Source organism: Cornus florida, unplaced genomic scaffold (genome assembly GCF_030987335.1).
Source record: "Cornus florida cultivar Cherokee Brave unplaced genomic scaffold, ASM3098733v1 CherokeeBrave_3.0.0_Hap2_Chr02, whole genome shotgun sequence".
In the NCBI taxonomy this organism is placed as follows: Eukaryota; Viridiplantae; Streptophyta; class Magnoliopsida; order Cornales; family Cornaceae; genus Cornus; species Cornus florida.
This window is the reverse complement of record NW_026775572.1, coordinates 13,514,393-13,585,006: the sequence shown is the minus strand read 5'-3', so window position 1 is coordinate 13,585,006 and position 70,614 is coordinate 13,514,393. Positions and strand designations below refer to the sequence as shown.

The 70,614-nt window shown below is 37.7% G+C and overlaps 7 protein-coding genes across 9 annotated transcripts; 4 read left to right on the top strand and 3 right to left on the bottom strand.

Annotated features, from left to right (window-relative positions):
- The first annotated feature begins 12,421 nt into the window (after nucleotides 1-12,421).
- LOC132293737 (ADP-glucose phosphorylase) lies at nucleotides 12,422-16,568 on the top strand. The gene is made up of 3 exons (XM_059791337.1): nucleotides 12,422-12,947; nucleotides 14,152-14,442; nucleotides 15,568-16,568. Exons 1-3 carry the CDS (start codon nucleotides 12,471-12,473, stop codon nucleotides 15,826-15,828), a joined length of 1,029 nt encoding a protein of 342 aa, XP_059647320.1. The 5' UTR covers nucleotides 12,422-12,470; the 3' UTR covers nucleotides 15,829-16,568.
- A 1,098-nt stretch (nucleotides 16,569-17,666) lies between these two features.
- On the bottom strand, nucleotides 17,667-23,501 carry LOC132293735 (pentatricopeptide repeat-containing protein At4g13650). 2 transcript variants are annotated; one of them, XM_059791333.1, is made up of 5 exons: nucleotides 22,949-23,501; nucleotides 19,585-22,829; nucleotides 18,979-19,242; nucleotides 18,152-18,258; nucleotides 17,667-18,064 (listed from the first exon to the last, which is right to left on the bottom strand). In XM_059791333.1, the coding sequence occupies exons 1-2, from the start codon at nucleotides 23,060-23,062 to the stop codon at nucleotides 19,737-19,739; spliced, it is 3,207 nt and encodes a 1,068-aa protein (XP_059647316.1). In that variant the 5' UTR covers nucleotides 23,063-23,501; the 3' UTR covers nucleotides 17,667-18,064; nucleotides 18,152-18,258; nucleotides 18,979-19,242; nucleotides 19,585-19,736. The 2 variants fall into 2 exon arrangements, with proteins under 2 accessions (XP_059647316.1, XP_059647315.1); XM_059791332.1 differs by having other exon boundaries at nucleotides 17,667-18,258.
- A 200-nt stretch (nucleotides 23,502-23,701) lies between these two features.
- Nucleotides 23,702-28,975, top strand: LOC132293736 (PHD finger protein ING2-like). 2 transcript variants are annotated; one of them, XM_059791336.1, is made up of 7 exons: nucleotides 23,702-23,918; nucleotides 24,031-24,102; nucleotides 24,262-24,422; nucleotides 26,398-26,461; nucleotides 26,846-27,102; nucleotides 27,244-27,282; nucleotides 28,644-28,975. In XM_059791336.1, the coding sequence occupies exons 1-7, from the start codon at nucleotides 23,873-23,875 to the stop codon at nucleotides 28,746-28,748; spliced, it is 744 nt and encodes a 247-aa protein (XP_059647319.1). In that variant the 5' UTR covers nucleotides 23,702-23,872; the 3' UTR covers nucleotides 28,749-28,975. The 2 variants fall into 2 exon arrangements, with proteins under 2 accessions (XP_059647319.1, XP_059647317.1); XM_059791334.1 differs by having other exon boundaries at nucleotides 23,704-23,918; nucleotides 24,262-24,452.
- A 2,779-nt stretch (nucleotides 28,976-31,754) lies between these two features.
- On the top strand, nucleotides 31,755-35,508 carry LOC132293732 (protein SINE1). The gene is made up of 3 exons (XM_059791330.1): nucleotides 31,755-32,011; nucleotides 33,364-34,687; nucleotides 34,871-35,508. The coding sequence occupies exons 2-3, from the start codon at nucleotides 33,371-33,373 to the stop codon at nucleotides 35,354-35,356; spliced, it is 1,803 nt and encodes a 600-aa protein (XP_059647313.1). The 5' UTR covers nucleotides 31,755-32,011; nucleotides 33,364-33,370; the 3' UTR covers nucleotides 35,357-35,508.
- Nucleotides 35,509-35,903: 395 nt separating this feature from the next.
- On the bottom strand, nucleotides 35,904-38,014 carry LOC132293734 (protein NDH-DEPENDENT CYCLIC ELECTRON FLOW 5). Its single transcript, XM_059791331.1, has 3 exons — nucleotides 37,425-38,014; nucleotides 36,612-37,094; nucleotides 35,904-36,223 (listed from the first exon to the last, which is right to left on the bottom strand). Exons 1-3 carry the CDS (start codon nucleotides 37,929-37,931, stop codon nucleotides 36,029-36,031), a joined length of 1,185 nt encoding a protein of 394 aa, XP_059647314.1. The 5' UTR covers nucleotides 37,932-38,014; the 3' UTR covers nucleotides 35,904-36,028.
- A 1,304-nt stretch (nucleotides 38,015-39,318) lies between these two features.
- Nucleotides 39,319-50,275, bottom strand: LOC132293731 (T-complex protein 1 subunit theta). The gene is made up of 13 exons (XM_059791329.1): nucleotides 49,984-50,275; nucleotides 48,947-49,209; nucleotides 48,693-48,839; nucleotides 48,442-48,603; nucleotides 46,407-46,484; nucleotides 44,012-44,145; nucleotides 43,087-43,159; nucleotides 42,929-43,006; nucleotides 42,702-42,824; nucleotides 42,424-42,518; nucleotides 41,740-41,949; nucleotides 40,897-40,954; nucleotides 39,319-39,768 (listed from the first exon to the last, which is right to left on the bottom strand). The coding sequence occupies exons 1-13, from the start codon at nucleotides 50,126-50,128 to the stop codon at nucleotides 39,700-39,702; spliced, it is 1,635 nt and encodes a 544-aa protein (XP_059647312.1). The 5' UTR covers nucleotides 50,129-50,275; the 3' UTR covers nucleotides 39,319-39,699.
- Nucleotides 50,276-62,398: 12,123 nt separating this feature from the next.
- LOC132293730 (NADPH-dependent aldehyde reductase-like protein, chloroplastic) lies at nucleotides 62,399-63,626 on the top strand. Its single transcript, XM_059791328.1, has one exon. It carries the CDS (start codon nucleotides 62,502-62,504, stop codon nucleotides 63,282-63,284), a length of 783 nt encoding a protein of 260 aa, XP_059647311.1. The 5' UTR covers nucleotides 62,399-62,501; the 3' UTR covers nucleotides 63,285-63,626.
- The last annotated feature ends 6,988 nt before the right edge of the window (nucleotides 63,627-70,614 follow it).

The window sequence follows — 70,614 nt, the reverse complement described above, 5'->3', positions numbered from 1 at the left end:
TCCTCCAAGATCTGGATAGTACGCTCCGACTAGCCGTCTGTCTGTGGATGGAATTCCATACTAAGATGCAACGCTGAATCGAACACTGCTTGAAGTCTTTTCCAGAACTTCGAAGTGAACTTAGCATCCCTATCCGAAAAAATGGTTACTGGAACTCTATGTAACCTTAAAATCTACTTCACATATAGTACACCAAGTGTTTCTGCATCATCTGTTGCCTTAATAGGCAAAAAGTGAGTCGTCTTGGTCAATGATGACCCATATAGCCTCGTTGCCTCTCCGTGACCTTGGAAGACCTATCACAAAATCCATAGCAATATGCTCCCATTTCCATTGTGCTATAGGCAATGGTTGCAACAACCCAGCCGGTTTCTGATGCTCGGCCTTCACCTGTTGACAGGTAAGGCATCTAGTCACAAACTATGCAACATCCTTCTTCATCCCATTCCACCAATACTGACGTCTCAAATTATGATATATCTTAGTACCATCAGGATGAACTGCAAAGCGGGAAGTGTGAAACTCCTATAAGACGTCCTCCTGATAAACTATGGGAACCACCAACAAACCCCTGAACCATAAACCCCCATCTGCATACAAGGTCCAATCTTTCACTGTCTCACCATTGGAGATTAAAGCGTAGATGGCTTCTAAATCCGAGTCATGTCTCTGTGACTCAATCACTCTTACAACAAGAGTAGGCTGAGCCACAAGACTAAACAAGAATGCCATTTCACCGCAACCATCATCGTCAACACAATCTAATCCTATTTCCGCCAGATCATTAAGCATCTTCCATTTCCGAATAGCTAATCCAGCCAAAGTTCCACGAGATTTCCGGCTTAAAATGTCTGGTACCACATTTGCCTTGCCCGGATGATACTGCAAATCAAAATTATAATCTTCCAAAAATTCAACCCATCGTCTTTGCTTGTTGTTCAAGTCCTTTTGGGAGAAAAGGTACTTGAAACTCTTGTGATCCGAGAATACCTCGAATCTCTCACCATACAAGTAGTGTCTCCAACACTTCAAAGCAAACACAACGGCCACTAACTTCAGATCATAAGTAGGGTAGTTGTACTCATGAGTCTATAACTGTCGAGACCCATAAGCCACTACTCTACCATCCTGTATCAACACACATTCCAACCCATCACGTGAAACATCACAATAAATCACATAACCTAAGCCACGCTCAGGGTTCACCAACACTGGAGCTGTAGTAAATCATGTCTTCAGCTCTTAAAAAGATGACTCACAGGCTTCATTCCACACAAACTTGATTCCTTTTCGGGTCAATCGGGTCATAAAAGCTGCCAAACGGGAGAAATCTTTCACAAATCTCCGATAGTAACCCGCTAGGCCAAGGAAACTCTGGATTTCAAACACATTCTTGGGTTGCTCCCAATTCAAAACAGCTTCAATCTTTGATGGATCAACTGACACTCTACCTTCCGAAACAACGTGTCCCAAAAACTTCACCTCTTGTAGCCAAAACTCATACTTCTCATATTTGGCATACAATCGGTGTTCTTGCAAAATCTGTAGAACAGTACTCAAATGGACCTCGTGCTCCTCCCGAGTCCGTGAGTACACAAGAATGTCGTCCACAAAAACTACCACAAACTGGTCCAAGTAATCGTGAAAGACGCGGTTCATCAAGTCCATGAATGCCGCTAACACATTAGTCGAGCCAAAAGGCATAACAAGGAACTCATAGTGTCCATACTGTGTACGGAATGCTGTCTTCGGATATCCTCATCCCTAACCCGCAATTGATAATAGCCGGACCTCAAATTAATCTTCGAGAAGCAAGTAGCTCCCCTTAACTAGTCGAATAAATTATCTATCCTTGGCAAAGGATACTTGTTCTTGATGGTGGCATGATTCAACTTCCGGTAATCAATGCACAACCTCAAAGAACCATCTTTCTTCTTAGCGAATAAGACCGGTGCGCCCCACGACGACACACTCGGTCGGATGAAACCTTTCATCCTCAAATCATCAAGCTGTTTCTTTAAATCTTCCAACTCAACTGGTGCCATACAATACGGTACCATAGAAATCGGCGCGGTACTGGGCATTAAGTCAATAGTAAACTCCACTTCTTGGTGTGGAGGCAACTCTGTCAAATCCTCTGGAAACACGTCCAAAAAATCACGAACTACCTCCGGATAGTCTTCTCCCACAACATCATCTTCTTCGGCTAGAAGACTTGCCAAGAAATAATCTCCACGACTTCGTTCACGAATTCCATACAATGATGAAAGCTGGGAATCACTCTGATCTCCCACGAAAAAGAAACAATCTCCCTCAAGAGTGCAAACTGTAACTCAACCACTGAAACAATCAATCGTGGCACGAAAGAAAGCCAACCAATCCATCCTAAAAATGACATCAAAGCTAGTCATCTCCTAGAGGATAAGGTCAAACACAAAAGTTCGTCTGACTATCACAATGGAACAATCCCGAACAACTCGACTCAAAGACACTGAAACCCCAACTGGCATATCAACACACAACGCCTGATCCATGAAACTAACCTCCAACCCCGATGCAAGTGCAAATGATAATGATATGAAGGAATGAGATGCACCAGAGTCAAAGAGAATGTGAGCCCAAGAACCAAACACTGGAAAGATACCTCAGAGAACTGACGGTCCAGAAGATGCATCAGCTGGTGCAAGTGCAAAGACACGTCCCTGTGGTGCCTATGCCTGAGAACTGCCACCCTGAACACCAGACTGCTACGCCGACACAATAGGAGCATCCCTCCTAACTGGTCGTGAACCCTGAGAAGACATGGAAGGTTGTGGTAGTCGAGGCGGTCTGAAACCTGACTGAACTGTAGCCGACTGTGACTGCCTCTGTCGTGACCCTCTACCACTACCAGTGCCTGCTCCCTGACTAGGACAGTCTCGAATCAAGTGACCCTACTGGCTACACCTATAACAAGCCCTTGGAGCTGAAGAAACTGTAGACGATCTTATAGGGCAACTGGACTTGTAATGCCCTGGCTGCTGACACTGAAAACATACGACTCCACTCTTGTCAGACCCAACTGGCATAGAAGTGGTAGGAGCAGATCGTGCAGACTGCTGCCCCTGAAACTAAAACGAACCACCCTTGTTCTTCTTCCAAGAAGATCCTTCTGAAGATGGCCCTACACCTCTCTTTTGCTTCTGTTGTTCAATTCTTGTATCCTTATCTTTGATATCAGCCTCAAGCATCAAAGCCCTCTCTACTGCTTCAGAATAAACCTTGATGAACTGTGCCGTTATCAACGGTCTCATTCTGTCATGAAGACCGGAAACAAATTTCCGAGTTTTGTCAACTTCATCTCTCACCATTTCTGGAGCAAAGCGAGAAAATGAAGTGAACTTGTTCTTATACTCCGCCACTAACATATTGCCTTGGATAAGGCCAAGAAACTAGTCTTTTAACACTTATCTTTTAGAAATCGAAAAATACTTCTTGTAAAAAAGCTCCTTGAACTTGTCCCAACTCATCTCTTCTACCTTATACCGATTCGTAACTGACTTCCACCAAAACTTGGCATCCTTAGCAAACTTGTAAGTTGCTAGGAATATCTTCAAGTGATTCTCTATCACATCCATTGAGGTCAACTGAGTTTCAACTTGATCAATGCAGTCGTCTACTACCATTAGATCCACTCCGCCCTCAAACATAACCGGCATCAACTGAGAAAATCCCTTAATGATCTTAAGACGCTTCTGAGCTGGCGTCTCCTCTGCCTAGACTACATGTTGTGGTGCCGGCTGCGGCTGAGCAGCAATTGTTGCCCTCAAGGCACTTTACAACAAACGATTCAACTCCAGTTCCGCAGAACCTTCACCCACTTTTACGGGTGCTTTAACATTATCCCTCCTTGTAGGGACATTTCTCGGGGGAATCAAATCTCTAAGAAGTGTGCCCTCATCATTTAGCTCATTCGGATTGGAGCTGGAGCTTTCGCCAACATCACCCCTTGTTAGCCTAGGGCCAACTTCTCTGGGTTCCTCACGCCGTGACATCGTGCTATAAAACGAGAAAACGGTTCAATAACAAGACACTAAGGTCCATTGTGGGTGACTCAACAAGAAATGATGCCGTAACGACACTTAGTATGCATAACTATACAAGAAACATTTTAACAGAAACATTTAAGCACGGAAGCAAATAAGCAGTTAAGCATGCTTCTTCAAGTAATAAACAAGTAGCAAATAGTCACATAAATAATGCAATCAACATCCCATGCAATCCTATGTAGGCCTCTACCCGTCGTCCTATAGGTTTTCGAACCATCGTTCTGATACCATTCCTGTGACGACCTGAACCCGGAGATCCGAACCGTTAGCCGGGTTCTTACTTGAAGCCGAGGTTATCTACGTCAAACTCAACATTTCTAGGGTCAAAACATCATCCTTAGGGTTAGTACTAGGCTTCCTAAAGGTTCAATACACACTTCCAAAGGTTCAAAGGTAGGAAGTCATGAAAGGAAGAGCAAGGGGACAAGACAGGTGCACTTCGGTCGACCGAAGCAGACCCTCCAGAACCGATCGACTGAAATAACCTTTCGATGGACCGAAAGGTGAAATCCCGAGAGTGTGAAGATGGTTCGATCGACCGAACCCCATTTCGGTCGACCGAAATAGGAAATCCTGAGAGCAACTACTTGGTTCGGTCGACCGATGCACCATTTCGATCGACCGAAATGGCTCCCTCGAGCCTTGAAGCTGAAACTGACCTGCTGCCTTATGGAAATGAAAGGGGGGTTAAAATGGAGACTTTAAAATGATTCAAACGTGGGCTAAACCATAAAAAATGAGACTTTCCACGATCATGAACATGAGTACTATCACATGATCAACTTACAACATCTTATCGGTAGACCGAAATGGCTCCCTCGAGCCTTGAAGCTGTAACTGACCTGCTGCCTTATGGAAATGAAAGGGGGACTAAAATGGAGACTTTCAAATGATTCAAACGTGGGCTAAACTATCAAAAATGAGACATTCCACGATCATGAACATGAGTACTATTGCATAATCAACTTACAACATCTTTTTAAGTCATTACATGAAATCATACACAATATTACATTAATCCCATTTACATTTAATGAAAACTAAGTTTCATTCTTAAGTTACAAAGTCATGAATATTAACATTTGTTACATTCTCAAAACTATGGTTATACACCGAATAGCCAAAATACAAAATAGCAAAATGATCTTCTAACAACTTTTAAGCCTGCGGTGGATTATCATCCGCCAATTCCTTTCCATGACTTGAAAAATGTTAAATATAATGGGGTGAGCGAATTGCTCAGTATGTGACACTTAAGACACGCCTCTTGTGTCCCCGTGAATCCAACCAAAGAATAGAGCAGTGGGAGTAGGGATCATACTATGTCGGGATAATATAGCATACTAACCATTCTCAAGTATAAGTAGGATGATGCTATGGAGTGCAATGCATGCCAATGTCACTCCCCATTTTCAACATTCAAAAACCATCACTTTCAAACAGTTAGTATAACCCGTCCTTTGGTGACCCCACAACGACACGAGAGAAGGATTGACTAGTGTCCCTGACCCTTGGTACCCCCGCGGCGTCATTTTGGGCCCAGCTAGCTCAACCATGCTAGGGCAATCTCCCTAATTCCCTCTAGGCTATATTAACCCTCCGGCCCTTTGGTACCCCCGCAGCGACCGGGTTTTCATAAAACCAATTCATCAAAACACTTTCCCAAAATTCCCCATTTTCATTTCAAAATAATTCTTCCTATTTCTTGCCCAATGCCAATGGATAGATGCGTCAATGCCATGTATGTAATTATCATCCCATAACTAGTACAAATTTTAATTAACATGGCATAATTTGCAAGGATCATCAAGAATGTCATAACATGCTTTTATACAACAAAGATCTAGCATGATAAACATTTAAAACTCAACAATTAGGCATGTTCTTCACATAGGTCATTTAATACACATGATCCATATAAATATAACTACCAACAATTTGCTAGAGTCCACATAATATAATCATGTTAAACAACAATTAAAGATAATTAACTCACTAAGGTACAAGATCTCATGAATTAAGGGCCCCTACCTCAAATTGATACAAAACCCTTAAAATGGTTCTCCAATTTCGAAATCCCTAAGGAGGCTCAAAGCTGAAATTGTTGGTACTCACGTGTAGAGCTCGTCATGCTCTCTGTTTTGCCTCAAACGGTACTAAAAAATTCGAAATATTGAAAATGGAATCTTAGATCAAAGTTTACTTCTCAAAAGAAAAGAAAAAGGAAGAGAAATTAAGAGAGAAGAAGAAGTTACGGGGAGAGAGAAAGTGGGGAAACAAATTGTGGTCTTTAGCCACTTATGTGGTTAGTGGTGGGTCCCACCAACTTTCTTTTCTTTTCCCTTTTTTTTTATCTCAAAATTACACCATATTTAAATACATGCACCACCAAGTAAATGCCACTTAATTCACATAAAATAAAATGTGTGAAATGCAAATAGACCCAACTAAAATCCCGTACGTAAAACGTAAAAAGACGAAAATACCCTTGCGGCGACAAAATTCCTGAAAAATGAAATATGCGAAAAATTGGAAATATCACAAATTGTTGATATAACCCGCCCTTTGGTGACTCCGCAGCGACACGAGAGAAATATTGGCTATTGTCCCTGACCTTTGGTACCTCCACAGCGTCATTTGGGGCCCAAATAGCTTAACCACGGTAGGGCAATCTCCCTAGTTCCCTCTAGGCTATATTAACATACTAGCCCTTTAGTGACTCTACGGCAACATGGTTTTCTCAAAATCTCTTTAACCAAAACATTTTCCTAAAATCCTTTTTTTCATTTGTTTAAAACCATTTCCCTTCATTCATGCCCCATAATATGCATGTATGTCTCATGTATGCAATACTAAGGTAATAAGGAATTTCATACTCTACAAATAAGCAAGTTTTACAATAATTCTAAGAAAATTTTCATAAACTGTCATGTATCATTTCTAACAATTTTATCAACACAATAGTATAGAGAATTCAATAATTAAGCATATTTTTCATACAATTCAACAATTACACATAATTGCATGCTTCATATACAACATCAAGTCATTTAAGAGGCAAATAATTCAAATTGATCATGTTTGACAACAAATGTAGTAGAATGAATCACAAAACCATAAGAAAGTGAGAATTAAAGACCCCTACCTCAATCTAAGCCAAAAGCCTCAATTTTCACCTCAAATCCTAAGATTAGAGATCCCCCAAATGGTGGCCAAATGAAGATTGGCTCCAATCAACTCGTAGATCTCGTCGTGGGCTTCAATTTGCCGCAAACGGCTTCCAAAAATTTCAAAGATTGAAGGAGAAATCAAGTTCTAAAGTTTTGATTGAAAAAGAAAAAGAAAAAGCAAAGTAAAGGGGAGAGAGAGAGAGAATCAGCGGGAGAGGGAAAGAGAGGTGAGAAATGAGGCTAGAAATGCCTCCTTGTCCAATTTGATAAGGGTGTAGGTCCTACCAACCAAATTTTATTTTATTTTCCTTTTTTTTTTCTTTTTAATTCTCACCACATAAAACAAATATACACACATACGCACATTTTAATTTGCAATCACATAAAGTGCATTCAATAAAATGTATGAAATGATAATGGACCCAACTAAAATCCCTGGGCACAACAATTCTGGTAGCAGATCCCACACTGTACCGTTTGGCCCGAAAAACTAAAAAATGTCAAAATGGTCACCCTTGCATTTCAAAGAGTCTTGGACTCAGTGAAACGCCCCAAATAATTCTAGAACACAACCAGCACACTCCGTAGTGTCCGGTACGAAAAACGGTAAGAGACAAAAATGCCCTTGCAACGGCAAAATTTTCCAAAAAAAATGAAAAATGCCGAAAATTGGAAACATCACATTTTCAAGAGTATTTTTGTCGTTTCTCGTTTTGCATGCCGGACACCGTGGGGTGTGCCGGGTGTGTCCGAGAGTTGGTTGGGGCATTTCATTAAGTTCAAGACTTTTTGAAATGCAAGGGTTGTTATTTCAGCATGTTTTCGTTTTTCGGACCGAAAAGTCCCTGGTAGGACCCGTTACCAGAATTGTTGTGTACGAAAATTTTATTTTGGGTCCATAACATTTCATACATAATTATTTTATGCATAATATTATGGTAGTGTGTTAAATTGTGTGGTTGTAAATTGAATGGAATACATATATGTATATTAATGTAAAAAGGTAGGATTTTAATTTTAGTGGTGGGACCCACCACCACTTATGCTTGATTTTGTTGCTAAGAGGCCATGTCAAGGCCTCACATTCTCTCTTTATCTCCCGGCTCTCTCTTTTTTCTCTCTTCTTTTTCTTTTTTCTTTCACTATCTTCAATCTTTGATTATTCTCTCATTTTTTAGAATTTGTGGGTGTCGTTTGCGCCAAATCGGAGAGCTCGTAGAGATCTACATTTTGATAGGAGCAAATCACACTTCTGGCCAACCTTGAATTTTCGAAAATCTAGGGATTTTTGGGGTTTTTTTACAAATTTGAGGTAAGGGTTCTTAATCTACAACTTGTTGGATCTTTGTGAGTTATTCTTCATGATTTGTCACCTAGCATGTTAAATTTGTGTTGAACTCTCTTATAATGACCTAATTGTTGTAAATGAAGTATGCGATTATGTGTGTTAGTTGATATTATGTAAATTAGCATGCTTAAGTAATAGTATTACATGCTTATGGTATTTAAATCACTATATGTTAATTGAAGTTGTATGAAAAAACATGCTTAAATGATCGTATTTCATGCCTATTGTGTTTTAAATTGTTAGACTTTGCAATACGGAAGCATGTCAATTATTTATAGTAATTTTCCTACAATGAATATTGTGTTGTTAATGTTATACTTGTTGGATATGAAATTGTTAATTGACATGGCATAAAATGCATGGTATATTCATGCATGACATTGGGCATGAAAAAGGGAAATTAATTTGAAATGAAAGTAAAAGGGACTTTAGGAGAAGTTTTGATAAAGGGTTTTGTGAAAACCCGGACGCCAAAGGGTTACCTAAGGTCCGTGGTGTTGGTATGACCAAGAGGGAACTGGGGAGGCTTCCCTAAAGTGGTTGAGTTACCTAAGCCCCAAATAACGCCGCGGGGTTACCATCGGTCAGGAACAGTTAGCCAATCCTTCTTTCGTGCCGCCATGGAGTTGCCATGGGACGGGTTGCATTAACAGTTTGGAAATGATGACAGGAAAGGTTTTGGAAATGGGAAGCGACATTGCATGATATTGCATCCCATTGCACGGCATAGTTCATTCATGACTTGGATTATTGATGTGATGTTGTGGTTATTTTCTCCCCGGTATGGTATAATCCTTTTTTTTTAATTTCCTATTCATTGGTTGGATTCACGGGGTCATAAGAGGTGTGTTTTAGGCACCTCCTATTGAGCTATTGTGCTCATCCCATCATTTTAACATTTTTTAGGTTCGGGAAAGAAAGTGGTGGAAGAGCATCCTCCACAAGTTCAAAAGGGGCTAGAAGTTCAATTTGTTATCTTTTGTATTTTGAGTCCATTCATTTGTAAAGCATTCCCTTGTCAATGTATTAAGTTTGTATAGCTTGGCCATGTAATGTAACCAAGTTACATTACTCACTACCAGAGAAAATGGGTGCCAAGGAGACCTTTGAAAGAGATATTCCCAACAACGGAATTGCCAATTTGAGGGAACAAACGTAGATCGTGCAGCATTGCCCAAATGAGTAGGATGATGGAACTATACATAGCAATGGTGTTACTTATATAAAAATATGAAACATATGCTTTATAACCCATGCCTGCTTGGTGTGAATGATCATGATCATTAGAATTATTTGTCTATGAGCAGAGAATTTAGTTTAACCTGCTTGGCCAAATGCAATGGAGTATCTTGATATGTTTGATTGATGAACAAGGCAGGTCGGGGTTTTTAAGCAGATAAGAGATTACGTTGGCTATGCCCTTCTTACCAGCCACATGAAGAATATTTTGACCATCGTAGTTGTTGATGATGGATTCTGCGCAACCCGGATCTGATCCGACTTTCTAAACAAAGAGAAGAAAAGGTGATCCTACAAACATTGGTGTGTTATCAGTGGAGTAGGCTCCGACGAACAAGTCAGTGTGCGAAGTAATCTCTCTGGAGAAATCAAGAAATTGAGTTAGGATTTATTACGTACCTCCAAACATCAATTAGCCCCCTTTATTTATAGGGCTTAGGTCAAGATGTCACGTAGAGTTACCATTATCTTCATCCTTATCATAATCAGTAGGCTTAATTATCTATAGATTTAATCCTTATCGTAATCTGTAGGTTTAATCCTTATAGTAATCTGTAATATTTATCGTAATCTGTAGAACATATCTCAATCTTGTGAGGTAGTGCGTTAATTTAACAACCTTCCCTTATCCACGGGTATTTAATTTATACATCCGTCAGTAGTCGAGCAACTCCTTTGAATCGCAGCGAAGTTTGAGAAACTCCTTGATAATATTGACATGGCCGGCCTCTCTTGGATGCCCAATGAATGGGAAATGAGCCATCCCCATCCCGGTCTCTTATGTATATATGCAGCAGTTGTATATTTACTTTCGCCAAAGAAGTAGCGAACGCCCTCAATGTAATTTGTTGCTAATGCATAGGAAAGAGGAGACCTCTCTTTTCCATCATATGCACATAAGTATGTTGATTGCCCATTCAGCATAGCATTTAGGACATCTGGTATTTATTTTTGGTAAAAAAACACAATTTATGAATATCATATATTAACCCTTAAATAGTAAAAATATATATACACACACACACACCTGTGTTTCTTGCTTTGATGGCAGCGGGCACAACTGACCTGCCTTCTAGGTTTCTTATGTCAGCTGGTCCAATATTCTGCATCATAAGCTGAACAAGCTGTACATGCCCTTTTTCGGTAGCCATGAACAGTGGGGACATATAATCGGCATTTTGACGTGTGCACACTTGTGGGTTCTCCTCAAGTAAGACCATAGCCATATGATAGTGACTATTTTTTATGGTCACTTTTTGTATATATGCATGTGTTTAAAAGTGGTATCTCAATGAAGGTAAATTATGTTTTTTCATGTCTTTATTCTTTGAAAACTATGAGACTTTAGCTCCATTAAATAATAAATATGAGTCATTAGTATCATTTATATGTAATTATTACCTTTTAGTTAATATGTCAATGAGTTTTGCTGTATTATTGGAAACTGAAAATTGCTTGGATAGTGTCCAAGAGGAGATTTAGTGTTGAATTTGAGAGTGATGCTACCAGTTATTCAGGTTGTTCAAGGAGCTTCAATGGCTGATAATAATAATAATAATAATAATTTATATATATATATATATATAGGAGCTTCAGTGGGATCTACTAACATAGCAACTATAGTTCAAGATATATACGTCATGTGATCTAGTTCAACATGCTGCATTCATCAAGGTTGGATCATCCTATACGTACCTGCAATTGGGCTGTGCTCATAAATTTGCCCGAGGGCAGTAGAAAAAATTATTTTAATCAGTACTTTCACCAGTATCCCTGTTAAGGTATTTTTTATTTTATTTTTTATTTTTTTCTTTTGTCGTCTCATCGTCGTCAAGAAAAAAGTGAATAATTATCTTAACTCCGTCCCTGCACAGAAGAGGATCTAAATTCTAAAATTTGATGATTCTGATAATTTTGGGCAGACATTGGTTTCAACCTAACATATAGTAGTAATTATTTTTAAATTTAATTAGTAAATTATTATTTTCTGATGATACTTGTGTGCTCCAAATAAAAACTAACATTCACTTTAACAAAACACTCGTATTAGTTTAGATAAGCATGATCCATTGCTTTTTGTTGAAGGCTGTTATGGGATAATACTAGGAGTGAGACTTGGGCCCCACGCCAAAACTACATGTCTAGCATCATTGCTTGTGCTAAGTCAGAAACTCATAATTGCACGAATTAGTATTTGGAAATAATTTAAAATCTTATATCCTTTATTATTTTGCTTCCATAACTAAAATTATGTTACTAAAGGCTAAGTGTGTCAAAGTTAGGTGAATTCCCTACTATAAATAATTAAATATTAAATATCTAATTTAAACACATACTTCCGATTGTTCGATTGGTAAAACATTTATCCAACAAAAATCGGGGTCTAAATTTTAAACCGAGTTGCTGGGTTTGTCCCACCACTAGAAATGCGAGCTTTAACTCTCCATTATTATTATTATTATTTTTATATTTCCATTAATTTTCGGAAATGAAAATAATAATAATAACTTCTCATTAATCGATGCCACGTGCAAGGCAGGTGTTCTTTCCTACTAAATTGGTCTCAGTAGTATGTGTGACTATTTTATGTGAAAACTGGACGCTAGAGTGTGGGTTACAGAAAAGATGGCATCACCGGATCGAAACCCAGAAATCAGGAAGGACGCAGTGAACAACCGGTGGGTCATTTTCTCTCCGGCCAGAGCTCGGCGACCTTCCGATTGCAAATCCAAATCTAATCCTAACCCTAACAACAACCAATCAGAGTGCCCCTTCTGCGCAGGGCATGAACACGAATGTGCGCCCGAAATCTTCCGCGTCCCACCAGATTCCACCTCCAATTGGAAAATCAGAGTCATACAGAACCTATACCCTGCTCTCAGAAGAGACCTCGAACCCTCACTAACCCAAAACCCCAACCCTAACCCTAATACCGGTGGGTCGGCAATGATCGGGTTTGGGTATCACGATGTTGTGATCGAGACGCCGGTTCACCCGATTCACCTGTCCGATCTCTCGCCGGTCGAGGTCGGAGAAGTTTTACTAGCTTATAAGAAGAGGATCGAGCAACTTCTCAGTCATGATTCCATCAAATACGTTCAGGTTTGTTACTGATTTTCAGTGTTCTTTTACTTGTTTATAGTTCGTAATTTGTGGGTTTATGTTTATTGCAATGATTTATGCTACATAAAAACTGAAAGCGTAGTCCAGTACAATTAACTTGTTGATCAAGTGACATTACAAGTGGGTCTAGTTTATATTTAACAAATTCCATAAAAAATAATCAACTCATTTGGATTACGTTAATAATTCATCAGAGTGATTGGTATATTCTGTTACAATTATTTGAGGTTTTTGATGCTTTGTTTGGTTGCATGGAATTGGAATCGGAGGAAATTTAGTTTAAACTAGTCCTATGATGAAAGAGTACATGTGGTCAGAACATGAAGCGATCGGGGAGGTATTAGGATCCCTGGGATGCTTACCTCTGAATATGAAAATGCCATGTGGTATCCACAGGAAAGGTGAGCGGTGGAGGTAGGCATGACACAGGACTACGGCACGACTCAAGCCCGTGGTCATGAGCTTGGTGAGCCCTAACATCGGGAGGGTGTTACTGCAAAAATGTGAATGTGCCCGGGGTCTAGGGTAGTACGAGTGATTGGTATATTCTGTTACAATTATTTGAGGTTTTTGATGCTATGTTCCGTTGCATGGAATTGGAATTGGAGGAAATTTAGTTTAAACTAGTCTTGTGATGAAAGAGTACATGTGGTCAAAACATGAAGCAATCGGAGAGGTATTAGGATCCCTGGGATGCTTACATGTGAATATGAAAATGGCATAATACAGGTCTACGGCATCATGATTAGGATCTTGAGCCCGTGGTCATGAGCTTGGTGAGCCATAACATCGTGAGATTGTTACTGCAAAAATGTGAATGTGCCCGGGGTCTAGGGCAGTATGACTGTGTTACTGTGAAAATGTAAATGGGATTTAATTAATAAGTTCCTATTCAAAGAGATAAATTTATAGATTGAAGGATGGATTGCCATGTCACTTTGACACCCACAACATATATGACAGATGAATTTGTACAATGGTTGGTTTGGAAAAATGTGGGTCTTTGGGATAAGTTATTTTAATATTCTTTCACCAAGCGCGGTTGATGTTATTTGCACATACACATTATCATTAAATTTCTTGTTTTTTTTATTAAATTAAATATTTTGTATTTTAGTAAATTAAATATTTTCCTTTGGTAAGGATAACTGATATTAATTGATGTTGGTTTTGTTATTTGAAGGTGTTCAAAAACCATGGTGCTTCAGCTGGGGCATCCATGAGTCATTCTCACAGTCAGTTAATGGCCCTTCCAATTGTACCCCCCACAGTTTCTGCCCGTATGGAGAATATGAAGGAGTACTTTGATCAGAAGGGGAAATGTAGTCTTTGTGAGAATCCATTGAATGACCTTCTAATTGATAAGTCAACCCATTTCATTTCAATTGTTCCCTTTGCTGCTACATTCCCTTTTGAGATGTGGATCATTCCTCAGGAACACACCTCCCATTTCCATGAACTAGATGGAGAGAAGGTAATCATCAGTGCTCCTTTAATCTTGTAAAATATTGTACCAATTTGTTTTCTAGAAAGTAAAATGTGAATTGGTAATCAGATGTCACTTTTGCTGAATAATTTTGAACATATTAGAGACGATGACAATAAAAATTATAGGCTTTCTTATACAAGGGTTGGCCTTGTCTCAGTAGGTTTTTGAAAGTACTTGTTTTGCCTGTGAGTGAAAGCAAGACAAGGGGAAGAAACAAAAGAAGAGATTCATAATAAAAGTCAACTTCATTTCAGAACTAATCACTATAGAATACTCTTAACATTCATTGCTTACCTTAATTGGTCAAATAGAAGGTAAAACTACCGGAAAGTGGTTTAGTTAAATTGAAGTTTACGAGCTGCATTGGTTAGTGACCACTGGCCAATTACCTTTTATCTTATAATATACCTCTCAGCCAGTTTTAAAATAGTTGGGACTAGCGCTTGTGGTAACTGTTTTTCACTGCCAGTGAAGCACAAAAATGTTAATATGATGGTGGGGTAAGTTTCGAGAAATAGTTTAGTTATGGGACTTATGGCATTGGAAAGTAATGGCTGAGGAGGAATAGAAGAGATGAAGGGCTGGTGCTGCTTTCTTAACATACATAAAGTTGAAGCACATTACTTCCATTCCACCACTGTTTCCTTCAAATTTCATGTTGGTATATTATTTCTTTATGTATCCAATTTGTTTATTTATGAGAAAAAGGGGAAACAAAAATTGTTTTGGATGAAGAAAACAATTGACTAATGAAGTACAAGGATTAGCTTCAACTAAGGTATATGCTAAGGATGTTGCTATAAATTATTGCTGACTTTTTTTTCTTTCTGAACCCTCAACCCCACATATGGGAGGATGAGAAGATTCCAAATGAGCCAAGGCTTAGTGGTAGATTATTGCTGACCTTAATGATAATGAAGACAACATGAACACTGAGTTAGATCAGGTAGAGAAAATTCATGGCAATTAGAATGCCGCATCATTCACAGCAGTAAATTGTTGTGCAAAAGAAATATTATTTTATTGCACTTATTGGTGATCGTGAAATTTCAACTTTTTGTTTGTAATTTAAAATATTGAAACACTACATAATGTGCGCATTTGTTGCAGGCAGTTGATCTCGGAGGGCTACTGAAACTTATGCTTATAAAGATGTCCTTGCAGTTAAATGATCCGCCATTCAATTTCATGATTCACACTTCTCCAGTTGAGGTCACCCCTTTGCAGTTGCCTTATTCTCACTGGTTTTTGCAGATAGTACCCCAATTAACAGGGGCTGCGGGTTTTGAGATGGCAACTGGATGCTACATAAATCCTGTTTTTCCGGAGGATGCTGCAAAAGTTCTGAGAGAAGTAAATATTATTAATTAGATGAATTTTGACAGCCTTAGACTCCAAAATTCCCATCATATTTTAGATGAAATTATGATATATGTTTTGCTCTGTACTCCTCTCCAAAGTTTATTTTCTTTTTTATCTCTCAAGAAACGACCCTATGCTTACCAAAATACACACGAACAAACTTGATAGAGTGGTAACTGTTTCCAGAATTTATAAAGACCTTATTTGCACAAAGCAAGGATCTCTTTCAGCAATACTCATGGTCATTGCAAGCCCAAAAGATGGTATTCCTGTGGTATAGCCCCCTTGTGATGATAGCAGCTTGTGAAGCACAGAACCAAGAACCACAATTTAATTGGGAAGGTAAATTTTATTCAGAAAAAGAAGAGTTTTGAAAGATGTTAGACAAAGGTCATCATTGGTGAAATGTAATATATGTAGAGGCTGGAAACATCCGACGAGCTCATCGATGTTTTTAATAAACGATGCAGTAGAGGTATACGAGTTTAGCAATTTACAAGTGAATCAAGAGAGCAATCCCCAGTTGGTATAGGATCTGTTTGATTAGTGGCCAATTAGGTTAGTTTTTGACTACTTTTTTCTTCTTATGATACTAGTACCTATCAGCATATGTATATTTTGATAGCGAGGAGTATTTGGTCGAGAGGTGACTTGTCCAGCTATAGCTAGGTGGTGGGATTCGCGATGACTTCTTTTGGCATGTATTCTTGACATATGAGCTACACGAAGTTTTTGATGTTTACTGAGAATGTTGAGATGAATTGATCACAATTGTATTGCTAATGAAACTAATATTTTGATGTGAGAGATATATTATTATTGTCTGGAGAAACGCTTGTGTAGTCTATTCAAATAGAAAATGATACATCTGACAAAAAAATTAAGGTTTTATTATTAGGGGTGGGTCTTGGGCGGGACTAACCAACTAACTAAGCAACCTATTCTTGCCGAAAAAGAAAATTGTACGGAGTGGGTAAGGTAGTTGAGACCATGGGATAATAATTTTTATAAGGAAATCCGAAAAATCCAAAGAACCAAAATATAAGAATATTTTATAATTTTTATATTTAAATTAAACTATTTATAGTATTATCAATCATGAATTTACCATATGAGATTTCATATTACAATTGATTTTCGTCATACCTTTGTCGGTTGATGCGATTGGTATATCGAAACTCGGGCTTAGGTATGTCTGTTGATGCGATTGGTATATCGGAACGAAACTTGGGCTTGGGCTTAGGTATGTCGGTTGATACGATTGGTATATATTGGTATGTCGGACTTGACAGTAAGATATTACAACATTGGGTTTGATGTGCCTGACAAGCCTGAGTCCCACCCCTATTTATCACTCCATTCATCATGTGTACTGGAGGGTGATCTCCATCTCTCCTTTTCTTTCCCTTCATTTTCCATTTTCCTACCAAATGAAGCATTAGTCCCAGAAAGCGCGCAAAAGATTGGACCAAAACAACACGTTAGAGAACCTGCATCTCACCTTAAATGATGAGAATGCAACACAATCCATTTTCAGATTATATGGCAAAAGGCCCCTTAATTAATCTATTCTAAGTTTGGATTAATTAAGGGGCCTTTTGCCATATAATCTTAAAATGGACTGTGATTTTGGTAAAAGAATCTTTTTTCTATACCTCCTCCAGTTTGTCTGTTTCTTTCATCACTTTTCCAAAATAAAATGGACTGTGAAATTTCTAACCAGAAGAATTTCAGAAGTTGAACTATGGTACTGATTAGAGTCCCATTCAAACTTAACACTTTCTTTTAAAAAAAAAAAATAGCTCTACATAAGCCCTAGGCCCACAAGCATAGAGCTGTGATTATAATTTTTTTTTTTTTAAATAAATCTCTTTATTTCAATTTTAATTTATACATAAGCTAGTAAATTGAACAGAATCAAAAAAAGAGTACATGGTACAAACAGGGCTGTGCAAAAAGGGGGCAAATCGTCTCAAAACTTCTTTAGATCAGAGATGACAATCTCTCAGGTCAACAACAATGAAAAAGCAAAAAATAATTAGATCTCAAATATGTCCAAGTTTTGCAGTAGTTTTCATCTTTCAAGGTCAGCAGTCCACTGGGGATTTCATTTCCTCAACTAAATAAAATTCACCTTTATCTGTACAATTTGTGTGAAAATCTTCTTCAACTTTCTATTTGAAAGAATCATTTTGCAAAGTCCAAGCCTTGTGTTTCTCTACTACCTGTTTATAACTCATGGTACCTGATTTCCCGAACCAAACTTAAATCACCAAACTTTGATCTGCATATATGCACCACGATCAAGAAATTGGCGAGAATCAAAACTTACTATTTTTTATAACAATGGCAAGAAAGGACTATCATCTCATAAGGGCTTGCAGGGAAAGCCGATTTACGTGATCTTATAGTCTCCTTGAATGCGGCATGAAGACATTCCTGTGGAACAGAACACAAGGAGAAAATAAATATCGATAAACAAAGCTTTGGTTCTCTTGTAATCTTCTATGCAATGATGATAATAAACCGGATGCCAATTATCGAGTGCAACATCAAGGCAAAAGGTATTTCTGCCATTATTTGTCCAAGAAGGTTGGAGTGTCATATTATTCACTTTTTTGATGAATACAGTAGAAATGAGTGTACCCTGAATTGGGTGCTGACTGGAGAGTAGAAGTAGTGCAGCAAGAGTGGAATGGATGAATTTAAGATGAAGCTCTACTATAGATTGTTTTTATACCCTTATGTTATATAGCCTTTTATAACAATCAATCAGAAGATGACACACTTATTAAAGACGTTAACGTGGAGACATCTGCTGAAGATTAAAGTAATACAGTCCTAAATAGTTGATGATAGTAACGTATTAAATGGTAGATTCGAGGAAGACAAGAGACGGATCATCACAAAGATTTGTTAGAGAAGGCTCTCAAGAACCGAGACTAGTCCTAGGAATTTTTTAGCTGGGTGTTGCATTTGCATGTAATCTTATCAGTCGAGTATTCTGTATTCTCTTGGTATTCATACCAAAGACCTGAGATTGAACCCTGCCTTGCATGAATTGGGGGAGGAAGAGTTTCTATGCCTAGGGGAGGTCTATTAACCATCATGCAGCCCTCATTCCCAATGGAGAAAGACGGAGAATATTTGAAAGCTTACCTCTTCAAAGCTCCAGATACAAAAGGGCAAGTGCTGAAAAAGCTCGCCAAGGAAGAACCAAATTGCTGTTGACAATGCTCTCAAGCACATCAGAGCAGCACAAACTTGAAAGCACCGTGTCTTGCAAAGATAAATTAAGTTGGAAGTGAATTGGAGAGCCTCATAACAGTTCCAGTACCATCGAATTTCAATAGAATAACCCAGAGAGAACAAGCACAAAGTAAAAGCTCGTCAGAAGGATCTCTGTTTGTTTGATTCCTTCACCTGACAAAAGCAAATAAAGCGAGGATAGGAATAACCAGCGAAGTAACTACTTATCAGAGAAAAGAATTTGTTATTATCCTTGGATACAATATAGAAAACCAGTAAAAAGAGATTTTTATTAGCCTTGGATATAATAAAGAAACCAAATAAACATACCTTGCAAGCTCATTGAGGTAACTTATAGAACAGCTGTAGAAGTATTATTTTGGAGACGTGATGAAAGAAACAGACAAAGTGGAGGAAGTATAGGAAAAAGATTCTTTTACCAAAATCACAGTCTATTTTGTTACTTTTTAAAAGCATGCTAGAAAAAAAATAAAAGGTGGAGGCTGAAGAAATTACCAAATGCTGTCATAATAAGTAGAGGCCAAAATCATCATTGGAGACAAAGATTGTCATCATCATCCTTGCCTTGGAGACTAAGATGTATTATCAAAACTTCAAGTGCCTAATCACTCAACCTTCTTTCCCTGATCAAATTTCTGCAGTTTAAGTTACCAATAATCTTTACACGAACAGAAACCTCCTTCAAAATGATGAAAGCGGTATACATCTCGTACTACAATAGTCCGGTTTGAAATCTTTGATACAAACTTAATCCAATTATGGCAATCATTGCAGACACGAAGGTTCTTAATCACACGCAACGGTATTGTACTTGACAAGCTTAGGAGACCAAAAGTAATAGCCAGTTTTTCACTGTGAATGTGCACAGTTGGGTCTTTCTGCCCCAGCTCTGTATCATTCAAAAGGCTGTAACGGTCTTGTACGTAACCAATAGCAGCAGCCCTTTTGTTCAGATCCTCTAAGTATTCATATATGTTATCCGCCAGCGGATGGAGTCTATCGCCCACAAAGAATGCGTGAACTGAGTTCTCCACCTCAATCCAGCTACGACCAGGCTCTTTCTTAACACCTCTGTCTTTCATCATTTGCCTCGTCTGATCCCTACAAGCCCATTTTCCAGCCAGTGCATACATATTAGAAAGGAGAACATAAGTTGCTGAGTCTTCAGATTCCAGTTCTAGAAGATGATGGGCGGCAAATTCTCCAATTTCCATGTTCTTATGAACTGTGCAAGCACTTAGGAGGGTCCGCCAGACCATGGCATCTGGTTCAATTGGCATCCCCTTTATAAAGTCTCTTGCACGGCTCACAAAGCCAGCTCGTCCAAGAATATCTACTACACAAGCATAATGTTCTGGTTTAGGCACTAGGCCATGCTCTTCGCTCATGGATTTGAAATAGCTGAGCCCCATGTCTACCAAACCCACATGGCTACAGGCTGCTAAAACACCTACAAAGGTGACATAGTTTGGCATCACACCAAGCTGTTTCATTTCCTCAAAGAGTTTTATTGCTTCAGTACCATATCCATGTTGAGAGTAGCCTGTAATCATGGCATTCCATGAAACTTCATTTTTCTCGGGCATTTCAAGGAATTCTTTTTTGGCATCATCAAGGCTCCCACATTTTGCATACAATGTGATTAAAGCATTGGAGACCTCAGTTTCTGTATCATGCCCTGTTTTTATTATCTCAGCATGAATCTGCTTCCCTTGTTTTATGTTTGCTGTATTGGCAGCAGCACTAACAGCAGAACAAAATGTGAATATATTAGCTTCTACTCCAGCTCGATTCATTCGAGAGAACACCTGTAATGCTTCCTCACAGTGCCCACTCTGAGCAAATCCCGATATCAATCCATTCCATGAAATATTATCTTTAGCATCAATTTTGTCAAATGCTAAGTATGCATCTTGTATTCTACCACATCTAGCATAAAGACAAACCAGTGCATTTCCAATTGAAAGATCCATAGAGTAACCAGAGACAATTGATTGAGCATGAATTTGTTGTCCTTGATTGAGTGCTTGAATTCCAGCACATGCACTGATCGCACTTGAAAATCCTATGTTGTCTGAACGAATCCCTTGGTCTTGCATTTCTTGAAAGAGTTTAAGAGCTTCGCCAAACAAATCATGTTGAGCATAGCCAGCAATCATAGCTGTCCAGGATACAACATCTTCTTCATTGAGTCGTCTAAGAATTTTCCAAGCAGTGTCCAGTTTTCCGTGCTTGGCATACATATCTATAAGCACACTACAAACATAAACATTTGGCTGAAAGCCAGTCTTAATGACTTGGGTATGGATTTGCTCTCCTAGATCCAAAGCTCCCACGGAAGTACATGTTTTCAATATACTTGGGTAGGTGTATTGATTAGGTCTCAAGCCTTCAATCTGCATCTGAGAAAATATCTGGAGTGACTCACTCAGATTACCCATCTGCCCATAAGCCACTAGCATCACATTCCATAGAACCACATTTTCAGTCTGAGTTGTAAGGAAGAATTCACGGGCAATTTCAATGTCGGAACAATTCACATAAAGGTCAAGCAAGGAACCCTCAATAATGATATCTGAAGAAACACCAGCCTTTATTGCATATGAGTGGAGTTGTTCTCCCTTATGAAGAGCACCAACTGATGCACAGGCACTCAAGAGGCTTGCAATTGTAACACAATCAGGTTTGAATGAATCAAGCTGCATTTTCTCAAATAACAGTAGAGCCCTCTCACTGAATCCGCACTGAGCCAGCCCTGAGATGAGTGAATTATACGAAATTTCATCCCTGTAAGGCATTTTGCTCAAAATTTGTTCAGCGCATATCAAGTTCCCACCACGGGAATACAATGTAATAAGAGCATTACTAACGTAAGTTTCAGATGCAAGTCCCCATTTGAAAACAAGGGCATGAAGCTGCTCTCCAATCTTAAATAACTCTATTTTCGTGCAGGCACTTATAACACTTGAAAAGCTAAATGGAGTGGGGATAGTTCCTGACACAAGCATCTCATGAAATAGGAGAATGGCTTCTTCTTCATGTTGGTTTTGAGATAAACCAGAGATCATAGCAACCCAAGAAACACTATCCCTCAAAGATAATCTTTGAAATACCATTCTAGCAGAACTAACAAACCCACTCTTCGAATACAAATCAATTAATGGATTACAAACAATTGGACTTGCAGCAAAACCAAGACGGATAATCTTAGCATGAATCTGTTCAACACAATGGAAAGTGAACTTACCACCACCGCATGCCCTGAGAACATTTTTCAATATAATTTCATGTGGAACCACATTTTCTGCTAGCATTCGTGAAAACATTCCCAATACTCTAGCCGTGAGCTTCTTTCCAACAAATTCAGAAATTACTTTATTCCAAAAATATACACTTCTCTTTGGCAAACTGTCAAGAAGCTGGAGTGCACTATCTAAATCATCAAAAGCAACATAAACATCGACAAGCCGGCTACAAATGGCATCCTCCGCGCCAAAACCAGACTTCAAGATCGCCCCATGAAGCTTCTTAGCATCTACAAAAGAGCCAGAGTTGAGACATCCTTCTAAGAGCCAGAGGTAAGTCTGATGATTCGCGGAAACTTCACGCCGTCCCATCAAATTGAGAGAATCAATTTGACCTCCTTCCATTTCTTCAACCGGAAATTCATTAAGAGCTTGAGAAATCGCAGTAGTACCAAAAGCAGCCAAATTTAATTTACCCACATTACCAAAAAAGTACTGAAACATTCCCACAAAATGGGGAAAAGGGAAAAGACACAAAATCAATATGAGAGCTAGTATATTAGCAAAACAACACAGGTCTCATGGAAAACAATTGAAGTAGAAATGAGAATTACCTTTTGAAACTTTCTGGTTGATTTGCGCGAGAAATGATGAAACAAGGAATTTGAGAAGGACTCACAAAGCGAAATTGGGTTTGGAACCATGAATCCTTGAATTTGAGTCACCATCAATGCCTACGAAGAAGAAAGAGCTCTATCATATACCTTTTCCTATTCCTTAGCAGCTAATTGGAATTACAAAGACAAGTAGGGAAGCTAACAACAAAGTCAAATACTAAACTCGCGCACACTCTTTCTGTCTCTCTCTCAAAGTGCATATATATATGTTGTACAAACCGACACACACTATATAGTATGATATATATATATATATATATATATATATATATCTCTGCCTCGCAAATCTTATATGGAGGCTTCACAATGGCCAACGGTAACCAACGGTCTCGGTTTTGGGGGAAAAAAATGTATAATAGTGAATTAGGATCCATGAGAGAAATTTTTTTAAAAAAATAAAATAAAATTAACCCATGATAAATAAGTTTGCAAATTAGTCGCCAGATATGTCTTGAAAATCATTAAATTATTTTCAAGATTTATTATGCAAAACTCTAAAACTTTAAAACAATTGTATGTTATTTCTTGGAAATTTGGAATTTGTGGTTAGAGTAAAAACTTTATTATAGTTTAGAGGAATTTATGCAATTAATTAAGAAATAAATTTAATTTTTTTAAAAGTCACGATCTTTGCCATTTATTGCTTTCAAAAAAAAAATTTGTTTTAATATTTGGAATTTATCTGCTGCACTTTAGAGGGTTTGATGCCTTGACTTTAGCCCTATTGCCAAGGAAAATTGAACTGCATAAACACAAACCCCACTCGACGACGTCGTCTCCCTGTTCTATGCTTTGCCTCCCTCGAAAGCTCGCTCTACCCTTTCAAACTGCAAACCCTAGAAGGGAAAACATCCTACTCACATGGCAATTGCTCGGACCGGAGTTTTCGTCGACGACTACTTGGAGTGTATGCTTCTCTGCAATTCCCTCTATTTGTACTTTTTGCTTTCAATTTTTTATTTTTTATTTTTGAAATTTCATTAACTTTGTGTTGGGTATTGAATCCGAATTTCAAATAGATGCAAGCACATTGCCTGCAGAGCTACAGAGAGTTCTCAATACCGTTAGAGAACTCGACGATCGTTCCCAAGGTTTCCCCTTTACATATTTGTGAAATTGAATACATTCTATCTATATATACAGACATATACATATACATACATATATTTGTTATTTATTAGGGTTTTTGTGTTTCTGTTAGAAACTTATGATACTTCAAATTATAATGTTGTTTGAAATTTGGGTTAAAGCTATGGTAAATCAAACTAGGCAGCAGACAAGGTACTGCTTGGGTTTGGCTTCTCAGGGCTCCAAGAAAGGAAACGGTGAAGCAGACGAGGCAGCATCCGAGAAAATGAGAAAGGAAATTGAGGCGAACCAGGACAATGCATTGAGCCTCTGCACTGAGAAGGTTTTATTGGCACGGCAAGCTTATGAGCTTGTGAGTTAAAATTATTGTTGTTTTTGCTCAATTGTTGTGCTTATGAGCTTGTGAGGTTTTATTGTTGTCAAGACAACGTAAGTAATTAATCATCATTAAACGTAATGACTGTCATTTAATAACCAAAGCTTATTGTCACCGCGCATGCAACACATGAGAGCTGAGGACGACTCTGCATGATGTCTGGGCATGTGTAGATAATATGATTAGGGAGTCTTTCAGAGTTGTGTAGAGAATGGTGGAGTATGGGAGAATTCTAGAAAGTTGTAGTAGTTGGGAAAATAGGGAGTAGGTAGAGTTGTAGATATTCTAGAAGAGTTTTTTGGAGAGTAAATCTTAACCATTGGTTATAATGTATTCTAATCCTCTTTTTAAAGAAGATGTCTATAAATAGGGTAGAGGTTTCATTTGTAGCAAATAATTCTAAAATTTGGAAGAGAAGTGTGGGTGATAGGTAAATTAATAGGGGAGTAATAATTACATATATGATATAATGAATTATATCATTTTGATAGCAATGTCCTGTCACTCCCTTGTAGGTCATTCCCGAAACATTTAGAAGGAGCAGAGATAGTAAAGTAGAAATTCCGTAACTTTGTACAAAGATACAGGTTCAGGGAGATGTTGAGACTGATGAGCAGTTGACAGCGCCAGAGATTACATCCAGGAATTCTCCCAGAGACAGACGTCCTTCCACTTGATATTCAGCAGAGCTTATTGACTGACGCGGGAGAGCCCAACAAATTAAATTAAATTTTGTATATCATTACTAATTACAATCATTTTAAGTTAACGTCTAACAATGAAATTGCTTCATCCGTTAAATTGCAATTCATTAACGCATCCATATTCTCTTAATATAGTCACAAGCGCATCAATCTCTCTCCTTGCTTTCTTTAGAAATTTCAAAAGAGCTTTCAATCTGTTCCCTCTTGTCAACAAACAAACAATCTCTCTCCAAATCATCTCATTATGGTTGAACCCAAATTGTGTCTCAACCCAATGGTAGAACTCCATTGCCTTTTCCAATCCTAAGATAAGCTGCAAGACCAAGAACAAGCACACCATTGCGAGCTCTATTGTATTTCTCTGTTTGAGAGGTGCTGAATGTTGGAAACCTTTTTGACAGCTAATGGATCTTGTGGATTGGAAGAAGAATCTTTGGAGACGCCCACTGCCACCATGATTAAAGACTATCTCCAACATAGTGATATAAGCACCATTATGCCTTTACCGCAGTAACTGCAAGCCTTTCACGTGTTAGGGTGTTAATGGTTGTTTAACAAACTGTGCAAGCCCCATGAAACTGCTATTTGTTACAGGGGACAAAGATATGCTGGCAGGTGACATTATGTCATTATTTGACCTTCAGATTTTTTTTCTTTTTTCTTTTTTTTTTTTTTTTTGGTTAAACATTGCGACATGTATAGCACTTCCTTTTCTCTGACTCATACATTATCAAGAATAGAGCTCCCATGTGTGGGGGTAACTTTTAACAGCAAGAAAACTCTAATAATTCATAGATTTGCCCAAGCTAAGGTTTTGGCACATACATTATCAACAAGAAAGCTCCCTTTATGCATAAATTTGCCCGAAGACTGGGTTTGTGGTAAGTATGGATGAATGTTTAATTCTTTGTTTTCTTAGTTGGTACTCACACACCCATATGTGCCTCCACTTAAGCTTGAACCCCTAACCTTCCTTTGGAAAGTAGGGGCTTGGTACCGCTAGGCCACTGGCCCGTTGGTGATGAATGTTTACTTTGTTATCAAGTTTCTTCTTCAATAGCTCTAGACCATTTGAGAGCCGTTTGTTCTTGCACATCCTTTTGACTATATGCTATGGTAGAACATTAACTCCATATTTTCGTTCGAAGTCTGTTTATTCTTTTAAGTTCTTGAGAGTTTGAGCTTATTATATTTCTTACCTTCTGCAATTCTTTCAGATAGATAGCCATGTAAAGCGTCTTGATGAGGATCTGAACAATTTCGCAGAAGATCTAAAGCAAGGTGCTGTTTTCTTATAATTTCAAAATGCAAGTTTTAAAGGAAGTTTAAAAAATAATAATAATAAAAATAATTGAGCTAAAGTGATGAGGCTTTATGTAGACCACTAGAAATTTTTTAGACTGCGACAACACTATAAAGTTCTTTTTGCCCAAGGGGTTGGCTCAAGTGGGTAGGTCACTTGGCCCTGGTGCCTCAGGAAGTATCAGGTCTAAGGTTCGACTCCTCTTGGGTGCAAACAATTCCTTGAGGGGGTGTTCAATGTGGTCTAGCAACACAAACTTTTTTATTCTTGTAAGAGTTCTCCATCTGGGAATTATAAATAGTTGAGGTAATTTTCTTATGTAGTTTAGGTTTGCCAATTTTCCTTTTATTTGATATTTGCAGAGGGTAAAATACCACCAGATGAGCCAGCAATCCTTCCCCCATTAGCTATAGTCCCCAAAAATGAAAAACGCAAATCTTTCTACGGAACACCTCAATTAAAAAGGCTCGATTACACAGACAGGGACTGGGACCGGGAGCGTGACAGGGATTTTGAGCTCATGCCTCCTCCAAGCACCCTCAGAAAGGATTTTGCTGCACCTATTGATGTAGAGCTGCCTGTTGATCCAAACGAACCTACCTACTGTGTCTGTCATCAGGTTCTGACTTCTGCTCTACTGTTCCTTCCATTTTTTAATTCTTTCTCAACTTAAATCCTCTTGCATGTTTTGAAGTGTTTGACACTTGAATGATTTGGTAACTATGTTCAGTAACATACTATAATTACCTTAATCTTTCAGGTGTCTTTTGGAGATATGATTGCCTGTGACAATGAAAATGTATGTTCACCTTCTTCTTTTTTCCTTTTTCAGTAGTTGTTCTATACTTGGTTTTCTTCGTATCTTGTTGACATCTATTTATTAGATATAGAATATTTTTGGATGCAAGAACATGGTGCAAAATCTTTGAAAAAAAATCTGCCAAAAAATGCTTATGGGGTTTACATGTAAATCAATACTTGGAGATATAGAAAATCTGGCAGGGGACGTGATTATAAGTGTGGGTCAGGATACATACAAAACCAACAAAGTGTGAGCTGAAAGGCAAATGTCTGATGTATTGACATATGCCATAACCATACGCCCGAATGTGGATTGACACAAAACTTATGAGGCCCAACTTTCTTGTGGTGTAATAATATGAGTTTCTCCCTAGATACTAATTTCTACTTATTTTTACTCAATAATACAAATAATAAAATAGTAATTTCAAACATTTCCTATTGTGCTGAACTATCTGCCTCTCCCTCTATCTACCAAATTCTCTGAGATGGATGGAGTTAAATGATTGATTGAGGCACTCCCTGAGTCGTGCAGTCCAAGTTCGACTCACCCCATCCTCTCTGCTCCCCATCCTTGCCAGGAAATAATAATAATTGATTGATTGATTGACTAGTTAAAGAAGATGTGGGAGAGAGCAAAAGTTAGGTAAAAATCATGTCATAGCATTTGTTACCCCTCTAGTGACATAAAACCATTTTTCTTTTTAACCGTTTTCTTTTTTTCTCCCCTTCGGTTTGTATACCTAAAACTAGTATAAAGATGGATGGATCCTAACTATACGTTTGCATAGCATAGGAGTTTGGGTTGGAATGGAGATGCAAATAAATAGAAGCCTAATACTTAGGGTTGTTGAATGCGTACCAGTAAGCCTGATACCTGGGGTTGAGGAATGTGTGCCTACCCAGCAGGGCCAGCAACTGTTATATCAAATCACCTAGAGCTAAAATTTTACCACTTTCGGGTGGATCTATTATTGTTAACAAGAAGTGCTCACCCCAGCAGGATGCATTTTTAGGCTTTAGTAGAGAATGGGTGCGTTGTGTCAAATCACACTTCAGTTGTTGGAGCTCTTAGTGGCTTTTATGGGCACCATAAATCAAAAGGTGATTCTAGCACCCGGTACCGTAAAGAGTACAAATGTATATTTAGATAAGCCAAAATCAATCCCACTCTGGAACTATTATAGAGAAATAACTACTGAAAGAAATTCATTTTATCTTCTTCTTTTTAACTGAATGAACTTGAATAGGAATTTTGTGTCATAGCCTTTTAGACGTCACAATTTATAAATTAGTCTGAAGCTACCAATTATATGTTTTTTTGTTCAAGACTCAAGATAATTGTTATCATGTTTACAGTGCCAAGGAGGTGAATGGTTCCACTATGCATGTGTTGGGCTCACACCAGAGACAAGATTCAGAGGGAAGTGGTATTGTCCAACCTGCAGACTACTACCGCAATGAACACATATTGTGCATTATTTAGTTGCTTCAGAGGATTCTTCTAAAGGCAATAATGATGATGATGATGAGAAGACACTATTAGGGAAAGAACTACTTGAAGTAATTAGCGCTGCTGCGTTGTTTCAAAGTAGTTGGATAATCTACTTTTGGTTTGTGTGTCTGTAAATATATGTGTGTTGATTTCATATCATGATGGATGTTTGTGAGAACAGGTTATTTCCCTGAAATTGCAGCACTTTTGGTAATTCGACACTGTAAGCTTTCTTTACTCTCTGCTTCTACTTTGTCTTTCCCTTTTGTGTGTTGTCCCTCTGAATCTATCATAGTTTTATTCATTTACAATAATTGAATATTTATATTTTAGGAAAGCGGCAAATGATCTAAAATTGGATTAGTAGTGTATGTAATTTTAGGGGATTCACTTAAGAGCAACTAGTTTGTCCGGCTCTTTAAGGGAGTGGTGACACCCTGTGTTATTTAGACCATCAAACATCTAATAGATTGATGTTGTTTATAAAAAAATGAAATAATTTATTTTTTATCTTCCCTTAATTTTGTGTTTTGTGTCTTCACACCTTGATAATTGGGTATTTTAATCATTGAATTTTATTACTTAGTAGAAAAGTGTTGATGACAACTGAAAAGTACAGAAGAGAATTCCTTTCTCTTTTTTTTTCTTTTTTTTTCTTTTTTTTTTTTATCTTTATTTGGTTTTGTAGCTGAGAGGGAAATGCCAAAAGAATTGATGTGCTGAAGATCATTTTAACTTAAATTGGAAAATAACATTAGATCTGTGTGATTTGCTTATACATTTTGTGCATAATGGCCAAATCATACTTTTGAAGTTTAGATAGCATGAGAAAAAATAGGAATATTCATTTTCCACATACCTCAAAAATTGTTCATATGCTTATTTCTTAGTTGATATGTGTATTTGCATGAAATTGGCATTGATTCCTTTTCAATTTATATGTATCATGTATGTATATATGTTTGGTTTGATACCAGGATTATGTTTACCAGATGTTCTTTTTTTGAAGTACATGAAAAATCAATTTATCATATGCTAAAGTTCACAAGACAGGATCATCGTCTCCGAACGCGAATACACCAGAGACTAAGATTCTAGAGAAATTGTTGTTCTGAATTGATGCTGAAACCGATTTGGAAGATTCTTGCAAAGGTGAAAACGAAATATGGTAGAACTTTTGGAAATGTTGTTAATTTAAAACTAAAAATGACACATGAAGTGAAACTATTGTGCTTCACATTGAGTTTGGAATATAGTTAATCTAACAATCATGTACGGACCTATGTGCAAGTGGGGTGCTAATGCTCTCTTGAAATTATTACAAAATTTCAGTCTTGTTCTTTCTTATTTAAAGTTTTAGGTCCGCCTCGGCTAACAATTGAAGAATTTAGAATCATAAGAAATAATTTGGACTAGCATTATAACCTCCTCATCCCAAAAAAGAGGGGAAGGATTCAAAACCCAAACATGATCAAAAGGATGTGTTCATTTAGAAAGAAAAAAAATTAGGATGATAAAAAGCCTGCATTTTTTTTGGACAAAAAGATGTGTGTGGATTCCTTACCCCTAAAAAGGATGTGTATGGAGTCAAGCAGCTTGCAAGTCGTTGAAGCACGAGCGTTGTTAGGTGGTTCACATCACTTATATTTGTGATCAGTCAGCATTCTGACGTGGCAACGTGTGATTGGTGGGTGGAGGTACTATGTAGGAGTTTTGCTGCATGGAAGCGAACCCTTTGTTTGTCAGTACTTGCGCAGAATTAGTCTAGGATGACTGGTCGGTTTGAAGAAGTGTCATATTCTGCTTTGATTCTTTTTCTCATATTCGTATTCTAAATTTGAGTTTCTCCGTGAAACAAGAGCGGGAAATAAAAACCTTTTTTGAGCTCCACATCCGTATACGGCACAAATTACGATTTCTGTGCTAGAGTAAATGACAATACTAGATTTGTGTCCTAAATGACAAAACTAGCCCTAACCATTACCTAACAGCAAATGAGATTGATCCAACAAAGAATTTCCTTATCAATGTTCCTCGCGTCAAGGATTAGTCCACGCGCCAAGCCCAAGACCCCCCAATAGTCCATCACATCTCAATCCACGATTTCATGAATTTTTCAGATTCCTCTATCCATCCTAAATTATAGGAGCAAGTAATAATAATAAAATTTGTTAAAGTTTATAACTACGTATACTTAAAATAAAATAAAACCATTCAAGTGACAAAAATCAACTATTAGAATTTGGAAAGAAACATAATTAAATTCATTCTTTTAAAAATATAAATAGAACTCAAATCTTATAATCTTTATTATTTTGTTTCCTTAACTAAAATTCAATTACTATGAATTTTCTAAAACAAGAGTGTCTAAGTTAGGTAAATACCCTTCGATAAATATTAAATCATCTACATTTCACTTTATTTTACATAAGCAACTTATAATATTAAAAATTATATACTTTTCTTGTACTTCAAATTCCTTAGTATATCCCAATCATGCCCAAAATAAATTTAGGCTCTAAAATTTAAACTTAGTCTCGTTCCATGGTCCCAAATACTTTGCCCACTCTTAAAATTTTCAGACGGGACTCAAGTTCCGAATTAGGCTCACCTAAGTTCCAGCCTTACCTAATATTCAAAAATAGTAAATGAGAGGTTCTCTAATTTCATTTAACTAAAATGAAGATTAGTGTAATTTATCATTTTATATCTAATATTTGTTGCACTATTGCAACAATTTATAGATGAATGAAAAAGCTAAGCAACATTGTTTATCAAAATCATCATGTGAAGTAGTAGTACACTACTTTAAGATTTTTTATTTTAATTCTAAATATTCCTGTTGTTTACTTTACACATAATTGTTTGTTAGAATGTGATTAGGTATTCCTCTTAGGGGTAGGATTGTCCAAGAAGGTATATATAGTAGTAGAGAAATAGAAAGGGGGATAGCGGTGGAATTTTTAGAAAAGATTCGAATTCGAAGATACCCTTCCCGTTCAAAGCCAAGAAAAAGGAAACTATTGATTCAGACAACACCATCACAGCTGTATCTATATTTCCTAGATCTCTTTGCTTCTCAAAATTCCAAGTTTCTTAATTCATCCACATTGATTAAGGACAATCACAGAGAAAGAGCACAATAGGAAGAAGCAGAAGAAGAAGCTGCAAAAAAAAAAAAAAAAAAAAAAAAAAAAAAAAAAACCTCAGTTTCTCTCTTCAACACCAGAAGGTACGTTCTTTGTTCTTCAACTCTTACATTTCTCTTACGTTTTTCCAGTTCACAAATTTTCTTTTGTGGTTCAGAATTTGGGATACCCATATGGTAATTTTGATTTCTCGTTCTTCAATTTTAATAACAGTGAAAAAAAAAAAAAAACAAACAAACAAAAAAAAAACCCTTCTTTTTCACTCCCTCTCTCTCATAACCCACAGTGTTGAAAGGTGTAATCTTTTAGACCCATCTTGAATTTATTAGTAAAGAACCCATTTTGAATACGTTTTTATATCATTAAGTTAAAGCTATAGTGACCCAAGTTATCATTTTTCTCTTCAACCTTCACGAATAGGTAGAAGTCCCGGTATGTTCTTGGATATGTCGAAGAACCCATGACCTATCTTGATTTCTTCTGAGTTTTTACTTATTAAATTTAAATTTAAAGACCCAATTCGTCAATTTTCTCAATAAGTAATGTTGGGTTCGTTTTGTGTTCTTCAATTATTGAATTTCTCTACTTAATTTCAGTTCACAATTCTTCGTATATGGTTCATAATCTGAATATCCATATAGATACTTTTGAGTGGTGTTCTTTACTGTCAATCACAGTAAGTGAAACCCTCTATCTCAGAACCATCACTTTGTAATCTTTTAAACCCAATTCTTGGATTTACTGAATAATCCATTTTGAGTACGTCCATATTCCATAAAGTAGAAGATATAGTGAGCCAAGTTCTCAAATTTTCCTTTTAAATCCTTCCATACAAACGAAATAGTTTATTTCAAGGGCACATCTTGCCTTTATTTTGGAAATACCCAAATATGTTTGGGGGTTTTGGAATTGGAAGAAATTTAGTTAAAATTTTGAACTAATTTTTCTCCAATCCTAAATCCAAAGTACTTATTTGGTGCTCCCAAACGCAACAAAAGTGTACAGGAGTAATCGAGGAAAAAAAAATAGGGGATCTGAAAAATACATTGGTTTGGTTCTACATTGATGACAAATTTGAAGTTATTAGTTACATGTGGATTCATTGCACCTACTTGTGGAAGTAATGGAGATTTATGAACTTAATCATTGTGGTTCAATTGTTATTGCTTAACATTTTTACTATTTAGGGTGACTGACAATCAATTGAGTACCTGGTTTATAGTTTAGCATGAGATTGATAAGAGAGATGTAAGAAGAAGCTAACTGACCAATTGAGTAAAAAAATTCTTAATTTATCAATTAACATTTTAAGGATTTGGAAGGAAATATTGATTTGGTTAGTAATCAATTTTCTTGTTCCTGACATCTTCTTTTCCTTTATTTTCTAGCTAATATGGTTTATTCAAGGGATAATCTTTCCGTGGGTTGGTTTCAGGTTAACAATGGGCAGAAATCTCAGTCCAATTTTACGGCGAGAGTTAGAAAATCTAGACAAGGATGCTGATAGCAGAAAATCAGCAATGAAAGCACTGAAATCATATGTAAAAGAGTTGGATTCAAAGGCAATCCCACTCTTTCTTGCTCAGGTTTCTGAAACCAAAGAAACGGGGTCATCATCTGGGGAATACACAATCTCACTCTATGAAGTTCTTGCTCGTGTTCATGGCCCAAAAATTGTCCCTCAGATTGACAACATTATGACCACCATTACAAAGACCTTAGCTTCCAGTGCAGGGTCTTTCGCTCTTCAGCAGGCTTGTGCTAAGGTAGTTCCAGCAATAGCTAGGTATGGGATTGACCCGACCACCCCAGAAGACAAGAAGAGGCATACGATTCATTCACTTTGTAAGCCTCTCTCAGATTCTCTTTTGAGTACCCAAGAGAGCCTATCCACTGGTTCTGCCCTTTGCTTAAAGGCTCTGGTGGACTCTGATAATTGGAGGTTTGCTTCTGCTGATATGGTGAATGAGGTTTGTCAGAGAGTTGCAGTGGCTTTAGATAGGCCTTTGCAGACCAATCCACACATGGGCTTAGTCATGTCCTTGGCTAAGCATAATAGTCTAGTTGTTGAAGCATATGCAAGATTGTTGATACAATCCGGTTTGAGGATTTTGAATGCCGGGGTTGTGGAGGGAGAATCTCAGAAACGGTTGTCATCCATTCATATGGTGAATTTTCTTATGAAGTGTTTGGATCCGAAGAGCATATTCTCCGAGCTTGGTTTGATAATCGAGGAAATGGAGAAGTGTCAGTCCAATCAAATGGCTTATGTCAGAGGGGCTGCTTTTGAAGCTTTACAAACAGCAAAGAGAATAATAGCAGAGCAAGGCCCAAAGTTGGAGAGGGAGTTGGGTTCAATTACTGGGTCAAATTGTTCAAGTGAGAACAACTGTAGAAGGAATTTATGGGGTGCAGGAGATTTATCTCCTGGAATGGCATCACCTGAATCACAAACTGTTAATTCATTTGTTGGATATGACTCTTTCATTGAATCACCAATTTCAACCAGTGAGGTCTCCAGGAACTTGTATTATGATCGAAGGAGTGTCAACCGTAAACTTTGGAGATATCAGAACGGTGGGGTGGATGTATCTCTCAAGGATGGCTTTTACTCAGAAATGGCTAATGGCAGTGCCATTGAGAACTCTGTGCATGAAGAGTTTTCTGACAATAAAGGTGATTATGTGGATGGATTTGCAGGGTTCTTGCAGAGAAGCCCCAGAAATGGATCACCGAGAAGCACTACCCCCAGTCCTCAGGTAAAATGTCCAAGCATTTCTTTTCTCATTTGAATACACTTCTCTCGATCAGAAATTAATTTATTTGATTTACTATTTTTCATTCTCTCTTTCTTCAATATAAGAGTTAACTTATCACACTATTGATTTGATATCTAAATGCTGATCTTTTTTATTTTACTTTTATTTGTTTGGGTTGTTCAGAGATCACGCTCTCAGATAAACATTGATAATGTTAAGATCTTCACAACTCCAAGGAAGCTCATTCACTCTCTTCAGGAAGCAAGTGATTCTGGTTCAAACTTTTCTGTGAAACAAACTAGAAGATGTAGAAGTCCCTACTCGAGTGATTTTGAGTGGAGTCCTATGTCAAAATATAATCAGAATGCTTCGTCTCATGATATGAACCATGAGATCAAAAAGGATGTAAACTTATCTGGAGGGGGTACACAGTTGCATGGTGGCTCAGAATCGGTGTCATCAACAGAAGATCTTCCTTCTGATGCTGATTTGCAAGTGTCTCGGGATGAGATTCCTGAAATTAAAAGTGAAGCTAGTTTTGATGTTCAAAGAAAGCATCGGAAGTCTACTCTCAGTGTGCTTTCTGGCTTTCTTCTGGTACTTTTTGCAGTTTTCATTTGTTTGTTGCGGATTGATGATCATGGCGAAGGTTACCTTGTTCCCACTTAAGGATTATGGTTTATGGTAGTACCTTCGATAATATTGTAGTTGTCATATTAAAACTGTTTCTTTTACTAAATCTTCCAAACTAAGAGTTGATGCTCAATGTGCTCAATAGAAGCAGCTACTGCATTTTTCAGAAATGTTATCTTTTTCATTGATGTGCTTTCGTTTTCATGTACAGGAATTCTTCTTGTTCAGGATGTCATTTTTTTTTTAACTGTTGCTTGGTTGATGTCGTTTTAAAACTTTTAATATGCCTTGCTAGTAGCCACATTGCAGTCTATTTAACACTATTCTTTGTCTCATGTTCTTCTATTGACATACATGATACATATAGTTATGATTTTTGATCCTGCCTTGTGATACAAGCATTTAGTTGTGATTTGTAGAAAAAGAACTCCAAATATATTCTTTGCACTTGAGGTGATGGAAGAAACATGTGCTTCTTCATTAACCCCAATAGATACACACACATATATGAGCTTCTTTGCCTTGATTATGACAACTTGCAAATCATGCTCGACTTTAATTTATTCTTTTTTAAGTTGAACCATGAACCAAATGATAAAACATTATATATCAGCAGAACTAAGAAGAGTAAATTTTTTCACAGGTATGAAAAGGGTTTTAATTATTTTTCAAATAGAAAGATAGAGCATAACAATGCTTCTACAAGATTTAGAGATTTGGGTTGTGTATATGCTGCCAACCTCTCCATACACCTTCAGGATCTATGTTTATTGGTTCAAGCAGGGCCGCCTGTCCAACGCATATGTAAGCATACTTGCCATACCATTCGTGACTTGAGCCAGGACTGAACATGTAAAGTTCGTTGAAGCCATCTCTTCCAAGTATAACTGAGTTTCTTCTACCCTGTTTTATAGTAACAAGAAAATTAATGAAATAAAATTGTCAGTTCATACAAGTTGGAGGGGTCAAAATGGAATGACAAGAACAAAAATAGTCAAGTAAAGTTGTCCGTTCACTGAAGTTTGAGGTGTCTAAATCGAATGACAAGAACCTTAACAGTTACAGTTTGCTAAATTTTTAAGTCCATGAAAATTGAATCATCAAATGTGTTCTCCAGAGCATTTGAATAAATGCTACCAAAATATTACTATGAAATCCAAATGCTCTCTAGAACATGACTAAATATTAAACTTCATGGAAGTGTTCTTTTGATTTTCTTCCAGTGAAAGTATAGAAATGCAGCTACTTAAAAGCAATATATAACAATACTCGGTATTCATAGATTACATACCCTGTCAATTACTGTCATGTATCGAGGTGCATCAGTGTAAATCATGCTCATTTTCTCAGTTAAATGCTTATAGTTATCAGTTTCTTCACCCTCCATCTCTTCTTCTACTTTTCCCTCCCTGCTTTCTGCATCATCAGCAGTGTTCTGATTTCTTACTCCCCAGCTGGACAAATATTCAACGAGTGCCGTAGGACTCCACAACTTTCTAAAACCTAAATCTTTTCCCTGGACGAAATCCGGAGGTATTATACTAAAATTTGATAAAAATGGTGGCCTGCTAAAGAAATTTGATCCTTCCAATCCCACTGCATAAGTTGCTTCTGGTGTGCTTACGGTCAGATGGCTCACCATAGAGCCCATCAGACCGAGGGATGAAGATTTTGTGTTAGAGACTACAATCTCTGAGCTTAAGAGATCTTTTCGGAGAGTCAGAATATGTTTAACTTCAACCATATCCTTTGAATTCCTGCTTATCAGTTCTACCTGCATTTTCAATTTCATGAGTTGCTCTCCGGAACAGATTGTGGCAGAAGTATTGGCTAGTAAAAAAAAAAAAAACATTATAAAAAAAGTGTTACTCCATCAAACATAGATATTGTTATGTTTGCACACTCTCCATGTTCACGGTTTTCAAAACACGTCTATGAGGCGTTCACACATATAAGTGACAACAACTCTCTCCCTAGGCCATGTGGGACGTCACAGTACATATCTTTTCTATCTAGGCCGTATTTTGATTATTACTACAACTAAAACTTACAAAAATGACCATGATGAATTCTTGAGGAATGATAGCTATAAATTAGAACAGACCTGAATGGAACCTTGAGGAGTTCCTTTGACATCATGAAGAGCCCAAGTACTTGGAGACCATGGAACTCCACCATCACTTTCACATTTGAAGGCTAAAGACACACCACCTTGAATGACAGCAGCAGCACCACTCTCCCCCTCCGAGACCGATGTGTGCAGCAGCTCAAGCGTGCCCCCGTGCCACATGGGAGCCTTGTAGGACGTGATTAGTCCGCTTGGTAGCATCAGGCTGACCAAGCTTCCGTTGTCCAATCCCATCTTGACCACGCAGCTGTCGCTGATGGTTGTAAATGTAACTCCATGGCCACTGAATTCATTCTCCAAGTAGTCCACATTGATGGGTGGGTACGGAATTGAACTGACTGCTGGCAATGGGAAATCTCTCTTGTTGATACTGTATTGAATTGGAATATAGGGAAGATAAGGGTGTAAAGAGAAGAGATTTGTTGCTGGTTTTGGTGGGGAAAGAGGAATGAATTTGGGGGAGATTAGAGAGTTGTAAACCATGAGTATGCTTGGGAGAGAGAGAGAGAGAGGCTCTTATCCTTGTAGACTTGACTTAACAATTCTATGCACATGACAGGATAATATGATATTTTTTGGTGGGTTATGATGGAAGGCCTCACAGATATTTGGATTCTTTATATTTTCTCCTTTTTTTTTTCTTTTTTTTTTTTTCTCTTGTCTTTTAACATAAATGAAAAGTTTAGTTTACTCTTTCCACTGAACAAATTATATTGGGATAATCACACATAATTAATATGGGTCTTCACTGTAATGTTAAAAATAATATTCAATTAGTGTAGGCTTTGATCTCAACATGTTAAATGACTATTATACTCAAAATACTTTTATTGATTAAACATATAGGTAAAATAGTATTTTCAAACTTTTTAAGGGTATTCTCAGAGTGCCCCTTTTATTTAGGCAATCTATATGGTCTACAAAATTTAATCAAAAGCTGGAATGAATGAGAGGAGCAGAGTTTGTTAATATTGAAGGAGACACCCACGCAGTAATCCTCTAGGAGCATTTCAGATCACTAATCAAAAGAAAGAGAAATATTTTTACCTCAAGATTTGTCAAAGTTCCTTAGTCTGCTGCCAATTTCTCACCATATTTATCAAGTGGGCCCATAGTTCATAGTCGCGGTATCAATCGTAGTATAACGAATTCGAACGAATATAGTATAAACCAATTGGTTTACAAAAGTGCGTAACGATATCGAACGAATTGACTCATACGTCGCAACATATCGGCCGAAACGACAAATCACGAGTGAACCTTAAACCAGGGTGAATATGAGTGCACTGCAAAATGTACGAATGCTAAGGTTGCTCATGTCAGTTCCTCCACAACTGCTCGACTTTATTGTCCGAATAGATTGTCAATTGTCGAAGGTCCCTTTACGCACCAATGAGTTGTAACAAACATATGCCATATGGTGAAAAATTCGCAACTCACCGTGGTCTAGTAATATTTCAAGGAATTCCAAGTTGCCCGTCTTTAGAAACGGTGTGGAGTTCTTAAATGTGACACGGAAATATTAATCTCTCGGGTAGCCGTCCATCATCGCGTGTGCGGAAGGGGTAGGGAAGGTTGTCGCAGTTTCCATGGCAATCCTTAGGTGCGGCTGCAACTGCAAGCGCTGCTAACATCATCACCACCCAGCAACACTACCAAAAGATCATGAACATTATATAGACATAAATATATTTATTTACCGTTAGATGTCGTTAAATTATTTCGAAACAAATTGATGGCGAGACTACAACTGTTATTCAACTTGGCATCCAAAAAAAGCTCTAGCTCCTTCTCCTTAAACATCTTACCCATTACACCTTTTCATATAAAAAAGTGCAGTCAGACATATCACAGTTCCAAATATTGAATAAAAAAACCTTCTCAAGTAGGGAATAAATTCATTTCAGGCACAGGTACAGCCAACGGACTCCATGATCATGTTTTAAGTTGGGCGTCAAATCTCCAAATACAAAAAGAAATTGAATATCACCCACTACAAACTCAAAGAGTTGGTTAATGAGTAGCATATACACCAACATCACTGTCCATTTCATGATGAACCAAAATTTCTTTAGCCGAGGCCGGCATTCAAAAGAAAACAAGACGTGCATAACCAGTTACAAGAAAAGCCCATGAAGTTAAAAGCAAAGTCATGACAATTAACTGAAGACACGCATAACCAGTTACAAGAATTGCCGATCAAGTTACAAGCACACTCATGACAATCAATTGCATCATCCGCTCAGAAAGTTTAGTCCTCATCCATTCCTGCGGGCTGCTGATCCCTTTTTGGGCCACCTGCTGGTTTTGCCATAATAATCTGCAATACAAAAACCAGACATGGCAATTAAAATTATAATCAGAAAGAATGACACTAGTTTGATTGCAAATTGCAAGTATACTTTACTATTAGTCTATTTCTATCATTTACTAGTTTGGAGGTTCTTTCACTACTTCCTTGACAAGTATCCCTTGGATTTCCATTCTCTTTACAAAATTTATTTTTCTTGGTAAACAAAATAATTGTAACGGGTGGGCGCTTGCCCATTTACCCAAAAACTCGAACTATTGGATAGTGCTGCATACCCCACCCATTTATACTCATTCACTTTTCCATTCGGATCCGATATGGAACAAATGACCCTTGTTACATTCTCCCCCAACCAAACTCGCAACGCCCTCGTTGCGGCTCGAGCCACCCTGCGTACCCGGGCTAGCTCGCCAAGACGCCTTCCGGGTCGGGCGCTTGGCGTAACACCAGATCAAGGACTGGGTCTGGCTCTAATACCAACTGTAACGGGAGGGCGCTTGCCCATTTACCCAAAAGCTAACAAAATTCTGACTCTTCCTCTATTATCTTTACCAGTACTTCGATTTTCTTCTTTTACTCTATTCATGTTTTAGTATCATGTGTTCATGGACTTATGGCACACCACAAAACATGTCAGTAGTCTATACACTACTTATCTACCTCGAATAAGCTGCTTGGCTCAACCACTTCCAATTCATTTGAGTATGCTAGAATTTCTTCTCTTCATTAATTATCATATGATAACAGACAAATGCTCCACCAATCTATATATACTATTATTCTACTACTACTACAAACTATTATACTGTTCAAGGATCCTTTGATATTTCGCTCTCTGATCAGATGGCATTTTCAAATTTTGAAACATGAGGGTCACAATTCATGCATTTTAAGGCTAATAACATTGCAGCTCAAGCTTAATCTGACATAATTCAATATCAGCAGCAAGAGAACCTCCCTATTAATCAAATGCACTCTAACAGCTGAAATAAGTCAATTGTCAAAGAACAGGTAAATAAACAAAGGGTTAAGAAGATGGGACCAAGTGCTGCCAGATGAGAGGCTCAACAGCCCATTTATAATGTGCTATTTGAGAAAAGAAGAAACCATAAAACCTAACAATTAATAGTTTATTACCTGGTCTACCCGTAGCACAGTGCAAGCAGCATCTGCAGCATATTTAAGAGCAAAGAATCTGCAAAAGAATACAACAAATTGGTTTAAATCATACATAGTACATGAAAATTATCAACTTAATATACAACCAGCCGTTAGTTTGAGTGGTAACTCCTGCCCCTACCAATGCCAATAACCAATGTACCATACACACATTATCATGAAAATCAAATTGGGCAGTGATGCACAAATTCTGAACCCGACCCAAAGTAGCATTGGGCCGTGTTAGGATTATCCAACCAAGTCATTGTACCTGACACTAAGTTTTGTCAGGATTGCCCATTAATCGCGTACAGGTCACACATCAGAATCAACCTGTCCAGTGCTTACTCACTGCATTGAACATTTAAAATGTGGAGTATAGATTTTACACTACCAGAGAAACTGCACTGATTTTAATACTAAAAATAGTAGTAGCCTATAACCTAACATTTTCTATGGTACAAAGTATAACAACAGAAGGATTCGAGTCCAACCATTAATCATGGTTAAAAATCAACAGAGGTTCTCCCAACTCCCTAGACCCTCATCGCTTTGGGGACTTCAACATCTACTCGTGACAGGTAATAATTTAAGATATAATCCTCAATATTTTGATTCCAAAAGATTTCTATAAAGCGAAAAGTCCTTCATGAAATCCAACCTAATGCAAGATCATTGGAGGTGAGTATCCTTTTACATGCATTAAAACCCTAATAAAAAAGTCAAACTTATGGGTTGCAAGAAACAATAATAACCGCGAAAAACAGATGAAAATTTCAATGAAATAAGTGAATGACTTCAAGACAGCACAAAGCTGCTTACTTGGTAACATGAAGGTCCCAGATGTTCATGTTAGAGACATCTTTGCAAACACCTTGTTCCAAGTCAATGCCCACTTTGGTGTTTCCAGATGCATGCTCAGCATACAGAGAAGATATTATCTCCATTGCATTGAGACCAGCATTCTCAGCCAGGGTTTTAGGTACCATCTCAAAGCTCTCAGCAAATTTTCCGATAGCATATTGATCCATTCTGCAAAGAGATAGTCAAATCCTAATCATTTTGTATTTGTTTATGCAAGTGAAGAGAAAATTTTATATTTAGCATATTAAAAGTGCAGAGCTTCCAGCCTGATGTGGACAAATACCCAATGCCGCAAAAAATTTTGAATTTATAATATGGTATATATAGACATGAAATGAGATAACCACTCAACTTGACAAATCATATAACAAAATCTTTGGTGGACATACGCCTTATAATTTCTAAATAACCATCTCACTAAATACATGAGTATGAGAATAGGTATGCCTGTTTTAGACAAGTAACAACTAACAGAAACCACATTCACCAAAAAATGAGTCCCTAATATGCTGAAAGTTCTAAATGATGCTGTCGTTATCTCTGTTGTAATAATACAAAATCCTTCAAAGAGTACAAGTACCATGCTGGGCATAACAAGCAATATAAACAATTCATTTGATCCTTGAACAGAAAGAAAATTACCCCGTTTCTGTCAAAGACAATTCTTTCAATCTTCTAGCTAACTCAATTTCAGTAGCTGCAGCTCCGGGTACTATACGACTGTCCCTGCACATTGCCTTATATATATATATACATATGCATGAAGCAGCTCTAAGATTAGCTCTTAATGATCGACAAGAACTGAAGCAAAACTTACTTGAAAGCGGCCAGATAAATTACTATAATACTAAACTTACTAAATATGAAAGATGGTGAATCTGTAAGAATGTACAAGTTATTCTTATCTATTATAGAATTACCTTGTACGTATTCACACCATCATCAACTGCTCTCTCAAGGTCATCCAGTATGCTATCAGTACTTCCTCGTAAAACTACAGTGGCTACAGAGTTCCCACCTTCTTCATTTCTCACAATAGTGACCTAAAAATATTAGAAAAGGAGTAAGAATGGTAGTGTAAGAGAAGAGGGAAAAAAAATCAACAAATTTGAACAACGCTATGATAGAGCAAATTGCAAGATTATACCCTAACACCACCGACTTCCTCCACCGAAATGGAATCAACATATCCCAAATCGTCTGGATTTGGAGGGCCAAGCTTCAACTGTAGCCAAGATTAATTGAAAATATTAGAAAGAGGTTAAAGAAATTTTTATACACTAAACCAATTGCTAGTGTGCTTACAATAGCAACAGCACCAGTTGTACGGCAAAATCGTCGTAGTTCAAATTTGGAGCTGATTTTCAAGACCATGAGCCTGTAATAAAATTTATTTAGGAAATAGCATTATTAAAGCAGTTTAAAAGAGCCACATGAAGAAGATAGGTAAAGAACTAGATATTAGCATTATATAGTTTTTTTAAAAAAAAAAAGAGCCACATGAAGAAGATAGGTAAAAAATTAGATATCAGCATTATATAGTTTTTTTTTTTACACAAAAAAAAAAAAAAAAAAAAAAAAAAAAAAAAAAAAAAAGACTTTGGATTGGTGACTTAGCAGCAAATCCAGAAGGCAGCGACCATGTTGCAAGCATACATGTTAATCTGAATGAAATTAACATTAGAGAAAAGGAGGGTAGATGTTCCGATTGCATATATACAAATCATGCACAGCAATTAACGTTTTTACAGAGAGACAAACAGAAGGGAGGGAAGTTAATAGCAAAATCACTGGGGGTGGTCTCCTTTTTTTGGATAAACAGATCACCACAGGTCTCGTAATCAACATTATTGCTATAAAATCACTAATTTAGAGGACATTTTTTCTGATTCACCACAAGCACATAAGTAGCTATTCAACATAGCAGACAGTGCGTCTCTCTTTTTCTTCTCAGCTGATCCTTCAGAAGGGGAAAAAGTCTCTTACACGTCCCAATTTATACTAACACTGCCACAAAATGCTACCAACTCATGCATGGGAAGTGTAATACCGCTACACTATACTAAGCTATGTTCTCATCCGCAACCTGAACAAAGTAGAATGGAAATTTTGACTATCTTGTCAGCTGTTAAACCCACATTCACAGTCACATTTTCTTAGCCATGTGTCTGATTCCCACTACAAATGTAAACAGCACATATATCAGAAAGACAAAGGAGATTTCATGTACTTGTAACGTTCACAGAAATGTAGAGCCATCTCCCCAACTGCCGCTCCACTAACAATAACCTTAGCACCGGAGTCTGCAACTGCTTTGATTAGCTCCTCAACTTTGCCTTCTTCAGTTTTTGCATAGTTCTCTAGCTGGAGTATGCCAAAAAAGGGTTTCCAGAAAAATTTAGCATCAATAGCAAAACAAGTTCTACAAAGAATTTCAAAACCCAACCACACATTGGCAATTTTGATGAAAGCGAACCAAGTAATTTATTAAAGTAAAAGGTGTTGTTTCCAATATCAGAGCACAAAACATCATGCAGACTAAAAGAAGTCATCTCCCAAAAAAAAAAGGAGAAACATGAAAACTAATTGAAACGTGCATATTCACTGAATCATATTATCTAAAACAACAGAGCAACTAGCAACCACCAATAATTAGATGGAATGCCAAGTTTACATAAATGAAGCTGCAATAGTTGCATTCATCCATCACTGACCAAAAAGTCTACATGGATTTTTTTCATATATAATAGACAACTATACTCATCCAGGCCAAGAACAGAATGAGAATTAACAAATCAGACATGCTTAGACAGGCCGATTCTGAATAAATCTTCTCCCCAAACTCCAAACAGAGATGTTCACACTGACACCACAAAATACCAACCAGAAAAGTGACTCGGATAACCAGGCAAGCACATCCTGGTTTCCAACTGAACTTCAATCTCCTATTCAAGTTAAGAATGAAGTGCAGGAGGTTATAACCTTTAAAATCCTATACTAGTTCAAAGCAAATTTGTCTGATTCTAACAACTAGTTTGGCTCCCAATTTATCCTAGTAGGGGTACTAATATGTCAGCATGACCAAAAAGTACTCACCTTTCTCTTCAAAAAGCATATTCATCTTGATGGTGCCGAAGACTTAAATAGAAAGGAAAAAATTCCAAAGCCAACACATACATTTTTTGAACTTCACAAACAAGGGTAAAAAATTTTTTTGAACTTTCACAAACAAAAAGGATAAACTTTTTACTGCCCTGATTAACTAGAAAGAGAGAAGTTTGCAGTCGATTGACAGCAACGATGATGATGACGGTGTGTCTTTGTGTAAATATGAGAGAGAGAGAGAGGGGTTGGATTGGGAAAAACAAGGGCAATATTTCTTCTTCTCAGGAGCAGGATATTTTCTCAGGCATCATGTAATAAGGTAGGGTTTGTAAATAGTATATGGAATGGGGGAACAATAGCATATATGTATCAGACTAAAAAGATTAATAATGAGAATTTCACTCAAGTCTTTATCCAGCTTCACGAGAATTCATCCAGAAAGCACCTAATGGTTGATCCTTCAGAATGGGCTTTAAGGAGGGGAGTCGCGTACCTCTTGAAGCCTGACTGTAAATATAATCAAACATCTTTTACTTTCCTAAAAACGACCCCTGGAGCCTCCCAAAAGCTGTGGCAAATGTTATCCAAACATTTTTCCCCTTTTCTAGAATAGATATAAATTGAAACAAAAATATTAACAGGTGTCACAGCGTGTGCAACCTATGTACACACCCCTGTACAAAAATCAAGCTATACAAAACTACCCCCTAGCCAGCTAGAGAAAACATAATAACCAAGTCCAGCATAGGCCAGACGGTTTACAAGGTTTAATAATATTTTCTTATAGTTACTGCAAAATTAACAGAATAGCATATTATTAGATGAAACAAAACATTATTGCATGGACACAAACAAGTATATATCAGGTATAGCAATTCACCAATTTTATTGATTTATAAAATGCCAGCAAAAATCAGAGTATATTTATATGTGGAATGTTGAATATAAATTGCTAGTCTGTTCGATTTTCTTAGGACAGCAACCTATACAAGTGGGGTGTTTTAGGACTCAAAATAGTTTTTGGGGGAGCATACATATATTGAATAATACAAGAGAGAAAGAACACACAATTATGCAAAGGCTATGAAAAAACAATACCATAATTATTAATAATTTTTTTTAATATAATGTGTCTCAATCATAATCATTAACATTTGAAGGCCAACTGTACTTTACAACCCCAAAAATATCTTCAGGTTCGAAATTGTTCTGTGAATCTGTGTGCAGCAAAGATAGCAAAATACCCAGATAAATTATCAGGAAGGCATGAAAACAAGTCATGTCCCACAAAAAGGCATGTAAACAAGCCACGACTCGGGACATTTCAGGTCAGTTTTGTGCATTAAGAATGAGATAATTCGAAGTTCAGATCACCCCCCGCAATGCAAGGGGAAAAAAAACAAACAATTAAGAACAAAAAACAAGTATGGTAAATGCAAGAAACACATGCTAAAAAATAGGGGGACAAATATCACAATGTTAGAGAAGCAAACCCAAAAATAATTTCCTTAACAGTATACCTGCTCAGCGCTATGAATAAGGACTGTTCCTTTTGTTTCAGTTGCAGATGTATCAACGCCACCAGCAAACACAGCAACCTAAAAAAACATGGATAGAGTGTAAAAATTATCCAACCAGATGGAAAATGAATTGCCACCTTAGAGTTGAACCATTCTGAAATTAAAATCAAAATTTAACAAATTCATAAAAACAAAAAATATATATTTGGAAATAACAGTATATATAACCTAATTCACCTATTCAGACACGACCAGATATTAGTGAAAGGCCTTATTTCAAGGGCAAAAAACTTCCCTTCCAAATTCTAATCAGAGCCCCGCAAAATTCATGAACTATATAAACAGTGAATCTAAATAATTATGCATACAATCATAGTGTTAACCAGAGGCCTACAAAACTCATTGTATAACATGACTTCCTAAAGGTTATTTATAGGCTACAAGTAGAACCTTTACTGCGGTTATAAGATCAAAGAACTCAATGAATATAATTGATATCATTAAATTTACGCTGCATATTGCCATAGGTAAAAGAATTGTTTGGTTCTAGTTTCAAATACAGCGTGAATGGTCAAATTAATATTTTACTGTAATCAAGAAAAAAAAGGAGGTGATTAATGTTATCATAAAAGGCAACCAATATTATTTAGTGCTTTACATAACAAATGGCTAGATCTAGCCCATTCTTTCATATGAATCATTTAAGTTTGATATTTAAAATCAAAAATGGAGAGAGAGAGAGAGAGAGAGAGAGAGAGAGAGAGAGAGAGAGCAATGAATCAGAGATAGGGGAAAAAGCATTATGCGCAGATGTTTTACAAATTGAACCTTTTGAATAAATTCTAAAGACAAGGAATGAACTGTCCTATTCCTCGCATCGAACAGGAAAAATTAAAATTACTGTGCAAAAATAAATAATCAAGACACGACCAAGGGCATCAGAAGAAATTCAAGATATAAAAGTCTTTGGCTTGACATCCTCTATACCTAATTCAGAATACATATACTATCTTCGCATACGTGTAATCAAAACCTACTTCATTTCTAATTTTTGCCAAATTTTACAGCATTTCTTTTTTGTTTCTAACATAGATATAACATCCTCAACCATGACCAAATTTCCATAGACAATGACCATTTTTATTTTGATTCTTCAAGAATATATTTTAATGTTCTTTTAATACATCCAATCATCCTATTCCGCACTGTATGAGTTTCATCTACTAATTTCTATCCTTTTTTTCCTTTTTTTTTTTTTTTCTGATAAGTATCTTCTAATTTCTATATTATTTCTTTTCACGTCATATTCCGTCGGTGTACTCCTCAATGTTTATTAATTCCTTGTATCTCATCTAACCTAACCATTTGGGACCAGCCTCTCTACACGCCCTCATCCAAAATAGCATGGAAATCCTTTGCCACTTTCCACTACATTCAAATGACACTGCATCACCCCTTCTTCATTTCTCGAAGCACCCATGAGTTGATGCAAAAGATGGCCTGAAGGGTACGCCCTAATATTCACTCGAATATTTCAAGATTCACATTCATAAGGGTCGAGCAATGGGTTTATGATGATGGTCAAGTGCCCAAGTCAAACCATACTTTTCAGGTTCTGGGATCAGTTATGTAAGAATAATACACCAGAAACAACACGGGAGGAGTTGTAAATATTAATATATATATATATATATATATACATGTGTGTGTGTGTGTGTATTCACGGATAGTTACTTTTAGTTATAAGATAGTGTAGTATGCGGAAAGAGAATTTTAAAGAGTAGTGGAAGAAGTTTGAGTTGAAATAAACTTGTTAAAAATAAAGTGTTTTACTATTTTAGCCCAGTTTCAACTTATTTCTTCAGTTGTAAACTATGATATGACCTGGTCCTACCTAAGAATATGCTAAAAGATAGTGAAATAGTAAGGAAAAAATAAATAAATAAAAACTACATCGTGTACTGTGTTTTGCACAAGTGAGAGGAGAGAAAAAGGACTGCAGAAAGAACGTAAAAACCAACTAATGGATGCTTACCTTTGCCTTCTCCACTCGTTTTATACTCCCAACAGCGTCAGTTCTCAAAACCATACCTCTAACAATTGTACAGTTATGCAAACCCCCACCCAAAAGCTTTGCAACCCGAACATTATCCACATTAAAGTTTGCAGGATTTTTGGGACAGACTTGTATGCATGCCTGCAGCTCAAAAATATCTCAATATTCAGAAACTACAAAGGACTGATGGTATTGCTAGTAAACAATAAGAATAGCCAGCCAATAATTACATCAGCAATTAGAGAACATAAAATATCTTCCTGCCCAAATTGCTTGCTAGCAACAGCAGCTTTCATCCGTAAAACAACTTCATCCTTGTTCCTCACATCCATCTTTTCAGAACCATTCTCAACCAATTCATCTAATATTTCAACTGCCTGAAACCACGGTAAAATAAAAAATAAAAATGAAATGGAGATCTAATTTGTAATTAGTAAACATACAATTAATAGACATACTAGCCACTCAGTATAACATATCATACCCTGTTAATTGATTTTGTGTACCCTATTATGATATCACTTGGGTGAAGTCCCATCCTGATAAGCTCCTCCGCATTTTGTAGGAGCTCCCCGGCAAAAGAAATTGTCAAATTAGCCCCATCTCCGATTTCCTCCTGTTGTGCCTTCCCTGCCAAAACAAGAATCTTGGCAGCAGGATGTTGAACTTCAAGTTCATTCACTATAGTGGCAGCATCATTTGTGACAAAAAGCTTGTCCAGATGATTGATAACCATTTTATTCAAACCTGAATACAAAAATATATTTAAAATCGTAAAACAAATAGTGGAATATTCCAAATCTCTGCAAACAAAAAGAAAATGGCCTGTGACTGCTTTTTTTTTCCCTGGGTTTAGATAGTAATTTTTCCTGGCCTCAAGACTGCCTTTAGATGAGCAAAATAAGGAGAAGTCCAATTACCCATGTAAAATTACTATCTAATTTGAAGAAAATAGAAGAAGTCTGATTATTTATTCATCCAGAATATTCAAGTTTTGTCCACAAAACATAGGGAATTGATAGAATACCAAAAATAAATAAAAAATGAGCCCACGTATTCTGAGCTTCTTTCATAATTTACAGGTAAAAATAAGAAGGATTGAATCTTTAAAGTGGTCATGTTCATATTATTTCCACCAAGCTTTGAACAAACACGGTTCAGTATGAAATGCAGGAAATACAACGTTAGGTCACGAGAAGCCATACAACAAAAAGGATGGAATATTTATGCCGTATTCATAATACTTCTAATAAATCATATGAGAATACTCTAAACCCTAAACCCTAAATACCATAAATCTCAAAATAAAATATTCAGCACCCACAAATGACAAAAAAAAAAAAAAAAAAAAAAACAACATAGCAAGTGACTGTACCAATGTTTTACAGTCAAACTTGAAATTGAACCCCAAATATAAACATAGCAGGTGACTGTACCAATGTTTTCATATGATGGCGTGAATAAACTTGGAATATCAGTGGATCTTTGGAAAATAAATGGAAAAAAAATAGCAAAAAATACCATTGGGACCGAGAGAGGTTCGAGTAATGGTTGAGAGTTGCTTGCAGGCTTCAATGTTCTTGAGCACCGCTTCCTCGAGTCCTGATAGGTGCTTGTGCCCCTCTTTCAGCATTGATTGCATACCGTAGGGCATCTGATAACCCATTTCTGATCAAATCTCTTCTTCTTCTACTTTTCTTCAACTTCTCTCGCACGATGAGTATAAGAAGAGAGAGAAAGTGACAGACAGAGAGAGAGAGAGAGTGACTGAGAGGGAGAAAAGGAGGCACACAAAGAAAGCCCTAGAACTTCACCTTTCTTTCTAAACCGGTTTACACTGCATAAGCCCAATTCAGGTAGACTGTTGACAGTCAAAAATTACGGTGCAAGTAACTCACTTCAAAATTAAAAACTTGAAATAAGAAAAAAATATATATGTAGAGGGTTAAAATGTAGCCGGCAACAAAAACAGAAAAATTATATGTATAATTATATGTATATATATAAATAATAATAATAATCTCAAGATGCTTTTGTTACGCAAAAAAAAAAATTATATAACATTTTACTTGCAACAAATTTTACTTTACTTTGACAAACAAAACTTTGCGTTAAAAAATTAAAATAAACAAAAACACAAGAAACAACTTATGCTTTTTAAATATCTCATCATATACATAATTAATTAATTAATTAATTAATTATACATTATGTATATATAATAATGGAACAAGGATTTAATTACCGAAAAAAATAATGGAACAAGGAGTCCCTCGATGATTTTGTTTCAAATTTAAGAAGTAATCTAAAAGATTTCTCAAAAATAACAATTTTACTATTTAAAATATATATATGAATCAAGGTCTTCTCAAATGATGTCTTAGAAGTTCAAATAATTACTAATAAATTAAGCAATCACATTCATATATATTGTTACAACAATTTCAAAAAACTACGCCAGAATGATTTCTTTGGTAGGATTCATATTGTTTTAGGTTCAAGCCAGAAAAAGGAAACACAAAAAATAAATAAATGAAGGCGGATTTAATTTAGGCTGCCCAAACTGCAATCCAAATGGATCAAAACTATTATTTTCCTTGACTACACATTTCATGGTACGTAAACATACAAAGTTACTGCATTGAATGTTGTCGTTCTTAGCATTGGGTTTGTTAACTGGGGCTACGCTTTGGGTTTGTTAATGTTAACATGGGCTAAGCATTGGCTTTTCTACTGGACTAAAGCCCCTTTTATATATCCTGGCCCAACAAGGGTGTGCACGTTCATTTCTTTATAATAATTACACTCAGTCTCACAGTTTATTTCGACATAAAATATTATTTTTTAAAAATATTTTTTTTTTTCAAGTAAAAAATGTTTTTCTTTTTTATATTATCGGTATTTGGCAAAGATCTACATCGAGGTTAAAGTCGAGTCCATCAGACGAGGGCCGCGGGGCATGTAAAATAACCGAAAATTGATGAATAAGTTATTTTTATTAAATTTTAATATTTTTTTTCTTCATAAATATTTGAAGACAACCAAATACCAATAAATAAAAAATAATAATAAAAATAATATTCATCCAAACAAAGGGAGCTTGAGGTCACTTGCAGAAAACACTCCTATTTAGCACTTTTATTTCCTATTTGAAAAAGTGTGTAATATCTCTGACCAATACTTCAAATCCTAAATGAGCATGAAAAGAACTCTTTCAAAAGATACTTCAAATGCTTACTTGGCATTTGACATACGAGGCAATATGTCAAATTTGACATATCAAAAAGTTTATACCAAATGAATTTTCTTATTATTTTAATAAATGAGTTCCACAAATAATTCAAAATTAACATATTATTGTCGTTTAATTAAAATATAAAATATTAATAAATTTGTTCTATTGGGTGGAGTATGTACAAATACAGGTACAAATGACACTATTATTCTTTCAACATTATACAATATAAAATAATACTATTTAGGAGTATGTTAGATTTAGTAATACACGTTTACTAAATCTAACATACACCTAAATAGTATTATTTTGTGAATTAATCAATAATAATAAAGAGAAACATAATTATATCATCTTGTTCTACCATACGTGTATTACTAAATCTAACATACTCCTAAATAGTATATATATATATATATATATATATATATATTTGACATGTTCATCTCCATGTCGCTTGTCTTTTATGAGATAAACTTGTTACTAAAATAAATAAATAGAAGTATAATTGAGGTGGATTTGTATAAACTATTCAAATTTATGTTGCATCAGAGCGAGCGTCACTGATATATTAATGTGAATTAATCACTAATAATAAAGAGGAACATAATTATATCATCTTGTTCTACCGTACGTGTATTACTAAATCTAACGTACTCCTAAATAGTGTGTGTGTATATATATATATATATATTTGACATTTTCATCTCCTTGCCGCTTGTCTTTTATGAGATAGACTTGTTACTAAGATAAATAAATAAAAATATAATTGAGGTGGATTTGTATAAACTATTCAAATTTATGTTGCATCAGAGCGAGCGTCACTGATATATTAATATATATATATATATATATATATATATATATATATATATATATTTGACATGTTCATCTCCATGCCGCTTGTCTTTTATGAGATAGACTTGTTACTAAAATAAATAAATAAAAGTATAATTGAGGAGGCCAGAAGTGACATGGGCCGGATATGACCCGCGAACATGGCATCCGGTCTGAGCAGCTGGGTCCAGCCCATAGAGAAATACTGCCACATGGGCCGAACGCGAACAGCCCATCAAAGATGACCAAAACCTACAGAGGAACGGGCCCAGATCTAGCAGTCCATTAGTGTTTGTAAGTATCTATAAATATGAGAAGTAATGGATAGAGAAGGGGGATCTTTTCTGTTGAAGTGTAAGAATTCCAGAGAGAGAAAATAGAAATGAATTCCTTGCATCTTCAATTGGCGCCGTCTGTGGTAATCGTTGAAGATTGATTGATCATTGATCAATATCGCGTGGATTCAGACCAATTCATGAAGACGAAACTCGATCTTTGGGAGTTGGATCCAGATCTGAGAGATTGTGACTTATTCTGGAGGAATTTTAGTTCTATTGCTTTGACGGAAGTGGCTTTAGATCTACGCAACAACGAGTTGTTCGATTGCGGCCGGATCTGACGGATTTAGAATTCGGAGAATTCAGATCTCGTCAACCGTAAGCATAACTCGGAGAATTCGAGTCCAGATCTGAAAAATTCGCGCTCACGAAGCTCATATCTACTCAAGAACTTGAGATTAATGCCTTTACTCCGTTCAGGAATAATGATAGGTGAAAGCTCCAATCCGATGGAGGCTGTCCAGCAAACGAAGCTTGAGGAGTTGATGAACTTGATCGAAGCTCTCAAAAGAGAGAATGCAGAATTGAAAGCTGGAATGCAGCATCAGCAAATGCCGGCGGTTCCGAGTCCACTTCCGACCGGTGAAGGAGGTATTCAATCTAATATCGCACATCAAGGCGAGCAGGACGAGAACAATCAGTCAGCTCTCCACCGTGATGAAAGGAGGATGGACGATTTGCCTCCAAATGTTCGTCGAGTTGAGGATCACGAAGGATCGACTCACGTTGATCCGCGACATGAGCAAATCAGACAGAACGAAGCCATGACCTTCGATCCGCATCAGGAAAGGTTCAACCGAGAGGAAGTGATAGAGGTTGATCGCCGCCGAGTTGTATCGCCTTGGCAAAGAGAGCTCATTGAGGAATGGTCATTCGATCCGTCTTACCGGCCCTCCATGGCTACACTCACTCATCGCGGTTCGGAGAGCAGATCTGTAACTCATAGAGCTACCGCTGGGCTCCAGAGAGAGAATGAAGCATTCCGATCCGCGGCTCGGACAGTTGATTCACCATTTACTGATGAGATCCTGAATGCTCCGCATCCAAGGAAGTTTGCCATGCCAGTCTTTATTCTGTTTGACGGAACAACCGATCCGATCGATCATGTGTACCATATCCAGTTGAAGATGGCTCTGAATACGGAGAACGACTCTTTAATGTGCAAATGTTTCCCTACAAGTCTAGCCGGACCGGCGCTTAGCTGGTTCAAGAACTTGCCTAGGGGCTCGATTGATAGCTTCCGGAACCTGTGCGATCGGTTCATAAGCCAGTACTATGGGAACAAGCGTCCGCCGAAGGACATCTCGAGCCTATTCACAATGAAACAGCACAAAGATGAACGTCTCCAGGCTTTTCTCACCAGGTTTAACCTCATTAAGAGTATGGTGATTGAATGCCACCCTTCTACAGCGGTTCAAGCCTTCAAGTTGGCCATGACACGTGGCACTCCGTTCCATACCAGTCTGGTAGTGAACACGCCGACGACTATGGATGAACTCAATGAAAGAGCCGATGGCTTTGTGTGCCTGGAAGAAGAGAAGGCAGCAATGCTCGGACAGTGTCGGTCGTGTCTACCGAGGAAAAGTCCAAGGCAAAGATCAGGCAGAAGCAGGCTCAGCCGCAACGTCAGACCTCCTGGAAGGCAGAAAAGAGGTCCAGGGAGGAAGAGCTAATCACTCCGTTGAAGGTCACTCTTGCGAGGCTATATCAGGAGAACAAAGATAAGTTTCATCCACCACTGCCAATTAGGCAACCCCTCGAACAGAGGGATCAGACTAAACATTGTGCTTTCCATTCCGATTTCGGTCATCAGACTAACGAATGCAGGAATTTGAGAAGGCAAGTGGAGATGTTGATAGCTAGAGGGGAGTTCGCGAGTTATGTTCAAGGCTCGGCGATAGAGCAGAATCGACCGATGGAGCAAATAAAAAAGAGTCAGAAGCAAAGCTCCCACAATTCACAGCCAGTTCGTATAATCAATGCTATTCACGGTCGACCCGAGCCTAGCGAAGACTCAGATGAGCTACTCCGAACGCGCCTACGGCAGGCGCAGATGAAGAAAAGGGTCAGCAGTGTGAATACTCTGCACCAACAGATCACATCGATACAGATAAAGTTCGACAGGACAGACCTGCTGCGTGTTCAAATCCCCCATGAAGATCCGTTGGTGGTCAGCTTGACAATGGCGGACTGCCTGGTGCGCAGAGTTCTGATCGATCCCGGAAGTAGTGCGAATGTCATGCCGGGGGACACATTTGATCAGCTCGAGATTAAGCCAGAAAGGCTCAAACCCACTGGAAATCCCCTGTTAGGATTTGATGGTAAGAGGGTGGAGCCCATCGGTATGGTGGAAGTGGAAGTTCAAGCTGCAGAACGAGCTCTTATGGAAACTTTTATGGTTGTGGAGATTCACCCCTCGTACAATCTCCTGATGGGAAGAGGATGGATTCACAGAGTCCAAGGTGTGCCCTCAACTCTGCATCAGGTCATGAGGTGCCTCGAACCCGATGGAAATAAGGTGATAGACATTCATGGGGATCAGGTTGCAGCCAAATAGTGTTATTCTGTCACACTAAAATATGCTGGGAAAGGGAAGGCGCCCATCCGTTCGGCGAGCCCAAAATAGCAATTACAGGAACCTCCACCCAAGCAGAATAGGGTGGAGGAGCCAGTTGACTTGACTGAAGAGCCCCTTCTGGATGTGCAGATCGATCAGTCCAAGCCAGAGCAAACTACCAAAGTAGGAGTAAGACTGACCAGGGAAGAGCAGCAGGAGCTAATTGACTTTTTGTCTCACAATGCCGATGTATTGGCATGGAGTCACCTAGACATGCCTGGAATTAATCCCTCCGTATCCTGTCATTCCTTGAATGTCAATCCCAATTTCAAACCAGTAAAGCAGAAGTAACGAAGGTTTGCTCCAGAACGTAACCAGATCATAGCCGAGGAGGTTGATAGGCTGCTCGATACGGGATTCATCAGAGAAGTGCACTATCCTGATTGGTTGTCCAACGTCGTTGTCGTGCAGAAGAAGAATGGGAAATGGCGAGTATGCATTGACTTCACCAATTTGAACAAAGCCTGTTCGAAAGATAGCTTCCCGCTGCCTAAGATTGATCAAATGGTGGATGCCACCACAGGGTATGAGCGTTTAACCTTTCTGGACGCTTATTCAGGTTATAATCAGATCCCTATGGACCCGGCAGATAAAGAAAAAACTTCTTTTGTTACCGAGCGAGGGATATACTGTTACAAAGTTATGCCTTTCGGACTGAAAAACGCGGGAGCAACTTATCAAAGGCTTGTTAGCAAAATTTTCAAGGATCAAATAGGAAAGATTGTGGAAGCCTATATTGATGATATGGTGGTAAAGAGTAGGAAGAAGGATGATCATCTGAAACATGTGCAAGATGTATTTGATGTGCTGAGGCGATATGGGATGAGGCTCAATCCAACCAAGTGTTCGTTCGGTGTGAGTTCCGGTCAATTTTTGGGACACGTGGTCAATCGCAAAGGCATCGAAGCTAGCCCTGCTCAAGCAGAGGCTTTGATTAAGAATGCCGAGCCAAAGACGATCAAAGAAGTGCAAGCCCTCACAGGACGAATAGCTGCATTAAGTCGATTCATTTCTAAGTTGTCAGACCGCTGCAAGCCGTTCTTTGACACGATCCAGAGTCATGGAAGACAGGTATGGGGGGATGAACAACGACAAGCATTGACCCATTTGAAGGAATATATGCAGAATCCACCAGTCTTGTCAGCCCCAGATCCAGAAGAGAAATTATATCTATATCTTGGAGTATCTAGTGTTGCGACAAGTGCCGTTCTGATTCGTTGCAAGGAAGGGGTGCAACACCCGGTGTTTTATGTCAGTAAGACAATGACCGAGGCAGAACGAAGGTACTCGAAGGCCGAACGGGTGATACTTTCACTCGTAAACGCAAAAAGAAAGTTGAGGCATTATTTCAAATCCCACCCTATAGCTGTCCTAACAACTTTTCCAATCAGAGTGCTTATGCACAAGCCAAAACTCTCGGGCAGAATGACAAAATGGGCCATAGAGTTAAGCTCATTTGACATAACGTATGAGCCGAGAACGGCTATCAAAGGACAAGCGGTAGCCGATTTCCTGCTAGAATGTGACTCTGAAGATACGGAAGAAGACCTTAGATGCGGCTCTTGGAAACTTTATGTGGATGGCTCCTCTAATCAGATGGGGGCAGGAATTGGGGTTAAACTGCAAACCCGAGAGGGTACTTCATTGAGTCAAGCACTCAGACTTGAGTTCCGAGCCACCAATAATGAAACGAATACGAGGCGTTGCTGAATGGGTTAAAGTTGGCCAGAGAGCTACAGGTCAGAAGTTTGACTGTTTATAGTGACTCACAGTTGATTGTTCGGCAGGTAAATGGTGAGTACGCGACCAAGGATGACACGATGGAGGCATATCGTTCTGCCATTCTGCATAAAGCCAAGGACTTTGCAAAGATTGAATTCATATAGTTACTGAGAGAACATAACGCAGATGCAGATCGGTTAGCATGTAGTGCTTCGAGCTCTGGCGAGACATTGGCGAAGGTGATTCCAATAGGAATACTGACCCAGCCATCTAGTTTTGAAGAACCTTTAGACTCTGAACCTTGGCAAATTAATGTCATACCGTATGAACCGAGTTGGATTGACCCCATCATCACTTATATTCGAGATGGCGTTCTGCCTATGCAAAGGGATGAAGCTAGGACAATCAAAAAGAATGCTGCAAAGTACGCCATAGTGCATAACCAGCTGTACAGAAGGTCCTACTCTGGCCCATACTTGAAGTATGTCACCCCCATAGAGGCTCAGCAGGTGTTGCGAGCTATTCATAAAGGCGTATGTGGAAATCATTCTGGGGGAAGATCGTTAGCGCACAAAGCAATGACACAAGGGTATTTCTGGCCGAACATGTCAAGAGATGCGGAGGAGTTCTCTCGAAGGTGCGATAAATGCCAACGGTATGGACCATTGATCCACCAACCACCTGAGGAATTGCACGTAATGGCCTCACCATGGCCTTTCGCGCAATGGGGGATGGATGTGGTCGGTCGTTTGCCAACTGCAAGAGCTCAGAACAAATATGTGCTACTGGCCACGGATTACTTTACTAAGTGGGTGGAAGCAAAACCATATCCAAGCGTGACTCAGACTCACGTGAGACGATTTATCTGGAGCCATATTATCTGCCGTTTCGGCGTTCCAAGGTCAATAGTCATGGATAATGGCACGAACCTCGACAGCAAGCAAGTAAGAGAGCTGCTGGAGGAGTATGGAATTAATCAGAAGTTGGCTGCAGTAAGTCATCCCCAGGCCAATAAACAAGCAAAAATTACAAACAGAACAATTTTCTCCTGCATTAAGAAGAAGCTGGAGGACCATAAAGGGAAGTGGTTGGATGAACTCCCGAATGTCCTATGGGCTTACAGAACCACCCCAAGGCGGCCGACTGGGGAGAGCCCGTTTGCAATGGCGTATGGTACCAAGGCGGTTATACCGGTTGAGCACTTGGTCCCAACTATCAGAAGCTTAACATGGAGTCAAAGTCAGAACGACAGAATGTTAAGATTGAACCTCGATATGATAAACGAAAAGAGGGACGCTGCAGCAATAAAGCTTGCGTCATACCAGCAAGTATTGACGAATAGTCACAACAAAAGAGTGAAATACAGAGATTTTGCCCCTGGCGATCTGGTTCTGAAAAGAAAGGTGGGGATAGTCAAAAAAATGATGCCACCCTGGGAAGGCCCATACAGAATTACAGAAGTCATAGGGAATGGGGCATATACATTAGAAACCATGACAGGAAGGTTGGTCAACAAGCCCTGGAATGCTACGTCTCTGAAGAGGTACTATCAATAAAAGCTAAGTTTCAGTTTTATCGGATGTTGTTTATTTTCAATCAAGTACATATGAATGTGCAAATTCCTGAGATTTATAAAAATAGTTTTCCTTTTCAAGGGGTAAAAAAAAAAAAAAAAAATGGATGAAAAAATGAAAAAATGAAGAGCCATGTGGCAAGTGGCATTCTAGCCGAGCGCCAGGCACTTAAGCAAGATAAGTGGCAGCTGGCACCATAAGCCGAACGCCAGACACTTGCTAAAAAATGAAGAGCCAAGTGGCAAGTGGCATTCTAGCCGAGCGCCAAGCACTTAAGCACACGACAAAGTCAATATGAAAAAATATTGAAAGTGGGTTTGAACAGAGCATAGCACAAAAAAAAAAAAAAAAAAAAAAAAAAAAAAAAAAAAAGAGTTTTATCATCTCATTGATAATAAGTTTCAAGGTTACAAAAAGTGAAACATTCAAATCACATAACTACAAAAGAGTATGAAATCGAGGTATTTGGAAGAGCCCTAGCTAGCTGCCTCAGTACCGACAGCCTCCTGGTTGTGCTGACCCACCTCTTCGTTCCCGTTAGCCATCTCACCCTCACGAGGTGGGGAATCGAGATGAATAACAGAGTCGTTCTGCTGGGGCCCAACGTCAGCAGTGACTATGGAAGATACCACAGTTGACGAAGGAAGAACGATTAGAGGCTGAACGGTAGAAGGAGCTGTAGTGATCCTGGAGGAAGCAATCTCCTGACACTCATCAAATATGTGCTCGGCTTCGGTGGATTCTGGGTCAACATAGACCCCCAGAGGGTCAATCCCTAGATCCTTATCAATTTCATCCGGAGTTGAACTGGTCTGGCCCTCAGCAGGAACTCGGTCGGAGAAACCATCTCGGAATCCCTGAGCATATCTAAGAGCTCCAACTCTTGAAAACCGAGCATGAAGAGCCAGCATTCCACCATTCACTCTGCTAATGGTGTCAATCAGAGCGTTGTACTCGTCCAGTGCTCTTTTCTCAAATGCCATCCGAGCAGACTGCTCGTTAGCCAGAAGGCGCTGGAGTTCTGCCTTTTCATCCCTGACTGAATCGCGCTCAGTCTGCCAGACGCTCTTCTCAAGCTGAAGGGCATCTTTTTCATCCTGGAGAGAGTCGGTTTCTTTCTTCAGAGCATCTCTCTCTTTTTCAGCTTTTTCAAGCCGAGCCAATATCTCGGTGTTTTTGTTGGCAAGAATATCGTTTTCCTTATTAGCCACATCCAGGTTATCAAAGAATTTACGGGCCCTGGCATTCCCCATTTCCGCCTGTTTCTGCATAGCCATCATACCGAACAAAGTCTGCATAGATATGCATGAATACTGGTTAAACCGATCGCCTGGTCGGATGAAGGCAAGAACAAATATTATGAGAAGATTCATGAGTTAAAAAATAATAGTCACCTCCATGGCAGATTGGGGAAAGCGGCTGAATACATCCTTTTGTGACAGACCCTTCGCTGCCTCAAGGTCTTTTGGAGTCCACATGCTCTTATAGTACGCCATGGCGGTCTGGCCATCCTTGAACATGGTCTCGTTCGGCTTCACGAACATCCCATCCGTTCGGGTGTATCGAGGAGCCCATGGTGGTAAAACAGGAGTAAAAGCAGAGGCAGAAGCTGAAGCAGAGGCAGCAGCTGCAACAGGCCCGGAGGGGGCAGGAGCTCTGACTGGGCGATGCAAGAGAGCGCTCAGTCCAGAAACTCGGGTCCTCTTTGTAAGAGATTCCTCCTCGAAGTTGACTCCACCGTCAGGATGAGGTCTTTTGCCTCGCTCTTTGTCCCGAACACTCCCAGCAGCAGCAGGGGTAGTAGTGATCTGTGGAGATGTGCTCGGGTTGGTGACAGGGGTGCTAATAACAAGATCAATAGCCACTGCACTCGGGATAGTGTCAGAGATGGTGGCTGAAGAAGAGGCTAATGCCGGAGAGGAGGTTGCTCCAGCAGCAATGGTGGCTGGGGGAGGATTTTTCCTCCTACCAAAGAGAGGAATCTGAAGCTTGCTCATTGTATAGCCAAGGGCTGAGAGCGCTAGAAGGTTGTCTGAAATGAGGAGGTCTGAGCAAGAAGGAATATCGTTCAGAACGTATTTCTTCAAGTAATTACTCCTATCCCTGTAAACACTGTAGCTCAAGTCATCACAAGGAATGCCTAAGGAGCGACATAAGAAAGTACATGTTTCGCAGGGACAGTCGTTTTTATGAAATTTGAATTTCTTATACGAGGAGACAGAATAGACGCCAAAGGCGCTCGGGATTGGGTAATCCTCTACAGCCGGCGAAGACCAGGCCCCACTAACACCCACAATGTTATTCCTCCAACCCTTTTCAGATTTGATTGTATCCGTACATATGGACATCTTGTCGATCGGGTAAAGGTGGTAGAATGGCTCTTCAGTACGGATTTTACTGACCTTATAACAAAGGAGAAGATCTATGAGATCAAGATCCAGACCTCTGTCACGGATCAGCAGTAACAGAACGGATATGATTCTAAGGAAATTTGGGTTTACCTGCAGAGGGGAGATCCCCAATCTATTGAAGACATAGTTAAAGAAGGGATGCAGAGGGAACCTAACGACATTCAGTTGAAGGTTAGTAAATAAAACCTCGCCGGGAAGAAGGCCAGCACCGGTCATAATATTAACATCTTTAGGGCAAACCCTAACTTGGATGTTGTCAGGAAGTCTAAGTCTCATACGAAGAACATCTAGATCTACAACCATGGTGAAAGCGAATGAAGGATCTAAAAGAGTAAAAAGAAGTCTTCCGAAAGTAAAAAGGAACAAGACTAGCTTCTGGGGTAGAAAGCAGCAAAGAGCACTGCAAGATCGCTGGAAGAATGACTCTTGAAGAATTTCACCGGAAGAAATTTAGCACTGTTCTAAAAAGATGAGCGAGAGATTTGACTGATGATGGAGAGAGATGGAGACGGTAAAAAGGCATGAAGTGGCATTCTAGAGCCTTATAAAGACGAAGTGGACCCGAGGGCCGAAGCGTCAGGGGGGCGAGAAGTTTATCGAATTCCGGAACATTGATTCCGGATCCGACCGCCCATTCCCCCATAAGAGTTTCTCGAGCCGTCAACGTCATGATGAGACGCCTTTGATAATTACCCCTTATTAAATAGGGAGTAATTATGAGGGCAGTTGAGGAGGCCAGAAGTGACATGGGCCGGATATGACCCGCGAACATGGCATCCGGTCCGAGCAGCTGGGTCCAGCCCATAGAAAAATACTGCCATATGGGCCGAACGCGAACAGCCCATCAAAGATGACCAAAACCCACCGAGGAACGAGCCCAGATATAGCAGTCCATTAGTTTTTGTAAGTATCTATAAATATGAGAAGTAATAGATAGAGAAGGGAGATCTTTTCTGTTGAAGTGTAAGAATTCCAGAGAGAGAAAATATAAATGAATTCCTTGCATCTTCAATAATTGAGGTGGATTTGTATAAACTATTCAAATTTATGTTGCATCAGAGCGAGCGTCACTTATTGGGTGGCGTCATGGATGACCGTGTGCAGATCACAGGGAGACCAAGTAACAATTTTGAACTACAACAATATATATATATATATATATATATATATATATATATATATATCATGTTGGTTCTTAAAATCGCATATAGCTTTGGTTCTCCTAAATCTGAATCAAGTACAGTACTAAAATTCACAGATTGTAAGCTCAGCGAGTTCAGCCCAATCTAAGCCACCTCCTCTTTCATGGCTCAAGCAACCCAATCACTCCCGCTCCAAGACCGAGTCGCAATCGTCACAGGCAGTTCTCGAGGAATCGGCCGTGCCATCGCCCTCCACCTCGCTTCACTTGGCGCCAAGCTTGTCATCAACTACACCTCTAACTCGGCCCAAGCCGACCTCGTCGCATCCGAAATTAACTCCACCACCGACGCTCCCCGCGCCGTCGCTGTAAAAGCCGACATCTCCGATCCAGCCCAAGTCAAGTCCCTCTTCGACGCGGCCGAATCGGCCTTCAACTCAGAAGCCCACATCCTGGTCAACGTTGCCGGCGTTTTGGACCCCAAATTCCCAACGATATCCAACACTTCTCTCGACGATTTCGACAGAACTTTCAGCGTAAACACCAGGGGGGCGTTCCTGTGCTGCAGAGAGGCGGCGAACCGCCTGAGACGCGGCGGCGGAGGGAGGATCGTCTGTTTGACGTCGTCGGTGGTGGCGTTGTCGCCGCCGGGGTACGGGACATACACGGCGTCTAAGGCGGCGGTGGAGGCGATGGTGAAGATACTGGCGAAGGAGCTGAAGGGGACGGGGATCACGGCGAACTGCGTGGCGCCGGGGCCGGTGGCGACGGAGATGTTCTTCGACGGAAAGACGGAGGAGATGGTGAAGAGAGTGGTGGATCAGTGCCCGATGGGTCGACTCGGGGAGACTCGGGATGTGGTGCCGGTTGTTGGGTTTTTGGCGAGTGACGCCGGGGAGTGGATCAATGGTCAGATACTTCGCGTTAATGGTGGCTTCGCTGTCTGAGCTTCCACGTTGCTTCGTGTTTTTAATGCTCTGCTTTACCACTTATTTCTAGTGAATTTCTTTTCCTTTATTGGGAAGGTTTAACATGTATGATGATCAAGTATTGGTCCATACAGCCAGTTTACAACTATTTTGACCGGACATGTAACATCTCGATTGCAACGGAGACCTGACAGTTATTGCGAACAATAATATTTAATGGTTTTATTATTGATTTGTTTTGTTGTGAATTATTCGATGGACCGGTAAATATGAATCATTAATATTGTATATATATATATGTGTGTAATAATTTTTAAGTTAAATAAATATAAAATTACCGTTTAGTGTTAGTGTTAAAAATGTTTCACCTCAAATTCGAATCTAAATGAAATTGGTACATGAGCTAGTTAGGCATTATCCTATCTAATAATTCGAATTTTTTAGTTACAACACGAAAAACCTAGTCAATCCTGGACATCCATTACAATTGACATGAGAACCATATCTAATTCTAGCTGAACTTTAAAATTGCAATTATATTTAAGTTTTGTTTTGTTTTTATTCTAGCTGAACCGTGAAATTGTAATTATAAACCAATGTTAGTATTTTGTTTACCAATTCCTTTTCAAAATAGAGTGCCATTATGAGAGGTCGCTATATATATATTGTTGTTGGGATTGGGTACAAATATTGAGACCTTGTATAATAGCTTGGAATAGATTTTTATGATAATTATACAATCTAAACTTCATTCTAAAGTTCATTTGCAGTAAATCACATTATACAGTCAAACTTTTATAATAAAAAAAATTATTTAATTTGATCAATTTATATTATTAACTTCTATTGTCTCATATAAATTTATTTTATAATATTTTGATCAAATTACAATACCAAATAGATCACTTTAGTATTAGCTATTTAGCTACGGATGATATAATTTTTACATTGCAATTTAATTGCTATTCAAAATCACTAGGAATCTAGACGTTGTAAAAAAATAAAAAACATGCATTAAATGCATTACCTAACTTGAAAAGGGTAAAAAATAAAATACACAATATTTTATGTAAATAATATAAATAGAGGATAGTTTCTTTAAAAATGAGGATACTAAAATCCCCAGCAATGGTATTTGACAAAAAGAGGCCGCCGGTTGAGAATCTCCGGCAGATCTCTCTACCTGAACATGCAGGCTACCCCTCTGATGGATTCTACTGTCCTTGACGCCATGCTCCGTTTATACCTCTCCCAACCCGCATTGATAAAATAATCTACCATAATCACCTCATGAATTCTTTGTGGACACTCTCATATCATGTTATAATATATGCGTAACACTTTTATTCCATATTTAAAAAAAGTGTACAATATCTTCGAAGGATATTTTAAATCTTAAATGGGCATAAAAAAGGGAGTCATGATACTCATGGAACACTTACCGTGAATTGTCTAACCGAATTTTTAATTGACTATTTATACCCAATAGAATTAAGTGGAGAGTTTTATTTCCTTATTTGTTACATAATTGACCAATTAAAAAAGTATGCCTACTGCAACTATTCAGTCAAATGCCTATAGGTCAAATTTGAAAGTTTATACCAAATGAATTTTTTTATTATTTTAATATATGAGTTCCACAAATAATTCAAATTTAGTATATTATTATTGTTTAATTAAAAGATAAAATATTTATAATTTGATATATTAGGTGCAGTATGTAAAAATATTAGGTGCAGATGCTCTAACACTCTTATTCTTGTAAAGTTGTAACATAAATACAGTATAAAATAATATTATTTAGGAGTGCGTTAGATTCAGTAATACACATGCGGTAGACCAAGAGGATATAAATATGTTTATCTTTATTTTTGCTGATTAATTCACATTTGTACTTTTAAAAAAAAAAAAAAAAATTTGAAATGTTCATCTGCCGCTTGTGTTTTATGGGATAGACTTGTTACCAAAATAAATAAATAAGAGTATAACTGAGGTGGATTTGTATAAACTATTCAAATTTATGTTACATCATCGCGAGCTTCACTTCTTGGGTGGCGTCATGAATGACCATGTGCAGATCACCGAGAGACCAAGTAACAATTTTGAGCAACAACAATATGTATACTGAGGGCAGCAAATTGCAAAAAAAATTATCCCATTACCACTATTACTCAATTGCTAAAAACTCTTCTTGGGAATATTTTTAACAAAAAATTTCCTTTAACTATTCCAAAAGTGTGTTTTTAACTTATGTATGTTTAAATGAATGTTCAGGGAATTTTTTTGAACGAAATTACCCATAGATTATTCATCACACAATTTATTTATGAATATTGATAAGGGAATCGAAGAGTAATTTTCGAATTATCACATAATCAAGCCACATCAGATTTTTTAGGGACGTGGTAAAAAAAAAAAAAAAAAACACTTTGACTGTAAGGCGAGAAAGCTGATGCTGGTTTGAATATACCATATGGATAAAGAAAACTTATACGCTAGAAAACTTCAACAAGAATGGCCTCTGCTTTCTCATTTAGTTTTCGTACGAAATCGACTCCTTCGGCAAATGTTCTATACTCAACTGTCCGGTTGGGGGTCGATTTTATCGAGATAGAGAGTGAAGTGGAGAAGTTGATCTGGTTCTTCGAGTTGACTCGCCAGTTGGCTCATTCGATGCTGTAACAAACTCAAAAATTAATTGTAATTCCTGACTGAAGGTTTGACATCCATCTATTTTTTTGTTTGGATCTATTAATTTCGTACAATTGGGTTTTTATTTGGCTTCTCTACGAACTCAAAAGACGAAATATGTATTGGATTTTGATTTGGTTCTACCCTGATTTGCCGCAATTTAACACTAGCGCAATCAGAAGTTGATCCATCGAACTGCAATCTCTAACGATGAACGTTTCTCGAGTCTCGTTGTTGCCAACGATGCCGTTGACCGCTGCGATCGATCCTTAAAATTTGGCTTGCGATTTAATATGCGCAGTTACAAGACAGTTTGAAAGGTTAAAGATGAATGAAGTATGAGAGGTTAAAGAGAAACAATAATTCCTAACACACGGTGAAAGGTGAATAAGCCACATGAGAGAGGAAAGAGGAACCGTGTTTAAAGAATGTGACGTGGCTTGGCTATGTCATGCTGGGTGAAACTTCAGGTATATATGTTCGGTTTTGTATCATTACTCTTTATTTATTTTTTCTCTGTTCTCTCTTCGGGTCAAGCAAGCCTTCTCATTCCTTTAAATACAAAGTTAACAGCAAATCGAGAAACCCAACTGTGAAATTAAAACAATTTTTGAGTAGTAGATGGTGGAATAAAAACAATATATGATGAGATGATAAATGCATTTCTCTCAAACTAAATTACTTAAATATCTTTTATGATTAGATTCTTATGAATTGAATAGAGAACATCGATGTCCTTTCACATAAAAAATTTTCATATTTTTAAGTCTTTAACTTGAGTACATTAACTACAATAATTTCGCCTAAAAAAGTTACTTTAGGGTATTTCGTGTTCTCGAAGTAAGTAAATTTTTTTTTAAAAAATCAAATTTAAAAAATAAATTATATTGCTTTCTAATTGCCAATTTTAGTCCAACTTACCTTGAAGTAGCATAATTCAATTAAGGAAAAGAAATAAATTGAACTAAGGAAACATGGCAAATTAATAATTATTTTCCTTAAAATAATTCATTGTTATAATGGCTGCTAAAGATCAAGTGCATTGAAGGAGTTTTTGAGCTGTTTAATTTTTTCATCTTCTGCTCCAACGCCATGGTGAATCTTCTCTCTCCTGTGCGATTGTACTCAATGTTATTTTATTAATTATACATAGTTTAAAGGGTTTAAGTGCATTAAATCCCCGAACCATCAAGTGGCTGTTAACAGAAAATGAAAATTACCATTTAGCCCTCCGTGTTGATTTATTATTATTATTATTTATTTATTTATTGTTAATAAGCTGATGTAACAATTGTAATCTCTATGTCCAATGAAAATTGGCCAACTCAGAATTATTTTATTGAAATGGATAAAAACAATTATCCACCAACAAGAGAATGACAACTCAATTAGTGGAAATATATATATATATAATTGTATTTCTTCTCTATCGGAAGCAACCACCACCACCCTCCTTTCTTTGTCCATCTCGTTGTAATATTTTTTGGGGCCAACAAGAGATTGAAGGAGATGAGAGGAAATTGTGAAGTTAGAACATCAAAATATCAAAATGGGTTCCAATTTAAACAGGTTTTATATTGGGGTTGATCGAATTTGGTGCATGATGGGTCTCTTTCCATTAACGGTGATGTTGGGAATCAATATCGTCTCTCTCTATTGAGAGCATTACAGGCAAGGACTTGGTCTTGAGTTTGACAACTAGCAATGATTGTTGGGATTGATTTGAATCAGGATGTGGGTTTGTTGTAAAATAAGATGATGATGGAAGGAAGGAATTAAAGACACGTACAGTGGATTTTATTTTTATTTTTTCTTGATCATATGGCAGATTTGGTAAAAGGATATGGGTTATAAATGTTGGAAATTTATATATATATATATATATAATAAAAATTATTTTATGGTCCTATGCACTACGTTTTCTAAAGTATAATTGCAATGTAATTATTGATACTTGATGGATTGGGTTGTATTTTCCAATTTCGTGGTCTAATTGGGAATATGATTTTTATGTTGTTGGATTATGGTTTTTCAACTTATTTGGTGTGATTTAATTCTAACCATTAATATCTAAGTTTCCATAATAGGAATGGAGACTTAGGTATGCTTGTTTGTAGAGAAGCCGTCCCCCCTATTGTTGTTAAATATAAGGGTTTGAAAACCCTTATTCAGTTCTATCGTATCGACAACTTTCAGAAGGAGGTAAAACACTATAATTTTTCACATCTCTTAAAGGGCACTAAGAAATTCTCAAAAGTATATAAAGTTTAATCTTTTAATCAGGTATGATATCAAAAACCTCTCTTTAATTTATGATCAATTTTGATTTCTACATGTTATTTATTATTTAAACCCAACAATTGGTATCAGAGACAAGTTAAGGTTTGTAAAAATCAAGATTAGTGAATTGAATACATGTTATATATTATTTTGAATTAAGGGCAGGATAAATAAATAAATTTATATTTGATCGCAAACTGCGTACATGGGTTTTGCACTGTTTGGATCGAAATTTGTTTTTTTTTTTTTTTTTTTTTTTTTTTTTTTTTTTTTTTTTTTCGGATTTCGTGCATGACTTTAATATGCAATTGATTCATATATAATCAGGTTCCTTTTGAAAATACTTTATATGTTGTTATGCACGCCGAACGAGTTTTTTAAACAATGAATGTATTATGATATGTATGTGTGTGTGTGTGTGTGTGTATATATCAGTTGGTTTCCTTATATGTTATTATGCTGTGCACGCCAAATGAGGTTTTTTAAGCAATCAATTTGTTATGCGATTTATAATTTGTTTCCTTTATCAAGTAAGCACGCCGAACGAGAAAACAAAAATCAATGAATTTGATTGTGAAAATCAAACTGTGTATAGTATAGAGAGAGAGATATATGTTTAAATATTTAATTAATTCTTTAAATTGTTCCATATAAATGAGGTAGTAATTTTATGCATTATTTATTAATTGCTTACTGACTAATTGATAGTAATCCCATATAATGGTGATGAACTTGCATGACCTCATGAGTGTGCTATATATATAATTTTAATTGTGCTATCCAATACTTTATAATTAATTTATGGTATTTGTTCCATATTTTGGTTTAGTTTATGCACACTAAATAAATAAATTTGAACCTGATTAAAATGAAACTTCTAAAGATAAGGTCCTTCATTGGGATTTATGAGGAACGGTAAAGTGGCCGTTTTAAAAAATAATAGTCGAAGTGAGTGATACCTGTTAAAAAGTGACACGCTCATAAAAGTTATTATTTTTCTTGAATTTTTAAAGCATTGGTCTTATTGAGGTCTCACGGTGCACTTACCTACATAAGGGCATTTATTCTGCCAAAAGGTGATTAATGTCTTAGTGTGGGATAAATGAGTAGAATATTTGAGAGTGCTTGGATTATAACTAAATAACCCTTTTGCCAAAAGGTAGTGAAAGTGTTTAGCAACAATTCAAGTATAATCAAATAGGTTTATGTGCGATTTGATCGCAAGTTCGGGAGTAAAATAAAATATAAAATTCTGCTAAAAGGTGATTTTTATATGGCATTTTATCTGTTCCCGCAGGGTGGACGGTTTTTACATATAGTAAAGCATCATGAGAAATTTGGCTTAAAACTCCAAGCACGAATTAAAATAATAATCCCTGAAGTTGTAACATATTACTTTATATGTTGTTCATTTTATGTTATTTGATATAACATGTATTACAATTATGGACGCTTCACTATTTAAAGACAACTCGCAAGGATTGAACCATTGAATGGTTTGAACTATACTACTTGGAGGACAAATGTTGATATTATGTTGGGTTTTTTGGACTATGAGTTTGTACTTTATGAGGAGAAACCCGCTGCAATCACTGAAGAGTCCTCTGAAGCAGTAAAGTTGTTGCATGCTAAGTGGACTAAGGCTAATACCATGGCCATCAGGTTGATCCGTGCTTCTACTGGTATTCATGTATTTGATACTGCCAAGACGCTTCTTGATTTAATTAAGAAGCAGTTCATGGGTGCCAAGAAGCAACTTCAGTATTATTATTTGACATATCTTGTGTCAACCAGTTATGATGGCAGTGGTTCAGTGAGGGAGTACATCTATAAGATATGCAAGCTGGTTAATGGTCTCAGGGAACAGGGAATCACATTTGATGATGAGTTATTGGTTCACATGATGATTTATTCTCTGCCCAGATCTTTTGATGCTTTCAGGGTAAATTATAATTACAAAAGACAAAATGGGACATTAATCAGCTATTGGCACTTCGTGTGACTAAGGAAGAGTGGCTCAAGAGTGCTAAATTTGAGTCAGCTCATCTTGTCGTAAGCAGTAAAAGCAGAAATAACTTCAAGTGGAAAGGCGGAAATAAAGGAAATCAAGCTATTTAGAAAAATGGAAAGCACGACAACAAATGAAAATGCATTGAGTATGCAAATACGAATGATGAATGTTGGTTCTGTAAAAAGAAAGGACATCAAAAGAAAGACTGTTGTAGCTACAAAAATTGGTTAAAGAAAAACAAAGCAAGTATGGGAGTTGCTATTGTAATATTTGAATCCAACTTAGTAAATGTGCCTAATCATACATGGTGGATTAATACGGGTGCATCTATTCATATTTCTTGTTCGTCATAGGGACTTCAAAGCC

Coding starts and splice junctions, on each gene's coding strand:
- LOC132293731 (XM_059791329.1), bottom strand. CDS start 50,128: ATGGGTTATCAGATGCCCTACGGTATGCAATCAATGCTGAAAGAGGGG. Junction 42,825..42,928: donor AGGAAGTCGGTGGTGTTAGG/GTATAATCTTGC, acceptor TAATATTTTTAG/GTCACTATTGTGAGAAATGA. Junction 40,955..41,739: donor TGGGACCTTCATGTTACCAA/GTAAGCAGCTTT, acceptor ATTCTTTTGCAG/ATTCTTTGCTCTTAAATATG.
- LOC132293735 (XM_059791332.1), bottom strand. CDS start 23,062: ATGGTGACTCAAATTCAAGGATTCATGGTTCCAAACCCAATTTCGCTT. Junction 22,830..22,948: donor CAACCAGAAAGTTTCAAAAG/GTAATTCTCATT, acceptor GGAATGTTTCAG/TACTTTTTTGGTAATGTGGG.
- LOC132293732 (XM_059791330.1), top strand. CDS start 33,371: ATGGGCAGAAATCTCAGTCCAATTTTACGGCGAGAGTTAGAAAATCTA. Junction 34,688..34,870: donor GCACTACCCCCAGTCCTCAG/GTAAAATGTCCA, acceptor TGGGTTGTTCAG/AGATCACGCTCTCAGATAAA.
- LOC132293730 (XM_059791328.1), top strand. CDS start 62,502: ATGGCTCAAGCAACCCAATCACTCCCGCTCCAAGACCGAGTCGCAATC.
- LOC132293737 (XM_059791337.1), top strand. CDS start 12,471: ATGGCATCACCGGATCGAAACCCAGAAATCAGGAAGGACGCAGTGAAC. Junction 12,948..14,151: donor ATTCCATCAAATACGTTCAG/GTTTGTTACTGA, acceptor TGTTATTTGAAG/GTGTTCAAAAACCATGGTGC. Junction 14,443..15,567: donor ATGAACTAGATGGAGAGAAG/GTAATCATCAGT, acceptor CATTTGTTGCAG/GCAGTTGATCTCGGAGGGCT.
- LOC132293736 (XM_059791334.1), top strand. CDS start 23,873: ATGGCAATTGCTCGGACCGGAGTTTTCGTCGACGACTACTTGGAGT. Junction 24,103..24,261: donor ACTCGACGATCGTTCCCAAG/GTTTCCCCTTTA, acceptor TTTGGGTTAAAG/CTATGGTAAATCAAACTAGG. Junction 26,462..26,845: donor CGCAGAAGATCTAAAGCAAG/GTGCTGTTTTCT, acceptor TGATATTTGCAG/AGGGTAAAATACCACCAGAT.
- LOC132293734 (XM_059791331.1), bottom strand. CDS start 37,931: ATGGTTTACAACTCTCTAATCTCCCCCAAATTCATTCCTCTTTCCCCA. Junction 37,095..37,424: donor CTCCTCAAGGTTCCATTCAG/GTCTGTTCTAAT, acceptor TTGAAAATGCAG/GTAGAACTGATAAGCAGGAA. Junction 36,224..36,611: donor ACATGACAGTAATTGACAGG/GTATGTAATCTA, acceptor ACTATAAAACAG/GGTAGAAGAAACTCAGTTAT.